Raw genomic sequence first — 71,291 nt, 5'->3', positions numbered from 1 at the left:
AGAAGGACCTAGCCCATTCTCACACGACAAGGCCTTTCAGAGCCAGCCTGCTCCTTCATGCGCGTGCCCTTACACACACACAGCCACAGTCCAGTTTCTCCTAGTAGTCCTTTTATCCCACTGGACCTGGTGAGGGGAAAAGCTCCTTAGACCCCACCCTACTGCTTCACTGCCAGGCCAACCTGAGCCAGGGACCCAGGCCAGCCAGGAACCAGAGCTGGGGAATCCTTATGTTCAGGGGTGACAGTGGGAAAGATAACAAGGGGCAGTCTGGGATGCATGACTCCAGACCACAGCAGAAACTAAGAAGACTAAGGGTAATTTGGGAAATTCTTGGAAAATGTGAGTGTGATGTCAGCCTCAGTGAAAGAAAGAGGAAAGCTGGGAGTGAGGGTAGTCCCAGGCGGGTAGAGGGAAGGCTGGCCAGGAAAGGCAAGGGCAGGTCAAGTTGAAATGGGAGAAACAGTTTATTAGTCTAGAAAACTTTAAGTTCCCAGCCTACCTCCACACCTCTGCCCAGCATAGGCAAATAGCACAGATGTGATTATAACCTGTGCTGGTTGAATCCAGAGGAAGAGGTGGGAACACATTGATTTCTTCACAGATTATTAAACAACTGAGCATAAAGCCAGCTCTTCACCAGCCCAGGGCGGGGGTGGGGTGGGGTGGGGGGCATCATGAATCATCAGCAGCCCTGAGAAATCCCTGCCTGGGTCAGCAGCAGGTGGGAGGAGCCTCCAGAGGTCAGGGTTGGGGCAGTCCACCCCTCAAGAGTCTCTGGGGAATTTGGCTGATGCCTCTAGGAGTACTTTGATTGACTTGCTAGGGCTCCACCCCAGAACTGGGTGTTCCTCCTGACATCCTTCCCAGGGGTTACCTCAGGCCTAAAGCTCACATTGACTCCTGGTGCACTGAGCCAGGAAGCATCCAGCACACACTAGGCCAGCATTGTTGCACCCTCATCCACAGCCAGACACAGCTAACCTCATCCGCTGCTATATGCTGTGCGACCTTGGGCAAGTCATTCAACCTTAGAAGATTCGGTGAAAGGGGAACAATAATATCTGCTCCAAAGAGCTGTGGAAGGCTTAAATAAGATTGCATAGGGGAGCTCCACGGTGACTCAGTACGTTAAGTGGCTAACTTCGGCTCAGGTCATGATCTCAGGGTCCTGGGATAGAAGGCCTGCTGCCAGGCTTCCTGCTGAGCGGGAAGTCTGCTTCACCCTCTCCCTCTGCCTTCTTCCCCTGCTCATGCTCTGGCTCTGGCTCTGGCTCTCAAATAAAGGAGTAAAATCTTAAACAAGCAAACAAAAAAAGATCGCATAGGTTTCTACCCCAGGGTTGACCTATGTGATTTGATACATGGGCACCCTCATCCTTATACCTTTTTGTCTTCCATTCTTTTCCACAAACCCAAAAAATGATTCATCCTAAACCTCCTCTTGTTCAGACAAGTAGAGCCAAAGAGAGGTTTTTATCAGCAAAGCTGATAAAGTGCTGGGGTGGTGGTGGGTGGACAGAGATTTGAATAGGCACTTTCTGCCTTTAGGAGTCCCTGGTAAAGGAGCCTTGCAGGACACTGGGACTTAGAGCTGAGGCTCCAGCCCCCAAGATGGGGAGGGTGCCTCTTGTCATCTTGTGTGGCTTGTGCTTGAGGTCCAGACAGTTCCTAAGCCTGTTCCTCACACCACCCACTCCATCAGACCCCAGCAAGGGGCCAGCAAGAACAAACAGAAGCGCAGGCACCAGGAGAGGGGCTGCTTCACCACTGTCTTAGGGACATCATTCTGGGCTTCACTGTATCTCTATTTTTTTCACCCAGAAAATAGAGTGGAACTGATGGCCTCCTGTTGGCTTCCTCCATTTCTTCCTCTCTCTCCTCATGGCCCCTCTCACTCCTTCCTCTTAAGCCTCAGCCAGACAAACCATGCTTAGTAAAAGGAAGGAACTAGGCTGTAGACTTTTTAAAATATATATTTTATTTATTCACAAGGGACACAGAGAAAGACGCAGAGACGTAGGCAAAGGAAGAAGCAGGTTCCCTGCAGGGAGCTGGATGAGGGACTCCTACAAGGACACTGGGATCACACCTTGAGCCGAAGGCAGACACTCAACCACTAACTAAGCCACCTGTTGTCCCTGTAGTCTGTTCTTTAAAGTCCTTCCAGTAGCTCCACCTTCTGGGTCTCCCGAATTTCACTTTTCTGAGCCAGCCCTGGGTTTGAGTAGAGGGACCCCAGCCCTTGACTTTCCTGGAGGACTCTGATGCCGTTCTCACCCCTGTCCCTCATGGGTTTCTGTCCCTCCGGGATTCTTGGAATGTCTTAGGCCATCTCTCAAAGTTCCTAGGTTAAAAATACTTTCTCTAGAACCTTAGAACTGAAAATAAAAAATAAACAGCTTCCAACCGTGTCTTGTGGCTTTATTTTTGAGACTATTAACAGCCCCAAACAATCCACCCCTCCCTCCTCTCCTGGCAGCTCTGGCACCTTCCAATTCAGTCCTGCCCAGGCTGGATTAGGGATGGGAGGAGGTTATGGTCCATGGAAGAGTCATACCTTGAACTTTATGGGGTTTGCAGCAGCCAGGTGCAGAGCTGGCTCCCTCCTTTTCTTAACAACAGCCAGGGAAATGAAATGCAGTCTCCAGTGAGCACCCAGTTCTGCCAAGAGGCACATAGAGGGAGATGGGAACACAAATAGGCTGATAAAGAAAAAAGGGAGTTTTTGTATGGGCAAACAGGGCAGCCTTTGGGTGAGGAGAAATAAGGGAGTTATGGGGAAGTTGGTCATATCATAATCAACAAGTGACAAGGGATAGGAAGTTTCCATGGGTTGATAAAAGGTTACCAACCATGAAAGTAGTTTTCAGGCAAGTATCAGGAACTGGGTTGAATTTGAGAAGAACCCATGGCCACCTTTCAGAACTGCTGCTCGTGATCCCCTGAGGACTCTGGCCATTCTCTTTCCTCAGGAACCAACTCTTGTCTCCCCTAACCTCAGACCTTCCAGGGAGGAGCCTCAGGGCAGCTGGAGCCTAACATTCCCTCGGCTCTTCCAGCCCCAACATTTATCTTAGGGTTATTTTCACTCCCAAGAACAAAGAAGCTTTCTATTCAGCAAGTGGCGAGAACCCACACCTCTGACAAGCCATAGATCACCCTCCGGGAAAGCAGGAGGGACTGGTAGCCAGCACGTGGGGCTGCTTCTCCTTCCCACCCAAACCCTCAGAGGGGGTGTCTGGCTCATGGCTTGCTGTAGGGTCCTAGATAGAAGGTAGAAATTGTGCAGGACAAACTGGTTCTGTGAGCCAGAGGCCAAGCTGGGTGGGAAGAGGGGGAGGGGAAGGGCATGACTGACTCTCAGCAAAGAGCTCTGAGCAATCCCTGCTTGGGCCCCAATGCTCTGGGCTCAGTCTCCTCATATGAGCGATATGATGATCATCCAAATCACCTGGGGTGCTCTAAAAAAGAAAAGTAATACTGTCCCATAGTATATAAAGGCCAATAGCACAGAAAAGGTGTATATTGGATTCAACACCCTCAGTGGCTGTCATTGTGGCTGAATTTTTTTTTCCAATGTTTGAAGGGGAGTTTTAATTTTTATTTCTGTAGCTGAATTTCTTGTTTCCTTCAATAAATGCATTTTAATACGCCAGCATGTATAGGTATCGGCACAGGCACACATACATACATACATACTATCTGTTTTCACACATTTGGTAAGAAATTAAACACAGTGTTCTACGATGCCCATTCTACTTTTATTTTTTTTTATTTTTTTATTTTTTATTTATTTATGATAGTCACACACAGAGAGAGAGAGAGAGAGGCAGAGACATAGGCAGAGGGAGAAGCAGGCTCCATGCACCAGGAGCCCAACGTGGAATTCGATCCCAGGTCTCCAGGATCGCGCCCTGGGCCAAAGGCAGGCGCTAAACCGCTGCGCCACCCAGGGATCCCCCATTCTACTTTTAACCATATAACATAAGTCACACCACGTTTATACATAGAGAACTATCTCCTTCTTACTGACTTGTTAGTATTCCGTTGCATGGCTGTTGATAGATATTTAAGTAATTTCCCATCTTTTCCTGTTATGAATAAAACTGCAGCAAATATCCACATAACATATTTCTTTGTGCACAATTCTGAAAATTGTGCATATTCCCAGAAGAACTGCCAGGCAGATCAAAAGGCATGCATATTATTTTATTTTGGTGGATATTGCTAAGTTGTTCTTTATAAAAGTCATACCTAAAAAAAATAAAAATAAAAGTCATACCTATTTACACAGACTGACAATGTATGAAAGTGCTTCACATCTTAGGCCAACACAGTATGTTATACAACTTTTTGATTTACATTAATGTGATAGATGGGAAAAAGAACATTTCATTGTGGTTACAACTTGCATTTCATTCATTACAAATAAAGTTGACAAACTTAATGTGTTTAAAAGCCATCTGCACTTAAGGGAACTTTAAAATATCCCTGTATCCCATGCTCAAAAATCTGATTCAGTGAACTGTATTTTTTTTTAAAGTGATTGGGATAAATCACAATTTCTGGAAGAGAACATTAAAAAACACATTATCTGTGAAAAAGGAGGCTGATATATTTTCTTTAAATATATATATATATAAATAAATATATCTTTAACAGACTGGGGGGAGGTATTTGCAATATATGTATTCTACAAAGAACGCAGACTAGAATATATAAAGAAGGCCTACAAATCAACAACAAAAATTAGAAATCAAGAACCTAATTTTTTAGGTGGTAAAAGACATAGACACTTCACAAATGAAGATAAATGAATGACCAGAATACACATGAAAAGAGGTTTACCCATAGCTCACCAGTAAATGAAAACCAAAATGAGATACCATTCCCAATAGTCACTGGTAAATATTTAACAACCAACTTTCTAGGGACTAAGGCATTTCTTTGGTGTAAATATTTCCACCAGGGCCGATTTTAAGCTGCCCAGGTGACATTGCTGATTGCATCATTAGGAAGAGATGTATATAGGGTTGACTCTCACAATCCGCACAGGCTGGCTGTAGCATATCACTGAGACCACAGCATACCTGCCACAAAGGCTAAAATGAAAAAGACTAACCATACAAAGTGCTGGTAGGGTTGTAGAGCAAGTAGAACTCTAACAGCTTGCTCATGGGTGTGTAAATTGGTACAATCACATTGGAAAACTGATAGTATCTCCTAAAGCTAAACATATTCTGATCCTGAGTATGTATGTATGCATTTTCTGCATACCCCACAGAAATTAGTGTGTCTATAGTGGCTAATTTTAGGGATCAGGTTGACCTGGCCATAGAGTGCCCAGACATTTGGTCAAATATTTTTCTGGGTGTGTCTGCGAGGGTGTTTCTGGATAAGGTTAACTTTTGAATCGGTAGGCTGAGTAATGTAGATTGCCCTCCCTAAAGTGGGTAAGTCTCATCCAATCAATCAATCAAAGACCTGAACAGAATAAAAGGCTAAGTAAGAATGAGCTCCTCCTGCCAGACTGCCTTGAACTGAGACATCAGTTCTTTTGGACCTATGGACTCAAACTGAAACACCAGTTCTTTCTGGGTCTTGAGCCTGCTAGTATTCAAACTAAAACTTACACCATCAGTTCTCCTGGTTCCCGGGCCTTCAGACTCTGAGCTCACCTTTGGTTCACTTCTCCTGGGTCTCCAGCTTGCAAAACACAGATCCTGGGACTTGTCAACTATAATCATGTGAGACAATTTCTTATAATAAACCTCTCCTCTCTCTCTCTCTCTCCACACACACACACACACACACACACACACACACACTACTAGTTCTGATTCTCCAGAGAACTCTGAATAATACAGCATATGTCCACCAAAGAAATGTAGATGAATGTTCATAGCAGTTTTATCTGTAAAAGTCAAAAACTGGAAACAATCCAAACGTCTATCAAAAGTAGCATGGATAAATACATGGTGCTAGATTTATGCCATGGAATAGTATATCACAATTTAAAAGATTAAACTACAGATATAACAGAATGCATAAATCTCACAGACAAAATGTTGAAATAAAGGAGTCAGACACACAAAATACTATATATAGTTATGTATATTTTAAGAACAGGCAAAATTAATTTATTATGAGATAAATCAAAATAGCAATTACCTTTGTGGAGGTTGATATTGACTTGGAGCAGGCATGAGGGAGTGTTCTGAATATTTGAGATGGATGGTAGTTACAAGGGTAAGAAAATTTATGCAAAAAAAAGAAAATTTATGTAGCTGTGCACTTAAGCTTTGTAATCTTTACTGTTTATGTGATATACCCCAATATAATTTTTTAAATAAAAAGGGTTCTTTTTTTAAAGCTACCAGGTATTTCTGATGATAGCCTAGCCTAGGAAACACTGGACTTACGATCTGAAATTTCTCTTAGAGCCAGCGCTCTGTGAATGTGAGAAGAAACAGGCAGAATGGCACCAGGGCAAAGGCAAGAAGAAGGAAGCTGAGGCACTTAGCTGGCTCAGTCGGTAGAGTGTGCGAATCTTGATCTCAGAGTCATGAGTTTAAGCCCCACATTGGTTGTAGAGCTTATCTGAAAAAAAGGAAAAAAGAAGAAGGAGACAGAGTGTAGAGGCAAGGATGGAAAATGGAAAGAAAGGGAAACTAGAGAAAACACATTTAACTCAGCCAACATCTATTTAGTAGCTGTTATGGGCAAGGCATGATGGTAGGTAGCCAGAAGATTAAAAATGAGCAAAGTGTAGCCCCTGCCTTCAAGGAGTTTGCCTGCTTATGGAAGACATAATTCTACGTTGCAAAGCAATGTGCCCCCCAGAAAAGGGCACCCACAGTAAGCTCTGCAAGTGCAAAATGGCATTCAGTTGGGTGTGAAGACTTCACAGTGGAGCAGGCGCTTAAAAAGGGTAGAATTCTGCTAAGGGAGAGACAGCTAGAGGAAGATATTTATTTAGGATCCTTTATAAATGCAATTCAAATTGGCCAATGTACAGGCCAAGGCGACCCCCTTTTCTTTTCCAAGGCGACCCTTTAAAACTGAAGCTCACCAGACTCAACATGAGAGGGATGAAGAAATAATCCACCCAAGAGGTGACTAGTGTATGTGCTACTGATGAAGCCAGAATGAGTTCTAAATCTCATCCAGGGACTAGAGCTTGTCCAGGAACCATAAAAGAGACAAACGTGCTCAGCCTTTCTTAGCACAGAGGATAAAATATAATTATCTGTTATGTTTTCCTTGAAGAACAGGGGAGAATGGGGGCTCCATGGGGAGCAGAGGCAGAGGCAATAAGACCATGCTAGAGACGATAGCCATAGTCCAAGCCTGGGCCAGCCAGGACTTAAACTAGGAAAATAGCAATGGCAAGGCAAAGACTGGAACCCCGGAGAGCTGGTATCAACAAACTATGACTACAGTACATGCTCCCTGAGGACAGGGACTCTGTCTGCCTTGAATGAGTGAATTTCCAGTGAGCTCCCAGTGGCTAGCCTGGTACATAGTAAATATACAACAATGTTTGTTGGATAAACTAAAAGGAGCAAGGGACAGGAAAGAGACAAAGATGACACTCCTCCCCTGGGTTGAAATCTGAGTGACTGAGAAGACGGGAATTCAAGAGAAGATGACTTGTAAAGGAGACAAGAAGAAGATAGTTGCACTGAAACAGAAACTCCAGCGGAAGCCCTGGGTGGCGCGATATACTAGAAACAAGACTGTGGCTGGGATCAGATAGCCCAACTGGCAATTTCACAGGAGACATCAACCCCCGAGATGTGACTGCTGCAGCTGCATAACCACATGAACAGGCAAGAGAGAGGGAGCAGAGAGAAGAGGAGTGAGGATGGAATTCAAGGGTAAGAAGCTAGGAAAGGCAGCGGGAAAGGAGAGAGAAGAATCAGGACAGTGGAGCATCAGCACAGTTAATGGAAGACAGAGTTCCAAGGGGAAGGCACTCTCAGTTCAGTTCTATCAGAGAAATAATCGTGCCCCTGCTCCAGAGTAATCCAGAAACAGGAAATCTTAGCAGACAGTGTGCACTTGAAATAGAAACAGACAAGCCTTGGCTAAGTACAGCTTTAGTGCCAATTAACAGTGATTTTTTAGACGATTTTATTTATTTATTTATTTATTTATTTATTTATTTGACAGAGAGAGAGAAAGAGAGAGAGAACACAAGCAGGGAGAACAACAGAGGAAGAGGGAGAAGCAGGCTCTCTGCTGAGCAGATAGCCCAATGCAGGACTCAATCCCAGGACCCTGGGATCATAACCTGAGCCAAGGGCAGACACTTAATGTGTCTTAACCACCTGAGCCACCCAGGTGCCCATAAGTGAAATCTTGAGCAAGTCTCTTAAATATCTGTTTCCCAATTGGTTGGCTCTTCCATGTTCAGTTGACTATAAAAGGGCAATTAATATAAGCAATAATCCCAGGTTGCTGTGAGGTATATGAAAATAAATGAAGTGTATGAAAATTCCCAGCACGAAGCCTGGAACATGCCTGGCATTTGATTCCTATTCGCTCCCCTTCTCTCCCCTACTGTGTGCTAGAATCTGATGTTTGAGGAAATGATAGTGAATAAAGACTACTTAAGATATGTGTAAGAAATCTGGGAGCACCCCAGAACCACTTGCTAGGACTTGGGGGGATCCCCTGCATGCTGGTCAAGCCATTGAACCTGATAAAGCTGTTCCAGAATGCTGCAAGTAGTAGGGAGCCATTGGTGACCCCGCAGACAGCTGTTTTTATAAGATGGTGGCAGCAGTGTGGGGATGCAAGAGCAGAGTCCTCAACTAGCTCTTTGGCAGCAAGAGGAAAGAGGCAGAAGTGCCACTTGAAGGAGTAACTGCAAAGACAGAAACATCCTTGGGTTGAGAGCAACCGGAACACGTATATGGGCCAGGGGAGAAGGCAAGTTGGGGAACACACACACACAGACAAAAACAAAGGCTGGAGGATGAACCAAGACACTCAAAGTGAAGGGCTCAAAGCCAGGGGTCAGACAGGTTTCATGACATGGGCCTAAGATTGGCGTAACTTGAAAATCAGGGACTCTAAGAAAGAGAAGGCAAATTTATGAATACAAAATTAGACACAAAAGTATATGTTTATTTAGAATAAGAAAATCATTCATAAGAAAATTTTTTTTAAATTTTATGCTGATAAGTACCACAATCACAAAGCCCAGAAAAATAACATGTGTTTATCAATTAACTGCTTGATATGTCCCTACAATACTTTAAGGGGAAAAAAAGTGGGGGTTTTTGTGTACTTTTTTTTATTGATTCCTCTTGTATCAAAGGTTTTACGGTATTATCTTCTCTAGAGAGTACAGAAAAGTAATTCAGTTTTCCTTCCAGCATGGCTAATCAAAATTTGTTTTTTATTATTGATGGTTTAGGAAAAATGTTTCAGCTTCACAACTTGATATTGGTAATGTCACATAAATTTTTAGGATTGTTGTCATATTTGGGAAAACCACTATCAAGATCCTTCCATATATGAGCTATAGTATTTCAGAGCATGTCAAGTTTTCTTGTATAGGGACTCATCTTAAATGTCCTTTGAATTGATAATAATATTAAGGAGCCAGTTTGTTGATGTTCTGACTATAGAGGTTTATTATGAGTGTTGTATTAACTCACCGATGTCAGTACTAAATAAGAAAATTAAATATTGTTTATACGATTCAGTGATAAGAATCACAAACATATGACTTTACAGATAAGCATTCTAGCAATTTGTAGCATTGCTGCAAATGTGTGCTCTATAAACACAGGAATTCTGATTAAATCATATTTCTCATAAAAAAAAGAAAAGAAAAATGTACGGCACATTTACAATTGGGTATGTTCCTGGCAGGAGAGAATTTTCACTGTGACCTAGCATTGGTGATGAGAACCAAATTCCCACAGCATTACCTTTCTAATGAATGAAAATTAAAAACTTCCCAGACTAACATATGGTTCGGTAGCAAGTTGCCTGGTAGTGACCAAAAAGATATGTCCCTGTGCTATCCCCATGGACCTGTGAGTTTGACCTTATTTGAAGAAAAGGTCTTTGCAGGTGTGACTAGATTAAAGAACTTGATCATCATTCTGGATTACCCTGGTGGGCCCTAAAAGCGATGACGGTGTCCTTATAAGTGACAGAAGAGGAGAAGACTCGAACACTGAGGAAAAGGCCATGTGAAGACAGTGACAGAGAATGAAGTGACGCAGACACGTGCCAAGAAACACCGGGCTGAAAAAGACAAAGAAGGCAAAGAAGGGTTCTTCCCTAGAGCCTTTGGAGGGAGTGCTAGACATCTGGCCCCCAGAGTTATGAGACAATGCATTTCTTTTGTTTTAAACCATCCAGTTTGTGGTCATTTATTACAGCATCCCTAGAAAATCAATACAGTTTCCATATATTCCAAACTTTGTTTCTCCTCTGGTACCTAAACATTTCTTGTGGGGTTGCCATAAGACCATGCACAATCTCCAGCTGAGCACCTCAAGGTGCCAGTAAGTTAGCACAGTGAACTGCAGAAAAGCCCCTGGAAGCCCTCTCCGTTGCAGATGGCTGGCAATAATTTAACTACACATGAGTGACTGGAAGCCTCACAAATACATCTCACTAAAGCCAGACTAAACACATCCTGAACTCAGCTTCCCCTTCACTAGCTCTCAACAAACCCTCTCACCCCCTCCAAGGCCACTCATCGCAAGCAGAAATGTGAAGGCAAGGAAATCAGAGTAGAAGGAGGTAGACATCTTAGCAATTGTGGTTGAAATACTTGGCACTTTCCCAAAATGTATCACCCCATGGAGGCACCAGTAGGGTTCTCACCACTAGGTCCTTAGAAGGAGGAGTTGTACAAACAGGGGGCTCTGAGCTCCCTGGTCATTGCCTGTGGGTCAGCAAGAAGGACCACATCTTTCCCTGGAATCTAAAAATGCACAGCCAACCAGAATGCTTTCCAATAGACTCAGTTTCTTGAAGGAAAGCAATTCTGACATAGTTGGAGAGTTCTAGGAAGGCAACAGCACAGAAAGTGTTGAGACAAGGAAGAAAAATAATTCCTAAGAGAGCACAAAGGCCCCTTTAATTATACCAAGCACAGAAAGGAAGGTATGGACCCACTCTTGACAATACTTAGGGCAGAGGAGTCATGTCAATGGCCATGGAAGAAAAGTGAATATGGCAAATCAGAATTTACCTTTATATTCTAGGAAAGATTTTCAAATAAGAAAGAAGAAATATTTGTAGGTTGGTTTAGAGGCTAAAGTTATGGGTGCCTGGGTGGCTCAATGGTTGAGTATCTCCCTCTGGCTTGGGGTCCTGGGATCAAGTCCTGCATCAGGCTCCCCACAGGGAGCCCGCTACTCCCTCTGCCTATGTCTCTGCCTCTCTCTGTGTCTCTCATGAATAAATAAATAAAATCTTTTAAAAAAGGACTTTTTAAAACAGAATGGGTCAATACTGGTAACTGTGGACTATCCATCTCAGGCAAGATTCTGGCGCAGATTTTGAGCATACTCACGTGTGTATGTGTGTGTCTGTGTGTGTGTAAATTTCCAGGGCAAGTTTCCACAACATTGTCAGGTTCCTAGAGAAGCTCGTGGCACCTAAAATAGTTAAAAAGTACTAACAAAAGATTTTCTTTGGGAAATAAATTGTTTAACCTTTGGACTCCTCTAGTCCCCTCCTTCCACAGGCAGTGAGACTGAGGACACAGGAACAGGCTCACTTGAGGTTTGTTTCTTCCTCAAGTTCTCACTGCCCCACCCCACCCTTTACATTGCTTTTTCTAAAATGCTTCCATCTCCATCAGAAGGTATCAAGAGATGCCCAGAGCTTGGCTGCAGGGGCAGGGTGTGATAAATGAGCCCTTTGTTGTCACCTTTAAGTCTCAGTTCAAATATTAGTTCCTTAGAGAAACCTCCTTGAGTCCCCATTGTTTCTCATAGCACTTTACTTTGATGGCACTGATGACAATTCATAATCTTTTAAAGTATATGTTTATTTGTATTATTGTATAATACCACCTCTTCCATTAGACTGTGAGCCTCTGCAGGTAGGACTGAATATGTTCTGCTCATGACTGTAATCCTTGTGATTGTATCAAAACAAAACAACAACAAAAAAAAACTTGTATCATGCTTGGAAGGAAGGAAGGAAGGAAGGAAGGAAGGAAGGAAGGATGGAAGGAAAAAGAACGGTGTTCTGATTATCTGTATAACAAACCATGCCAACATTTAGTAGTTTAAAACAGCAACCATTTTATTTTATCCTCTAATTTTGTGGGTTGGTAATTAGGGAAAGGATCAGCTACGTGATGCATGTCTCCTACATGGTATTCATGCAAATCATTCAATGACATCAGCCAGCAGATGGTCTGGTTTGGAGGGTCCAAGATGGTGTTGCCCACATTTCTGATGCCGCGATACCTGGAAGGCTGGACTTAGCTCAGACTATTGATCTAGTGGCTTTACCCACATGTTGTTCTAAGAATAACTGGACTTTCTACATGGTGGCTAAGAGGGAGTGTTTCAAGAAACCAAAATGAGAGCTTAAGGTAATTTATGACCTACTTTGAAAATTCCAGATATTGATTCCCAAGGCATGCTGTTGGCCAAACAAATCACTAGCATGAGCCCAGATCCAAGGGAGGGGATTAGACTCCATTTCTTAATAGGGAGGATATCAAAGAATTTGCAGCATCTCCAAGCCACCACAATGGGGAAAGGGTCAGGGAAGTGATACTTATCTTCACAAAGATAAAGTTGTGGTGTCAGGAAGGATGAAGAGGGATGGCATTCAGTTAGAGAAGAGTTGAGGGTGCTCTATAAAATGGCCTAAGTCTAAATAAAATCAGTATAACTCATCAGCCTGATGGCCTGGTCTTTCCTGCACTCGACTCTTTAAACAAACATTGATTTTGCATCCACTCTCTTCCAGTCCCTATGCAAGGTTCTGGGGAGATGGTATAAATAAGACACCGTTCCTGTATTTAATCCTGTACAATATTACAATGTAATGTCACAAGAGTTTCACCCTGGAAGATGAGGGGACTTGTTAGGTACATGGAGAGATGGACAGGGGAAAGGGCATTCGGGCAGATGAGCAGCATGAACAAAGCTATAGAGTCATGTTGGGGTTGGTGTTTAGGGTCATGTCAGCATGACTAGAATATAGGATATGGTGGCCTTGGCAAGAGAAAAAACAAAAGGGACAACATTCAGACTCATGATGATGCTTGCCAAAGGTTAGGTGGTGTGCGTGGGGGCATGTGAGTTCTTTATCTGTGTTTGCCTGGTACCCTTTCACAGAAAGGCACTGAAATGCTTCCTGCCTATCACTTTGTGGGGGCAGAGGAATGGAATCGATGTATTGCCATTCCCAAGTATTTCTTTAAAGTGATTAAAACGGGGAAAAAACTGATCAGCTGGGCACCAGGTATAAGACTAAATAGGATGTGTTTCTGGTTGCAGGCACCCACCGAACAAGCAACTGACTCTGTGCCTCAGGTCCTGAGCCTGAGTTTCATAGTCCTGTCCCAACTGCCCAGCAGTATAAGAAGATAGACAAACACCAGGGCCCACTGCCTCTTCCTGCTGTCTTGCCTCCACAGGAGGCAGAAGAGATAAACCCCAACAATGAGTCTTACTAAGCTTCCCAGGAGGCTATCATGGAGTTCATATGTGACATCTCAACGCCAAACACTCCTGGGAGATGGGGGAGGGGGAGGCCTTATCTTATTCAGCCCAAAATTTCATAGCAGGACCAAGGGTTTGGTCCCAGAAAGCATACAAAATCAGGTGTGGCACAACTCTCAGACTGAGGGCCCCACCAACGAGCTTCCCAGAGCTCAGCAAAGCAGCTGACCCACCGCTAATCCAAATACCAACAACAAACCACAAGCTAACCCAAACCCTACCCGACTCTTACCCTCTTTGTTAACACCACAACTGGATTCCAGCCCAAGACTCATCTAGCCCCATGCTGACACTAAATAACTCAAACATTAACTCTACCTCCAATCTATCCTGCACTGCACTCAGCCCTAACTTTGACTCCAATTCCAACATCACCCTAGGTCAAAGGAAAGACAGAAAGGAATGGTCTCCAGGGAGAAAACCACACTGCCCCACAATCCAGTGGCTTTGACCGACAGCTGTCTACAATTTGTAACTTGAAATGTGCCTTGAGAAATTGTCCTTTGGGTTTAAAATCTATAGGAGACTATTGCCATTATTAAAGGATTTAATACACAGAAATCTATTTGGAAAGAATCAGACCTTGGAAGTCCATAGCTGAGAAATAGAGGCATTTTAGTTATTTCCTCTGCAAACAGCAGACTGGGATGAGAGTTCTTTTACCCCAAAACCTGAGCTGCCAGGAGTCATCAGGAAATGGAATTATCTTCAATTTATAAATGCTGAATAATTGCCAGCTTCTAAGGAGAGAGAAGATATATAGAAGGAGAAGCTAGATTTTTAAAGATCATGTCTCATCCTGACTTAATGTCCAGCCTCATTCCCCACCCTGGGAGGCTAGTTAGGGGTACCCAGCCTTGGGCCCCTTGGCGACAGAGCTAAATGTGAGGCAGGGAAAGTGGGATTTCAGAGGATGAGGCCCCAGCTAAGTTCCAGAGCTGTGCTCTGTTGCAAAAGGCCGAGATCAGCCTGGAAATGTGACTCTAACGTGGGCTGTCAATCAGGAAAACCAGACAAACGACCAAGGCTGGGACACAGAGCCCAGGGGCAGGATGGCTGGAGCAGAGAAGGCCAGAACAAGAAGCTGCAGGTTGAAGCAGGCCAATTTAGTTGGGGGGGGGGGGGGGCAGTCTGAAGAAATTCCAGGATCCAGATGCCAGCACTCCCAAGGAGCTTGGACACCCTAACAGCACAAGTTTGCATGGAAAAGCCAGATTCCTCTTCTAATCACACTTCTTTGGATTTAAAAAAAAACTTGATAATATTTAACAAGTATGAAAAATTTCTAGAAGCAAACTAAAATTAACTACCACACTTTGCCTGGAGTTACGGTCATTGAAAGGGGCAGGATGTTACTCGCGCTTCATCATTTCAAGAATGTATCCTCTTACCCTCCAGATTTAGTTACTAACATCTAGAAGAACATAAGTCCTGCTCTCTGTCTTTGTCCAAGAGGACAAAACCTCCTGACAAGAAACCACAGCACAGCTGAGGCTGACAGAGGAGCTTCTGTTTCCCCCGCACTGGGAGAGGCGGCTGTGCATTCCAAAACTGCGTGCTGGTCGCCTCCTGGGTGGCAGCCCGGTGCAGGCCACTGGGTCCCAGCAGTGTGAGCAGATACCACTCTGTTGGCCCCCAGGCCAGCTTCCCCAGGCTATCACTGACACACACTCGTGTGGATACACTCCCACACTCCCACACTACAGCATCACACCCGTGCTTGCACACTCACACACATTCACTGACACACACGATCTCTCACACTGATGTCACTTTACACTCACATCACGCCAACGTACACACACCCAAAGACTACACGTTCACATGCACTCTCACACATCCCATCACGGATGAACACACATTCCACAGTTACTTGCTTCTTCTTTCATACACCCTCGTCCACTGGAGAAAGATCAGCGGGTGGCATTTACCACATAGAATATAATTGACTGTAAAATGTCCCTCCCCCACCTCTGCCTCAGCCTGGAAACTTCTTAAGATCACTCCTTCCTGTATAGTGCCTGGCACATTAGGTAGGTGCTCAACAGTGTTCCCTGCTTGAACTTTGAATGCCATGATTAAAGACTTTGGTCCAAGGAGCAAGTTGTCATGTCCCCTCTCTCTCAGGCTGAAGTTATAACTAGGCGGAAAAAATCTAAAGGAACTGCTCAGAAAAATACCAGTTTCTACCACAAGGTCCTCCTTCCAGCTCAGCTCTAGCCTCTGCTCCTCCTGGGGTAGACACAGTACCATGTGAGCCTTCCCAGCTCATCCCACTTGGGACCTAGTGAGAAGAGCAGAGGGGACTTTGTCAGTTCAAGTGCCCACAGGTGACATCACCACAGGTCCAGCTTCAAGGAGCAAGAAACTGTGTTTCTTGGCCCTCTGAAAGTTGATCAATGCCAAGAGACTGACACGTACTCACCAGTTTCACGCAGGACGTTGGATTCACCTTGAGCAGTTGATAAACTCAGAAGAGAGCCTAGACAGGACAGGAAAGGACAAGATGAGACATGGTGGGCCCTGGAGCACTCGCTCCAGCATTAGGCAGACAGCTAAGGCACCTGAGGAGAAGCAGACCCATCACTGGGGCTGCCAAAGCCCCACAACCACCTCATCCTCTCTCTTGCTCAGTCGGCTCCAGGCCACACCCGGGGCCCAGACCGCACACCAACCTAACAGCACTGTCTCCCTGCCCTTCCCCTGTCACCGTGGCCACACCATACACTGGAGATAGGACAGTCTGTTACACACACACACACACACACACACCACACACACACACACACACACACACACGCAGCCTGCAGAGCGAAGGCAGGTCCAGGACATGTAGTACCTTTGGCCTGGCAGTGGGGGATCAGGGCTTGGAACTGGGAAGCAGTGGCCGAAGATAGGCCTAGGGCCGTGGGCTCTCTGTGGTCAGAGCTGCAACTCTGACCTCCTCACAGGAGCCTCGGATTTGGAGAAGGAGAGAGGACTCGGGTGTGGGGGGCAGCAAGGAGGGCACCTCTGGTCAGATCCAGCCATCATCGTACATCCCTGATGCGGGGCTGTGTTGTGTGACTCACCCACCCCTCCCAGGGCCTCCAGTGTATAAGCACAGCCCTGGAGAGCAGGCTCTCAAAATCCATGCAGGGGCTCCTGGTCTGGGCACACGGGGACTTGCCCTCCTCCCCACCCACAAATACTGAATCCCCCTTTTTCCTTCTGCAGGGCCAGTGGCAGGCAGGACCTTTGCTCCTTGGTGCTGCTTCCTTCACCACCCAGTCCCTCAAACCTGCTCTCTACCTTGGGACCCATTAGCATTTTTAAGGTTCTCACTCTCATACACATCCTGTCCTGGGATTGTCTCTTCCTTGAGGCATTAGCACCTTCCACTTGCCTTTTATCACCCCAGCCCCGCCTGCCTGGGGTCAGCCTTCAATCCACAAGTGTCTGGGGCAGAGCCAGGAAGCACAATCACACTCCCTTCACAAGTCCATCCCTTTCTGTCGGAGGCATGTCCTGAAGTCCAACCCCCCTCCCCCCACAAGAGGTGTTCCCCTAATCAGTAGGCATCAGTCGGCTCTAATCAACCCCCTGTTTTGACTATTTTAGCAGCAATAAAAAGGCCATAAAGAGAAAGTCAGTGGGCCCTCTAGGAGCATGGATCTCCTTTGCTGTGATATAATGAAAAACACCAAGTGCTTCCTCAGAGCCTGAGTGACAGCCCTGGCAGCAGAGCTATTGGAGGAAGCCTAATTATGCTATAAATTAAAGGACTTTTTTTTTTTACCCAACATTATGACCTTTAATAAGATTGTTTTTACAACCGGCTGTCAATAAATCATGCAGGAGCACCAGTAAGAAGCATTCTCTGAGAACTTCTGCGAATTTCATTAGCTGCAGTTTATTTGGTTTTGGCGAGCTATGATGTTTTTTAAATCTCAAATTAAAGGCTCTGAACCATAAAAGCTAATTCAGAAAAGTTCCTGTTTCAGCCTCTGAAAACAAGCTTCCCTAATTGCAGAAATTAGCTGAGATGTGGCCAGGCCAGGAGGTCATTAGCTGAGAAGCAATGACAAGTGGTTGGGACTTCACCAGGCCCGGCAGCCACGAGCCCCGCCCGTAGAACCTGAAGGTGTCCGTCCCAGGGGACAGCTGGCCCTACAGTGGCCAGCCTTGGGAGGTCCTTGTCCTCAGGGCTGCTGAGCTCAAGAGGGACAGGCCAGCTCACCCACTGGAGCTGGAAGCGCCCCAGCCACCACAGCCGGCATCCTCAGGCCAACAGAGTAGGAATCCACAAAGTCATTGGATTTTGCCCACTGCTCAAAACTTCTCTCCACCCCAGCTTTCTTGACTTCAGTTCTTGTCCTCCTCAGAACATGAACATTGGCTATATCCATGTCATAATCTTCCTGAAAAATATACAAAGAACAGGATATAAAAGTGGCAAATTCAGGGGCACCTGGGTGGCTCAGTCTGTTGAGTTTGTGATTCTTGGTTTCAGCTCAGGTCCTGATCTCCTGGTTGGTGAGATCAAGCCCTGTGTCTGGCTCTGCACTCAGCAGGGAGTCTTCTTGAGATTTTCTCCCTCTGCCCTCCCCCCAGTCATGCACACATGCCCACACCCTCTCTCTCTCAAATAAATAAATAAATCTTTTCTAAAAAGTGGCAAATTCAGAGGCATCATTATGACAAAGGAGTACACAGAGTCAGCAGAGACAAGGCCAACAAAAGCAGAGAAGATGACATGAGATGTACTGCCCACATCCCAAGAAAGCAGATGGATCTGCTATATGCCTCACGCAGCGGGTGCCTGAGTATAGACTGATTATCACCAGGCCTGGGTTTTAAGTTCCAGCCCTGCTATGAATTGTGGAACAGTGGAAAGGGGACGGACCTTATTCAAATACTTGCTTCAGTACTTGCTAGCCAAGTGACCTCAGGCAGATTACTTCATCTTTCCGGGTCTCAGTTTCCCCATCAGTAAAATGGGGATATTCCAAGTCGTCTCCCCAAAGGGCTGCTGTGAGTGAGAGGAAGCAGAGGCAGAGCTGGTGTCTATCAGCTCGCAAAAACACCAGCTGGCGACAATGGTAGTGAGAGGAAAAATGGTATTTCCCTCTCTGGGTCTCAGCTTCACATTCCACAAAAAGAGGCTGAAATTAAAGGATTTCTAAGGCCACTTCCATCACGGAACGGAAGTGATCCAAAGAGACATAAACTCTCCTGCTTAAATCCTTCAAAGGCTTCCCATTATCCACAGAATGAAGTCTAAGCTCCTCGGAAAGAGCCTGCATGGTTGGGTCCCTGCTACTCTCCCAGGTCCCTCTCCTGCCACTTTCTGTCCCAGCCACTGAATAGAACTGATCAACTGTAACACCTGCTACTTCCGCTATCAGAAACCTCGTCACCCAACACTGATGGTTTTGCCCAACCCCCACCCTCACCGAAGTGGGCAGCAAAGACCGTGTTTGTTTGTGTTGCCAAATCCCAAAACCATCCTTGGCATATGATATACCTTAAAATATTTGTCAAAGGAACATTCAGAACTAGCATGGAGAGTCAGAATACCTAGAAAAAACGATACCCAGAATAAGTTGTTTTGTAAACAGATATTTGATTTGTGACTAGGAGTTGGGTTTCTCTATTTTAATGAAGTGATTGTACTGAAGATTGTCACAAAATAAAACTTTAATACTTCTTACTGCGGTCTCACTACCTACTGATCATCTCCCTTTTCTCAGAAAGCGAGGAGGGGAGAGGGAGTGAAGATGGGACCTAGCTGGTCAGAAAGGATTGTTTCTGAGAACCAGGAGAAACAGAGGCAAGGCTAACCCCAGGTGGGTTCCATTCTCCACATCCCAAACTCCTTTCCTCCACACTCCCCCACCTGCCCAACTTCCACAGTCCGGGATTCTTTTCTCCTCAGGCAGAAACATCAGTGGTTCTGAAATTTCCGAATGAAAACCATCCGTGGAGTCGTGCGTGGGAAATGAAATGCCAGCACAGGGGCGTCAGTGACTGCGAAGAAATCATGGCATCTACACTCACCTGGGCTTCCTTTGGTCTGCCTCATTAATCAGCTCCCCAGGTCATCGGGGTGTCTCGCCTCAGGCTCACAGGTCTGGTTTTTGTATAATACACATTTCCCCCAGTTTTTATTTCATCTGCTTTTTTCAGGCAGCCTTTCCATTATTCCTGAACATTTGAGTTAAAAAAATGTAAATTACAGACGCCTGTGGATTGACGTAATGTGAAAAGAAGGCGGCTGTTTCCCCTCCCTCCAAACAGGGACCGTAGTTTTTAAAACTAATAAACCCCCTTAAACCTCATGAAGCCCACTTCAACCTTTTTAAATAGCTATTTTCAGAAAGGAAAAGGAAAAAGAAGCAGCCAGGAAACATGTCTGGGGCCATGTCTTGGCAGGAGGGAGAATGACCCCAGCCAGGACAGATGGAATCTGTCACCTCTCTCAGGTCCAAGGCGGCTGCCCATGAAGAGCTCTGGGATGAAGCTTCGGAAGTCCTCAGAGGAGAGACAGATGCAAGCAACAGGAGTTTCATGGTACAGAGAGGCTCTGGAGAAGGTGGGAGCAAAGAGATCAAGAGAGACATAGGTGGACCCAGTTTTGACACCCAAGTTGGGATAATAAGTGGGAGAGCACTTGGTAGGAGCGGAAGGTGAGGAAGCTAGCAGGGAAGCAAAGTCAACAGTGTCCGCCTTCACTGGAAACAGGAACTGAATGTGGAAGAGACCACGGAGGTGGGGATTATGGTCAGAGTAGAGATCTGAAATAACTCTAGGGAGATGACCAAAGCCACGTGTAAAGAAAGATCCAACCTATAATGGCTCCTGTTTTCGACACCCCCAGAGGAGGGTCTCAGTCTATAACCACTAGAAATAGAGTCAAGGGTCACTTTCTTTATCCCAGAAGACTCTGGCTATCTATTCGGGCTTTGGGTCCTGTACTGCCTATAGCCCTGAACCAAATGCCTGGCAGAGAAACACACAGAAAGCATCCAGCGACATTTATAGAATGAATGAATGAATGAATGAATGAATGAATGAATGAGATAAATGAATCAATGAATGAATGAAATGAACATCTTCTAAGCAACTGTAATCATTCTGGGAAGGATTATAAAGGTGCCTCTTTTCCAAGAACACCAAAATTATGCCCCAGAACAAGCCTACCATGTACAATTGCACAGGTACCAGGGGTTCAAATAAAAAATGTTCCTTCTAGAGTGGCTTATCATTCAGAATGCAAAGTTTCTGGTAACAGTTGAGAAGTTTCTCTGTTTTTTCTCTCTCTTCTAGGTTCAACAGGTTGGAATTTTTAAATCTGAGAAGGCAGAAGAAACAGCAAAATTGATTTGGAAGTGTCCCAGAGAGAGACTGGTGTGAGACACTCTGCATTCTCCAGATAGCCCACCCCAGCCTCCTGAAGGATAGTGCCAACTCTTCCAATTTCTGAAGCTGAAACATATCTTTGGAGTTTCTGGATTTGTGTCTCAGACTCAAGGAGATTCCCAGCAAATCAGCCAATACTTCACTTCTGTTCTGGTTGGGTTTAAAAGTAGGTTCTCCACTGCTTCCACCTCCCAACCCATTGAGCAGACTTTAAAAGGTATCTTCTTAGCCTTTCCCTAGCACTCCCAAATCAAAGGGCACTGCTGAGGTCCTCCAGGGGAAATGCTTCTACACCCCAGGTCCCTGGGACTCATGCTTCCTTCTAGGCAGTTGCAATGGAATAGAGGAATCCACAAAGGTGGAGATCATGCGAGCAGCCTCATCTGAAGTCAAGTTGATGTGAATGGGTTGCCAGTTAAAAGGCAAATCAGGGGATCTCTGGGTGGTGCAGCGGTTTGGAGCCCGCCTTTGGCCCAGGGCGCGATCCTGGAGACCGGGGATTGAATCCCACATCAGGCTCCCGGTGCATGGAGCCTGCTTCTCCCTCTGCCTGTGTCTCTGCCTCTCTGTCTCTCTCTTTGACTATCATAAATAAATAAAAAATTTTTTAAAAAAAGGCAAATCAAAGTGTCCTCTAGGATTTGAACTGGACGGGAGAAGCATGTGGTTCACCACTGTCGTTCTACTCTGGTTTATAATCGAGGGAGTGGAGGATACATTCTCCTAGAGCTCAAAATCTTGAGCTAAATCTCTTCAAGCTAGAAGTAAAATCACTTTTAAAAAATATATAACTGCTTATCAACTTTATTCACCTCCTATTTAGATGTGAAAAATGCTCCAGAGGGAAGTTTCATGAGCAAAGGCCAGAATTTACTGTGTATTTCCCACAAATAGGGCTCACTGGTTTGTTCTGTGAGAAATAAAACCCAGAGGACCCACCCAGCAGCCTCTCGGGCAAAGAGGAGTCGAAGCCAGATTAAAAAATCCACTTCAGGACTTTTTTATTACTGGGGTGGGTTGGAGAACTGTCAATGGGCAGGAAAATAGCACATCTGGAATGTGGCTCTGTCCCCTTGTTGGCTGGTATAACTCAACATGTACGTCAGATCTTTTTTTTTTTTATTTTGGGTTTTTGTTGTGTTTTTTTTTTTTTAAATGGCCAAGATTTATCTGGTTTCTATTCATTTTTTAAGTCCAGGGTGGATATGACTGTTAAATTCTATACGTTTACACTTGCGTAAATTAAAAGCTTTATTTCACTACCGGGGCAGACCTCTTGCTTGTCTTAAAGGTAAAAATGGCAGAATGAAGCACTATGATCCAAGACACTCATGATCCTTCTCACCCAGAAGATACTAAAGGAGAAAGATTTTGTGATTTTCTTCACTAAAGCTATATCCCCTTTGTGCCTTTATAAAATCTGGTTCTGGAAAAGTTGGCGCCAAGATGCTCAAACTGAAAGTAGACTTTTGGATTAATTTAGTCAGTCATGTTCTGACCGTGGCAACAAGAGACTATTATAGGCCCTTTTTGCAGCAAGCAAATTGGTTTGTAAAGTTGATATAGCCATTCTAACTCCTAAAGGGATTTGAGAGGAAAGTGAATGGACCCTTCTGGAGACAGTGGTCTGTTGCTTTTTCGGTCAGGGAGGGGCTGATACCAGTTTTGACCATAAGGGAATGTCTTTTTCATGGAAGTCCACACTTGGCATTTGCTCTTAAGTTAAAAGCAAGAGCAATGTAATAAACGTTTGGTAACAACCCCCCACATACTTAGATTTATTGGCTAGTTAAATCTTTAATGGTTAAAGTTAAAAACCTTTTATTTCAATGGCCTGGGGATTTGCACAGCTGGAAGGTTGCATTTTAATATATTCAAATTGGACTAGAAAAGCCAAAGTGACCGGGACATTGACTGTGTTTCTTGGATACTCCCAAGCTGGTAGTAAGCAGACAATAAGTATGGCTTTGCTGTAGGTCCTCCTACTTCACCCCAAGCCAAGCCCCAAGGGGGAAGAAGAAAGAAGGAGGCCTGCTGTAGGAACCAGTTTGGGGGGTTCCCCTCCTACTTTCACCTGTTCTTGTCCTCCATCCATAGTTGAGAGATCACGGAGCACTTATTCTCTGGTTCTGCCATCCAAGTGACCCATTTTGGTTGGGTCACACCCTGCCAGTTTTGCTCTTCTGGAAACTCTCTAGTTTGGTGGCCTGGATGGGAAAGTGACATGCAACAGCAGTGGCAAAAGGGCTGGGGTAACTGAGTTGATGGAGGTTGATAATGTGAGGAAGGGAGAAGGGGGAAAATATACTATCAAGGCATAATGACAGTATAAAGTCTAAGAGGGGGATCCCTGGGTGGCGCAGCGGTTTGGCGCCTGCCTTTGGCCCAGGGCGCGATCCTGGAGACCCGGGATCGAATCCCACGTCGGGCTCCCGGCGCATGGAGCCTGCTTCTCCCTCTGCCTGTGTCTCTGCCTCTCTCTTTCTCTCTGTATGACTATCATAAATAAATAAAATTTAAAAAAAAAATTTAAATAAAGTCTAAGAGGTAAAAGTGATGGCAGTGACAAGAGGTGGCACTAGTGACATTTAACCAGTGGAGGTGATTTCAAATTGCTTTACATGAATTATGTCATAGATGCTTCAGTTTAGCACTATTTTACTCTCCTTTTAGATAGATAAGGAAACTGAGGTATACAGAGATTGTCCAAGATAGGAGCACCTGGCTGGCTCAGTCAGTAGAGTGTGCAACTCTTGATATCAGGGGTTGTAAGTCTGAACCCCACGTTGGATGTAAAGATTATTTAAAAATAAATAAAATCTTAAAAAAAAAAAAAAAAAAAAAGGAGGTTGTCCAAGTTCATGTTGATAGAAAGAGATGGAGCCAGGATTCAAACCCTGGCAATTTTACTCAAGAGCCTACAGCCCTAATGGAACCCTCAAAGGGTTAAGGATGGGGATACCCAAGGTCTTGAAAACTAAGGAGCATGAGTGTTAGAGTCACTGGTAAAGCAGAACCAGTAAGGATTATCTCCACTGCTTTCAGGAAACATGAAAATGAAGAAGTCCTCATTCTCACGCACAACTCACAAATGCATACTGCCACTCATCCAGCAGTTCTTACTGTATTGTTAATGCAGAAACACGTTCTGACAAAGATATGTGCTCATCTACTCACTTCTTGGGCACTTGCTGCAGAAACACACAGATATCACGGTACCAATGTTTTCACACAGAGGCACCAACATTAACACTGATATCTTTGGCCACCACATACCCACATTTATGCATGCCAAAGGGTATCCAGATGCAGTTATTCCTGGATGATCCCTTGGGACTCAGCAACATCATTGTCACTCAAATGCCAGACTGTCCTCTATCCTGCTGACAGTGATCCGCCTGGCCCATGGTAGATCCTGAAGGATGAAGGATAAAGCATGGGAATCAGACTGCCAAGAATATACGATGATCCAAAGGCCCCTAGGACAAAGTTAAAAACATATAGGATCATCCACCTAGCATTTCCAATCCCCGTCCTAAAAGCCTTGAGCCCTCATGTAGGGAAGGGTCAGGCCAGCCTTCGCTAGTGACCTTTGCCACGTAGAGTCACCAATAGCTGTCTCAGCATCCAAGATGAAGGCTGCAGGCAGGGGCTGAATCACTCTTCTCAAGTATACTTGACTGCTGGGTCCCAAGAAAGAAGACTCCTGATGGAAAATGCCAGGCTCCCAGTGAATTTTCTAGTTCTGAAACGCTAATATTTCTCATATGGAGGCTCGCAGACATTCACAGGGTTTTCAATTTCAAGGCCATTTTGGTTTTTTATGGGGTTTGATGTTCTCTGCACAAACATAGGTTTAATAATTGACAGAGTGCCAGGCTGCCCACTTTGGCACTCAGAGGCCTGTGGGGCAGGACAGTGAAGCCACTCAGCTCAGATGGCCCACAAAGCCACCACAGTCTACTGCCTGGCACTGAGAGCTTGCCAATTGCAGGAAGTTGGGAAATAAAAGAAACGTTTCAAATAAAAAGATGTCAATTTAACAGCCAGGGACCTGGAAACAGATGTTCCTCACATAGCCCGAGAGCCGCCCACCCGCCCGCCCATCCGTCCTCCGGGTTTTCAAAGTCACTTCTTGTCAGGTGCCCTGGTTAAGAGGGAGAATTAATGAGCTGTGCTCCATTTTACGGCTGCCGTCTGATGTGGGAGCCGTGTGCGGAGCGCTCTGTGGACAGGCCAGCCCGGCCCCCAGCCCTTCCTCCAGCAGCTCAGCCTGGATCAAAGGGGAGAGCAGCTCAGCTTTTATAGCAAAATGATTAAAACCACGTGGGGCTTGTTTCCTCACACGTGACCTCCCGTCAAAGTGCAGGGGTGGGGGAGCAGAGGAAAGGTGAACCCAGGGGTCTCCAGGCTCAGGGAAGGGTAGGACCCCAGAGGCAGACACCAGAGAAAATAAGCACAGCCGTGTATAAGCATGTGCACACACAAATAATGCCTTTTCCCTGCAAGTTGAAACCTGGCCCCAGAATGAGCAGCCAAGAGACCCAGTTAGCGAGATCACTTAGCATGAAAGATGATAGATTAGATAGATGATAGATAGATGATAGATAGATGATAGATAGATAGATAGATAGATAGATAGATAGATAGATAGATTCCAGGTTATTCAATTATTCCTAATCCTTGCAGAAAGAACAACTGGATTGTACCGACAAAGTAAGTCTCAAATGTCCCTGCTGCATCTCCACAAAGAATTTCTCATACATCCATAGGCTTTGGCAATTCCATGGCACCTGAACACCAGAGCTCCCCTGTGGTAGGTAACCGCACTTCTTATGGGCCAGTTGGTTCCCCTGCCCTGGTATTCTTGTGTTATCTCCTCCTCTTAAAGAGAGCAAGGACTGGATTTCGTCACTTGCTACTCACAAGCTGAATGAAGTAGAGGTAATGAGATGTCTTCCAAGATCATGTTATTAAAAGACTGTGGCTTCCTTCTCGGGCACACTCTCTCCCCCTGAAGGAAGCCAGCTGTCATGTTGTAAGCTGAGCTAGAAGGGACCCACATGGCAAAGCACTGAGAAAGCCCTCTTGCCAGCAGCCAGAGAGGAGCTGAACCTTACCAGCAGCCACCAGAGGGAGGTTAGGGGCAGATCCTCTCCACATCAAGTCTTGAGAAAACCGTAACCCCAGTCACCTTGATTGTAGCCCTCTGAGAGATGCCTGGCCCACACTAACTATGATGTAATATATGCCTCTTGTTTTAAGCTGTTAAATTTTGGGGTCATTTGTTAGGCAGCCATAGATAACTGTTACTGTTCTCCCATTTTTCTAAACACCCACAATTATACCCCAAACATGTATTGTCATTAACCCTCATAGCAACTCCACAAGGCTGACATTATTGTTTTTCATTTTACAGAATTTAAAACCTGAGACAAGAATAAACAAATAAATAAATAAACCCTGAGACAAGAGGATGCTGCGTTATTCAAGGTCCTATAGCTAATATGTGGAAGTGCTGGGACTTGAACCTCATACATTCGTTTCTCTACACTTTTTTCATTGCATTGGGTAACTATTTACAGTTAACCAAGTGCTTCCCAAAGCAATGATCTCATCTAACCCTTACAATAACCCTACAAAAAAAAGGGGGGGAATTAAAATTATTATCTCCATTTTGACAGAGATGAAATCAAAGCTCAGAGAGGTTAAGGCGTTTGCCCTGGTTGACACAGCTGACACAGCAGCAGAGCCAGAATTTCTCTGATTCATTAAAGAGACATTGACTGAGCAGCTCCCAAGGGCCAAACATCAAGGAATAATAGGACAGGGTTCACCTTCAAGCCCTCTTATTCTCCACTCTCCCCAGTCCTATGCGGCTCCGTGCTGGTCACTACAATAGAGAGAGCACTAACTCAGAGCAAATGTGGATATTTGTAAATGTTAACTTCTATTGGTCAGACATGGCCTGAAGGAGGCTGATCTGAAGGGAAACTGACAAGTGAGCACTGAGATCTTTGGGAAGGGAACTAGAAGAGATTGCCTAGAAGGGGACTTTTCAAGATGGAGCCAGAAGATGCATTAAGCCAGAGAAGGTCAAGGTATCCAAGATTTTTAAAATCCCCTCTTATCCCTATTCCTCATTCCCATCCCCCCACAGGCAGCCATATTCATGTGTTTGGTGAGTATGTGCCTTTTGGTCCATGCCTTTGCAAAGTGCTTAGTTTTCTTTTGTGTATAAGTTTTTGTTTTTTTTTTTTATTTAATGCAAATGGTATTATGTTGTACATCTCGCTCTGTTTTTTACATTTCTACTCAGCACTGTTTCAAAGATCTAATGTACATTAGAGTGTACATCTAATCCATTGCTCCCAACCATGAAGTAATACTCCATGGTATATAGCTACCACATCTTACCATCCACCCCACAAGGATGACCCCCACCACTTCAAGGCTGTCATTCACATCCCTGCCACAGCCTTCCTGGCTCCGTGTGAGTGGACTGCTGGCACATAGGGTATAAATGTCTTCATTCAGTAGTGCCTGCTTGCTGTCCTTATAGACTCCTACCAGCAGAGCATGCACACTCTTCTACCTCATACCGCTCCCAACACGTGATGTCATCCAACCTTCCAATTTCTGCCAGTCCAATAGCTATCAAGTTGATATCTCATTATTTCTTTAATTTGCATTTCTCTGATTATTAATGAGTTCAAGCAACTCTTCCTTTGCTTGTTAGCCTTTTAGGTTCTCTTGAGTGAGCTAATTGGATTTACATGGAAGAGGGAAGATTAGTCCACAAAACTGACCTGGATTCCTAGAAAAGGGGGAAGGGTTGCGAGGTCTCCAGGCATAGGAACCACAGGTGCTCAGGCAACACTTCCAAATGGAAAAGGCTTCCAGGTGAACAATATGGGCCTCAGCTATGGGATTTTCCTTGAAAACTATCTTTTATTTCCCCCAAAACACAGAACAGAATATGGAAAACAGGATGACTCAGAAGGGGAGAATGGAGTCAGCCAGGAAGATAGAAGCTGAATTCAATCAGTCAAAGTCCTGGAAACTTAAATTGGACTCTATTAAAAGAAACTTCTGTACTTCAAAAGCCACAATTAAGAGACTAGAGAGGCAATCCACAATGTGAGAGAAGGTTTTTTTCAGGATAAATATATGACAAAGGACTCAAATCCAGAATATATAAAGAACTTCTACAAACCAATAAGAAAATGACAAATTATTCAATAGAAATATGGGCAAATACTTGAACAAGCTCTTCACAAAAAAGGCTATACAAATGGCCAACAACCATATGAAAATGTGTTCCAACTTCTTTAGTAATCAGAAGTACAAACATGAAACATCAATTTGAGGTATCACTAGACACCCACGAGAGTGACTAAAATGAAAAAGTCAGGCAAACTAAGTGTTGGATGGAACATAAATTGGCACTTCCTCTTCGGGAAATCAGTCAACAGTATCTTCTAAAGTTGCTCTATGGGCATCCATATACCCTTTAACCCAACAATTCCATAGGCATATAACCAACAGAAATACATTACCAAAATCCACACACAATAGTGCTCACAGCATCACTATTCATAACATACAAAAACTAGAAACCACCCAATGACCCATCAACAATAGAATGGATAAATAACTGTGGTATATTCACACAATGAAATAATCCACAGCAACAAAAATGAAGAAGAAACTGGAGCATCTGGGTGGTGTAGTTGGTTAAGTGTCTGACTCTTGATTTTGGCTCTGGTCATGATCTCAGAGTCCTAAGATAGAGCCTCATACCCCCACAACTGGCTCGGCGCTCAGCATGGAGTTTGAGACTCTCTCTCCTTCTGCCTCTCCTCCCATTTGTATGCACATACACTCTTTCTCTCTCAAAATAAATAAATAAAATCTTTTTTTAAAAATGAAAAAACTACTACTTTACATAACAGTATAGATAAATTTTGCAAACATGATGTTCAGTTGGGAAGTAGCCAGATACAAAGGAATACGTTATATTTATTTGTATATGTTTATATAAAGTACAAAAACAGATGGAATTAATCTATGGCGAAGTCCAGATAGTGATTATCCTTGAGTAGGGATCAACTGGGAAGGGTATGGCCCATGAGTCTCCAGGGGTGGAGTGGAGTAAATGTTCTGTTTTTTTTATCAGAGTGCTGGTTACATGGATGGGTTCACTCTGAGAAATTTCATCAAGATATATTCTTATGATTTGTGTTCTTTTCTGTATATATGTTATGCTTTGATGAAAAGTTCAAAAAACCTTTCATGGGTACCTATTGCCTTGCCCCAACCCCATGTGGACCAATGAGGGTAAGAGACACTAGAAGGGGGAATGGGCAACAAGCTATGGAGTCATCACGCACATACAAGATCAGATGCACGCCATGCCTTGCTTTGTGAGCAGAGTGTGAATGAGTACTTAGCCAACCCATGCCTCATGAGATTTCAAAGGAGAACAAGATAGGAGTGTCCTAAATGTGGGTAGAGCCTTACCAAAACCAAGCGCTTTTGTGTATTTTATCCCACTTCCGCCCCTCTGCAGCTGAGTGAACTGAGATCCCTAAAGGCAACATGACTTGCCTGAGACCATACTGCTAGTAAATCCCAGAGCTGGATCTTGTCCTGCTGTCTCCTGGCTCAAGTATCCTTCTCTCAGGCCACACTGCCAGCTTTATCTGAGGTGGAACATCAGGGGAGGCTCCCTGAGGGAGGAACAAATTATACTGATGTTGGAGGATGGAGGTGATTCATGAGAGCAGACAACGGAGGAAGCCAGTGCATGTGCTATGGCAGGCAAATGCCAGGACCAGGAGCATGCCACTTTCTCAGGAACTCAGCTTCCTACAGAGGAGCTGCCGTAGGTACTCTTGGGAGACAGACAGAAAGATTGGCCAAGGAAGTGCAGCCAATTGCCCCAGCCCTCACTCTCTTGCCCCTTCTAGAAAGCCCTAGGAGTCTCTCCTCCCAACGGCTCTCTGTGCCCCCAGATTTATTTTGCTTTCTTTCGCTAAATCAAACTTTATCAGACAGTTTTACTATCAGCCGTTAAACCAAAATGTGTTTGTGCAACAGTAAACACCTTGTTACTGCAGGGAAGGATTACATAAACAACAGTGGAGACGAGGCCTGACTCACTGTACCCAGGAGCCCATGGCCCTCAGCAGGAATGGAGGCAGGCAAACAGGAGGGCACGTCAGGGGCACCTCAGAGCCTGAGGGCAAGGCGAAGGGCCCACACTCTGGCCCGGGGCATCTGCTTTCATCAGAATGGAATGGCTGGCAACCATCTCTCTAGTCAGAAGCCGACACACATCTAGAGATCCCAGAAGGGTATACAGACCCTCACCCGAGCCCTTGGGCAGTGAACAGACAGGGAGGGATGGCAGAGATGCTAGGCAGGGGGTGGTCCGGATTAGAATCTTGTGAGATAGGGCAGCCTGGGGGCTGGGTAGGGGTGGGAACAGACGAAGGCTGGAAGGAGTCAAGAGGAGTGAGGCAGAGGGCATGTTGAGAAGGCAAGAGGGTAAGGAAGAACAGGGCAGTGGGGCTGCCTGCTTGGGCCTGAGCCATTGGCCAAGGAGTAGAGAGATCGGGGCCTCTTTTGGGGTGATGGGGGCATAGAGGTTTATACCAGCCTAGGCTGAGTGGCAGACAGAGACACTGGGGTATGTGCCCAGAAGCAGGGACCAGTGGGCAGAGTAAGCCAGCAAGGCGATCCTCTCTGGGGCTGCCTGAAGCCTTCTTCCTCCCTCCTCTCATCCACACCCAAGACACTCTCTTCGTGGCTGCTTGCAGAGCCAGAGTCATGCAACAGAAGCCATCTAAGGGACCTTAAGCCCAGATCTCAAGAGGCTCCCAGTGCTGGATGGAACATGGGACTGTTGGAGAGTAGATGAACAAATGGTTTCCATTTTTTAACCCTTCGGGGCACCAAGCACAACACTTGGAGCCCAGGTCTCTCTAATGCCAAAGCCTGCGCTCTTCTTATGTGAATATGTGCTGAGAAGAGGGTCTGGGGGAAGGGGTAGCATCACGGGGGGTAGAGGGGGGTGAAAGAGGTGGCACACACACCAAAGGGTTTGCCTGGGATACAACGCATGCAGAGGCCCCTACTGAAGAAAAGAGAAGTCATCAGCCCCACTCATATCCCAGAGCAGTGGGGTGCTCCTGGGCTTCGCATGACACTAAACTCCTTCCTTGGAGACTAGGATGTGCCCTTGAGAGCTTGAGAGCTCTGGAAGCCCCTGGCCACTCCAGGCTGAGAGTCCTAAGGCACCAGCCCCAGCTTCCCGAAGTCCTGGCCTGAGGCATTTTAATGTTAGAGGCTGTTTTGCCCACTTCCCTCCAAGGTCCAGATCCCAAGCATCCCTTCACCCCTTTCATTTGGCCTCCTATCCTACCACCCCATCCCCCTGCCCCCTACCACACATTGATCCATCAGCCAGGCCACAATCCTGGAGGCTGAGGCCACACACAAAGGCCTAACGGCCTGAGGCTGGTGTGACTCCAGGGCATTGGATCACAGGGGCTACAAGTCTCCGAGTCATTGTGGTCTTTCTGCTCAGGTCCTGAGTACATACAGGCCACTGACTTCACTGACAGTCTTGTCCCATCTGAGGGGATCAGGGAATCCCAGGAAACCTGGATCCTGGAATCTGGATCCATGTCTAGGGGCCACATATCTCAGGACTCCATTTAGCAGAATCACAAGGTAAGATTCAACAAGATGGGCCCAACATCCCACACTTAGTTTAATGCCCTATTATCACTATCCTGAAGTTCTTAATGTTTTGCTTTTAATTCTTTTTTAACAAGGAGCTCTAAATTTTTATTTTGCAGTAGGCTCTGCAAATTTTATAGCTGGTCTCACCCAGCAGCACTGGCCTGGACCTGCTATTTGGGTTCCCTGGGCCGAATCCTGATGTAGGAAGCCTGGTGTGGGCAGGAGCCCCCCAAGCTGGACACCACTACCCTGGAAAATAAATCAGGGCTGGCCCAGGGAAGGGCACAGTTAGATTGTTCTGTGGAACCCTGGCATCTGGGACTCTGAGGACAGCGGGAGAAGAGGGAAGAGTTTGTCATTTAGCGAAGAAGGTGAAAGAGAAGAAAAAAGGGCTTCCAGAAGCTGCTGCCAGGGGATCCATGTAAGCGAAATAATCAGAGGTTTGGGAGCTCATGTCCAGGGGTCCTGGAACCACAGTAGCACGGCCAGCTGCAGGCACAGAGTTAAGGCAGCACATCAGCGAGGTGAGGCGCTTGGGCTGATAGTCAGGGTTCAAATCCTACTCTCCCAGTCAGTAGGTGGGATCTTGCTACTCGCAAGCTTGGTTTCCTCATTTGTAAAATAAAAATAATACTTATTGAGCAGAGTGAAAGTTAGAGACAATGTAAGAATGGAACAATTTCTCAAATGCCTGCCCCGTATCAGGCATTTGTAATAGACGCGTCGTATCCCCTGGGAAGCCTGTCAGTGTCAACCTGTGAGGTGAATGTTAAGGCTTAGACAGCAGACTGTGCCCAAGGTGACCGAGCAGGTGAGAAGGAGCTGAGGTCTGAAGCCAGTGCTGTGGCACTCTGAGCCTGGTGAGCGCCATCACGCCTCCCTGTCAGGCAATACGGTGCTGAGCCGGGGGAGTGGGAGTGGGAGTGGGAGCCGTCAGTGAGAAAATCGTCCAAGAGAAGATGACATAAAGGAGGTTCTTCCATGAACTATCATTTAAAGTCCCTCTTTTGGGGAAAAAAAAATCCTTTTTCTAAAAGGAAAAGTATAATTAGAGATCATCCATGCTGTCTCCATGGAGCCTGCCCCACCTCCCCACCATCCGCCACCCTGTCTGAGACAGAATTGAATGGAGGCCGCCATCATGTCTGCAGTGAAGGATGCGGGGAGGCCTGCCAGGGACCCAGTCTCTCCCATAATCCCATTACACTTACTGCCTTTTTTCCTAATGCTTTATGGAAGTATGATTTACATAGTGGAAGTGCAAAAATTATTAAGTATGGGGGCTCCTGGATGGCTTGGGGGTTGAGCATCTGCCTTTGGCTCACGTCGTGATCCCAGGGTCCTGGGATGGAGTCTCACATGGGGCTCCCCACCAGAGAGCCTGCTTCTCCCTCTGTCTATGTCTTTGCCTCTCTCTGTGTGTCTCTCATGAATAAATAAAATCTTTAAAAACTTTTGTTAAGTATGTAGTTTGATGAATTTGCACAAGTCAAACATACCCAGGTAAAAAATATCAAGAAACAACATTCCCAGCATCCCAGAAACTCCTCTGCTGCTCCTCTAGAATAACTAACTGCCCCCCTCCATGCTCCAAAGGCTAACATCCAACACCACTGGTTAGTTTTACCTATTTTAAAACTTTATATAAATGGAATCAAACAGCCTTCGTGCTGTCTGGCCTTTTTGCTCAATGTTATGTTTGTGAGTCATCTATTTTTTTCCATGCACATGATTGCAGTTCATTCATTCACATTGCTGTATAATATTCTGGTATTAATATGCCACACTGCCTCTTTTTTTTTTTTTTTTAGATTTTATTTATTTATTCATGAGAGACACACAGAGAGAAGCAGAGACATAGGCAGAGGGAAAAGCAGGCTCCATGCAGGGAGCCCGATGTGGGACTCAATTCCTGGACCCTGGATCATGCCCTGAGCCAAAGACAGAGGTTCAACTACTGAGCCACCCAGGTGTCCCGATTTTTTTTTTAAGATTTTATTTATTTGAGAGAGAGAGAAAGAGAGCATGAATAGGGGGTGGGGTGAGGAAAGAAGTCTGCTCCCTGAGCAGGGAGCCTGATGCAGGGCTGATCCCAGAACCCTGGGACCATGACCTGAGCTAAAGGCAGATGCTTAACAGACTGAGCCACCTAGGCTCCGCCCACCCTTACAGGTTTTTAATGTCTTGTGATTCTGAGTGACAAAAGGTCAGGCTTTCCAAAAACCCTCTGTAAAAAGTAAGGTTATCTTTCATTATTGATTAATTTTTTTTAAGATTTTATTCATCCACTCATGACAGAGAGAGAGAGTGAGGGAGAAACAGAGGGAGAAGAAGGCTCCATAGAAGGAGCCTGACGTGGGACTCCATCTGGGGACTCGGGATCACACCCTGAGCCCAAGGCAGACCTCAACCAACTGAGCCACCCAGGTGTCCCCTGATTATTTTTTTTAAACAAGGGTGGTGGAGATTTCTCCATAGTTAAAGCCTCACCAATCAGCTTATGTCATCTTTTCACCTCCGATCGGAGTCCTAGAGAAATAATCATCTAAAAAGTTATTTGGAACAAACACATGGGTGAATTCTAGGGACATCCCATTGAATCTTCTCTTAGAAACAATTACATTTTGAATAAAATGTTGAGATTCATGTTAGTAAATTATTTTTTTGAGAGAGGTGGATAAAAGAGCATGATAACCGAAAAGTTTTACATGAAATGTCTCTCACACAGAAGGGCTGGGCAGACCCTTGCAGTTGGCAAATGCTTTTCATTTTTTTCCCCAAAATTGGGAGACACAAATGTGACTTAAATAGCTAAAACAATTTTCCTCTCTTCTATTGCAGCTATGAGACAAGGGGGAGAAAATGACATACATAAATGCAGTAAATTAGTCATTTCCCTTGCCATGAATTTCTCCATAAAGCTCTCAGTTGCCATAAATGAAAGAACTTATATTACTGAAAATGCCTGAGAACTCTATTTGGCCCTAAAATATCACTGAAATTGTAATGGCTACCTCAGATATTTTATTTTATTTTATTTTATTTTATTTTATTTTATTTTATTTTATTTTATTTTACTTCATTCTATTCTATTCTATTTTTTACTAACTTTTCACTACAGAGCCTAACATTTTCAATTGCTAGAGGACTTCACTGAGAATGCTGAAAACAATGAGGAATAGTTGAAGATGAGGCTGGACCCAGAGGCTCAGATGACACAGGACTATAAGTTAGACAAGTTCAGATGTTCAGTTAGGACTGTGGACCAACTTCAACATTCAAAAAAAAGAAAGAAAAAAAATATTTTCAAAATACATTTTCAACTTCTTCAAGTGAGTTTATTAGGCAAAAATACCTTTTCCCCTCATTTTTTAAATCAGTGTGGTCTTTCGAGCGTAAATTCAGTCCTCTGAAAGCTTGCCACTGGAAGAGCCTAAGCCACTTTTTAATTTTCTTTATTTAATTAAAAATAATATCCAAGATGTGATCACTGAGGGAAACTGGGTAAAAAGTACATCAGGCCTTGTGCATTTTTCTGCAACTTCCTGTGAATCTATAATTATTTCAAAAATGAAGATCGAACAAATAATAATAGCATTAAAATAGTGAATAACCCTGTTGGCTGAGAGTTTGATTGGTGTAACCCTGCCTTCAGGCATCATCTGAGTGCTCACAGGACATTTTGAAGCCATCGTGCTGGAAAACCTTTCTTTCCACAAGTTTGTTATCATTCCAGTGGGCAATATAGAAATATAGTCTCCAAAAAAATGACTCCAAATTACAGACATTTGCAGCCATTCAAAACGTAGAGTTCATAAAATGTCTGCTTTCCTCCTATTTGAAAACTTCTCTGTGGGGAAAAGATCCTTTTGGAAGCTTTTCTCCCCAAAAGTGATTACACAGAAAGCCCTGGTCTTGTTCTACATTCTGTGTGCATTGTTGGTTCCATTTACAGCTGGGAATAGATATTTTTTTTCTTCCATAACTATGTTTATAACACAAGTATGGAGTTTTGTTAACAAATGTTCACTTAGGCGGTCTGAGTTTGCAACTGATAGGGAAAAAATTCTAAATATTGAAAATTTGCTAAAAATTGTGAAAAAACAGTGACATGTTTTTTTTTGGAGGGGGGAGCCATTTGCAGGGGACAGCCAGGAGATTCCCCTTAGAATCCCTCATTCATTTAGTCCCACAGTGTAAGATTAAGATTACACTGAGATTAAGATTCTCAAGTGCCATCCACATGATAGCTGCTAGACCTGCTGCCAGGAGTAGCATTTAGGTTAAGAGACCATGTTCCAGTTCTGGCCCATTTCCTTCAAGACAGAAATCAGATGGCCTTTTGTCAGTCTCTCAAGTACAGATCCAAATTAGCAAAATTCACAGAGACAGCTATAGCGACAAGGGTACCAGTTTATAAAACTAACTTGGGACTGATGCCTCACACCCTCACCAGGACCAGAAGACGCAAACCTCCATCCAAAAACCACAAGTACAAGGAAGTGGTTAAAAGTAAGGCACCTGATAGCCCAGCTCTCTGGGTGCAAAGCCCAGGTCTCACTGCCTATGTGACATTGGGTAAATGAATTACCCTCTGTGACCCTGTCCTATCATCTGCAATACCCAGATAATAATAGTAACCTGTATCATTGGTTGTTGGGAAAATTAAATGAGATAATGCGCACAAGGGCTCACAAGAATGTTCTCTATTATTGTTCTCCAAGTGTTGAGAAAGTGTTCTCTATTAAGTCAGATTAGTCTCCGAAAGGCTGCTTGGAGGGCCCAGAATCAGAACAGAGGGCCATTAGGCAATAGTTCCCATTCACTCAGGAGATGTCAGTGAGACATACCTCACCCCCAAAGTAATGGGCACTTTCTGGTCACCAGGCTGCTCATGCTCTTCGCATTCTGTGTTGATCTACCCTGGTCCAGGCCGGAGAAGTTTGACACATGCTGCTCTTCCAAATCCCTCTTTCTATGTGAACGACCTCTTGTCTGTTGGCCCATTTTCCCTGTTTCAAGTGCAGTAAGATTGTTCTTCTCACAGTCCTGGCAGACATTATATCTCCACCCCACCCCCATGCAGCGCAGTGTTGATTCAATTAGAACCACTCTCCAAACTCCGGCTGGGGCACCCAAGGTCAGAGCCCATGTGCAGAAATCACATTACCTTCCCTATGAATCACAGTCCATCATTTCATATTGGTGTCAGCAAGATTTAAATCTTTCAATAACAACTACCCATGCATGTTACAGTTATATAGTTCCTGCTTTTTATTTTTAAGCATAATTAGTTTAGGGCACATGTAACTTTATTTTAGGTTCCATTACTTTATTTGCCTCTCACAATGGAAACTCTATGTGTTTGTGTATTTTTTAACATGACAGAAACATGCTGAGGTAGCCCATGTTCACTCCTTTGATCTCAGTCTTCTTGCTTAGTTCCAAGTCAACAACTTCCCTTCTGAACACGATGTTTTCAGATGACTGGCTTTGGAAACCTCCTGGTCTGGGCATGCAACTACTGACTTGACATTTCCTCTCAGATTGCCAAAAGCACCTTACATTCAATATACCTAAGACTAAACTCATTAATCTTACCTCCCAAACTGGATCTTCTTCTGGCATCCCTCATTTGAACAATAGCATCTCCATCTATACATCTGGACAAGCCTAGAACCCAGAACCCATTCTTGATACCTCCCTTCCTTGCCTTCCAAATGCAATTCATCTCAAGTTTTCAGCTCCTGAATATCCTCCAAATCCATTTACTTCTCTCCATCTCAAATGCCTCAACCTGTGTCAAGCCACCACTGTTTCTGAGCTGGACTATAATCACAGCCTCATGACTGGTTTCTCTGTGTTCTTTCCTGATTCTCTTATTGATGAAGGAAGCACATTCTGTTTTTCAGATTGTCTAGCTGTAATCTCCAACTGTGGTGCACATCAAATCCCCAAGCCTCCTTGCTAAAATGAGCGTCCACCTCTGAAGATTTTAATTCATTAGGTTTTGAGTGTAATTCCAGGATCTGTATATGTGACAGGTACCTAACGTGATTCTGATGCAGCTAGCCTGTCTGTGAATTAACGTTTGGGGGTCATTGGCTACAGCTCACCAGCACCATACCTGGCCCATTTTAGACATGACCAAATATGTCTCTAGCATGAATCAAGGGATGAGTACCCATCTGAAAAAATATCTCTTGAGCCCCTACTATGTGCCAGGTTGTTCAAGCCCTAGGGATACAGTAGTGAATAACATGGACAAAAATCTCTATCTTCATGGAGCTTATGTAGGAGGAGACAAACAACAAAAAAAAAAACAAATAAAATATATGAAATGTTAGATAGCAATAAGTGCCATGGAGGAAAAATAAAGCAAACTGAAGGATGAGGGGAAGAGACCTGTGGAAAGGGGGTAGGTTGCCACTCAGAACAGGCTAGTCAGGGAAGGCTTCCTGGGGAAGGAGGCAATGGAGTAAAGGCTTGAAGGAGAACAGGCAGGGAAGCTACTGGAGGAAGGGCTTTCCTAGATGAACTCTGGAAAGAGCAAACAAAGTTTGCTCTTCTAGCATCCTTCATAGGAAAGATATTCTCCACAGATTCCATGTTCAGGCTCCTAGTCCTCAACTCCAAACTGGGAAGATATTCCTAATAAAATGTGGTGTATTTCTCAGCTCAATGCCATTGCTCAAATATCCCCTCTGCCTGAAAACCGGCTTCAGACCCCTCAGCTTTGAAGCTTTCCTAACTCAGCTCTCTTACATTCCACTATATCTGGACATCCTTCCATCACAGTACCTGAAGTACAGAATTGCTTTGACCAGTTTACATGCTTGTCTCCCCCATCCCCAAGATCAGACTTCAGCCTGTTGCTCTTTATCTATTATGGTATATTTAGTGCCTAGCACAGAATCAGGCCAGAATAGACTTTTTTTTTTTTTTGAGAGAGAGAGAGAGAAAACATACAACCATGCACACAAGTTGGGTAGAGGGAGCAGGGGGAAAGAGGGAGAGAGAATCTTAAGTAGTCTCTAAGCTCAGTGTGGAGATGGGGGTGAGGGAGAGCTCGATCCCACAACTGTGAGATTATGACCTGAGCCTAAATCAAGAGCCAGATGCTCAACCAACTGAGCCGCCCAGGTGCCCTACAGTAGGCTCTCCATAAGTATTAAGTGCAGAAAAGAAAGAGGGAGGGAGATGGTAGGAAATCCGAACACCTAACTTGATGTTAAATGCCAGAATAGGCATTACATAGTGGTAGACAGGCAAACCAGGACACCTGCCAACCAGTCCTGTGGAAAGTAATGCCCCCATTTTCTACCATCCCTCAGCAGTCTCTCTGGAATTGCCTTCAGGTGCAGATAAGCGATCATAAGATACGATAATAAGAAGAGCTGTCACCTGTCAGATGTGTGCTCTGTACCAGGCACTACACTAAGTCCTTTACATGCATTCCTGCATTACCTTGTTTAATCCTCACAACATTATGCCCTGTGCCATCAATAGAGTTATTATCCTTACTTCACACATAAGGTGTCCAGTGTCTTGCCCAAGCTTTCCCAGCTGGTGAGTGACGGAATGCGTATTCAGACTCAGGCAGTGCAACACCAGAACCCATATGTTTAACTTCTGTCTGAGTCCACTGAGCAGTCACTTGAAGGGAACCAGAGTTCTGGACCAGGAACCTGGGGAGAGCAAGAAGAAGAAAGGGCGAAGGATGGTTTGGGCCAGAAGAGAGGCCTATCTTTGGAGAAAGAGGGTAGTTCAATGGGGTTGACAGAGGGCAAGGGCTTCACAACCCCACAGGCCTCTCAGAAGCTGAGGAACTCTGTGATAAAGCTCTACCCACAACAGAGGAAATGAGGCTAAGAAGCCCCTGAGGGAATTTGGGGAGGGTAGCTGGACCTGATTGAGTAGGGTCTGGAAATCAGGAAGTTCTGAGGGAGATGATGTGTCTCTTGAGCTGGCCACAAATGAACCTGAGGTCACTGGGGAAGGTCATCAAGGCTGCCCACTGGCCAGGGCCACACCATTGCACAGGCCCAAGGGCATCTTTCTTACTGGGCTGTAAGAAGAGCTGTTTCTATTTTTATTGGGTCAGCAGGCCTGAAGGGAATTCCATGTGTTCAGTCCCTGTGTCCACAAGACTCCCTCACCCATTCCAAAGAGTTCCATTCTGCACAGCAGCCATCTGTCCCCACTCCATCCCACTCTCAACCTACATGCCCCCTACTCCCTAGAAAACCTTCCTTCCACTGGATTCTTCCACCACCTGAAGAACAAAATTTTACTATAGGGAGATTGGGACACAGAGCCCTGGGTTGAGGGAGAAAAAACCGCCAAAGAGGTGACATGGAGAGAGGTGAGGGGTCCAGCCTGAGCCCAGGCAGGGCCTCTGATTCTGGAAGCTCTGGCGAAACTTGACACCAAGGCCAGGTCCCGAGCCAGGGCGGGGGAGGGAGTAAACCATCTTCCCGGAGCAGGAAGTGAGGGAGAGAGTGAGAGTGAGCTGGGGCAAGCGCTCTGTTTTCTTTGGCCTCTGCCAGCCCCGGGAGGGAGAAAGGCAAGGGAGGGAGGATGGGGCTGGTGGAAAGATCCAGCCTTTGTGTCCTACCTCCCCACAGAGGTGGAGGCTAGAGGAAGGTGGGGGTTGGGATGGGAGACATGCAAGGGAGCTGAAGCCAAAGAACCCTGGCCAGTCAGGTGAGCATTTGGCGATTGGTGAGGGGTGGGATGACCAAAGCTTATTGTGTTGGAGGGATGGAACTAACCAGAAGGCCACAGTGAGTTCCCTACATTCTCTCCAGCCTTGATCTCCTCAGGTTCCCCCAAAAGGCCCCCCGACCTTGTGCACTGCTCTCTCCACCCAACGGAACCTGAGGGGGCAGAGGTCACCCTGAGAAAAGCTCTGGGCCTTCACAGGCCAAGGCACCCACCCCCTCAGGAAGCTGGACTTAGAGAGCCTTGCTGTGTCTCCTAAGCACATATAGGCATTCTAGTCTTGATAAAAAAAAGACTTCCTTAAGGACAACTCTGTCCGCAACCCAAATTTTCCAGGGACTTCCATCCCCAATGTTGTCCTAACGCCAAACTCAATCCTAACACCTATCCCGCATAGGGATCCCAAACCAGCCTCAACCCAAACACTGTTCAAAATCGCTACATTTAATCCCACATATGTGTCCTTATCCCAAAGCTTACTGTAACCCCAACTCCACATTCTCACTCTGATCTGTGTAAATCATAAGCCTGACCCACACAGAAGTGTCTGGGGGGAGGGGCAGTTAACAAACAGTAAGAGTTACATGCATTAAGCATTTACACGGGGCTAGGCACTGTAACAGGCTTTTTCTATGTATTGCTGTATTTAATTCATAAGAACCCTATGAGTTAGCATTACTATTACTACCATTTTACAGATAAGAAAACTGAGGCTTAGAAAGATCAGTCTAGGCATCCAGTAAAGTGCCACCAGTCCTGAACATGATGGTAGACTCACTGCTATCATCAGCAAGATTTCACGGGGTAACTGTGGAGGCTCAACAGGAATGTCCTCTCTCTGCATGGAGACTGCCATGGTTCTGTAGAAGCCCAAACACACTGTATTAGACAAGATCCAAATGAGAGTCTCTGCTCCAATACTGAGCGAGAGTTGGCTCTGAGGTCACAGAGCCTGGAAAGCCACCGCAGAGTGACATAAGAATCATAGCAAGATTGAGAGGCTTCTTATCCAGGAGAACCCTACACCTGGTGAACTCCTAGCAGAATCACTGAGGACTCCACCACCACAGCCCCTACCCCACCACTTTAGGGGTGCACTTCCTGATTAGCCAACTAGAACTTGGGCTCAGCTAATACTCTGATACATCCCAGGGAACATGCCAGGCAAAATGCCATTCTAAGTCACAAGGTCGAAGAACCTTGTAGAACAGTGAGGGGAGTCCTCAATCAGGACAGGGATAATAACCTTCTAAACAAAGTGGTTTATTCCTCACACACACACACACACACACACACACTTCCAGATGGGCTTGCTCATACTCTCATATACAGTCCCATTCAAGACCTCTCCAGTTCTTTTCTCTACCCCAAACCCTTTGTGAGGCCAGTGAGGTCAATAGGAGGTCTACCTCCCCTCATCAGGGGACACTGACCTGCAGAGTTTCCAGGTCACCACAGTCTGGGCCAGTCCAGAGGAAAGGTACTAGCTCTCTGGAGTCCTCTATCCCTTCCTGAGTCAGGCCTTGTGTCAGGGTTTTTCTGGCCACAGTGTCTATCCAACCGTGAAGGACCACATCAAGAAATGCTTATTATGCCACACACACCCTCCTACAGTCTTGAAAAAACAACCCATCCAGGGAACTCAGGACACAAGGAAGCCTGATCGGAGGCTGGCTGGGGGACCCAGCCAATAGCCCAAGGTGCTCTGGTTTAGAAGCCAGAAGTCCTCTCATGGATCTTCCTGGCCTATAAATACAGACCATGTTGGCCACACAAGCTTTGCCCCTGGTGTTGCATGTTGACATTACCTGGAGCCTTTCTGAACCAGTCCAGGGACCCCTGTGATAGCCAGAAACCACCTTACCCAGTTCTTCTTGGTCTCCCTCCTCTCATGCCCCACATTTATCTCCCTCTCATAAGCAACATGAGTGTTGTTCCTCTTCTGCCACCATCCCATTTGTCATTTGGGAACCATAGCCTGGAATCAGTAGCAATAGTAAGTATACTAGGTCATGGAAGAGGAGGGGCAAGAGGCAGAGATGGAGTAGGACAGGGGAGGGAGAGTGCCAGCAGAAGGAGGTGTGAGGCTCAGAATGGATTGCTCCCAGCTTTCTCTGCCTGGAACCCAAGAGCCAGGAATCCGTGACTGCAGAGAAGTGGGAGCCAATGCCCTCAGTTGAAACCCATCAGAGCAGCTCCTCTGGGCCTAGTGACATGGGGTCCTCCCCAGCCCTCCCCTAGAAACTGACAGCATCTGGGGCTGGGAACCCACCATCCACAGATCCCCTCCAGATTCCACAGATGCAGATAAAAGTCAGAATAGAAATAACCGGCTCTGAGAGGGGCGGATGCAGATGTGGCCATGAGAGCCCCAGATGTGGCTCAGCCATGGCTGCTGCCAGGGCTGCTGTGGCTGTGAATAGGAATGTGGACACAGATGGGGCTGGGGATGGGGGCAGGGGTGGGGTGGGAGGAGGAGACAGTGCACAATTCTGTGCATTCTAGGCTCCAGGACGGGGAGGAGGGGAGAGGTCTAGCGTCTGACTTCATGAAAAGGCTCAGCCTGGTCCTGGGGAAACTAGATTCCTACAAATGAAACCTTCATCTACCCAAGATTTGTTACACACTCTGCCAACTCCTGCTGTCCTTCTTCCCCTGGGGCCTCCAGCCACAGAATCAGCTTCACTGGCACCCTTCTCCACTGGTGGCCCTGCAGTCCTCCTCAGGTACCTCCTGCCGTGGAGGGGAGGGCAGTAATATGCCTCTGCCTCCAGGAAATGGAGGGAAATGCCAGTGTCAGCTCCACAGGTCAGCCTTCGTCCTAAGCCCCGCTAATACCCAGCATTCCGGGCGCCATAAAGATGAAGGGGCCTGTGACCCTCCTCAAGGTCCCCTGCTCATAAACACCCCCAATGATAAAGCTCTCTACACCGTCGCTCATGAGGCCCATTTACTTTCCACTTTGTTCTGAATTTTCATCTCAGGAGGTTTGCAAATCGCTAACAGCAGGAACTTTCCAGAAGTTGCAGAATATAATCAGTGTATTCTCAGCCTTGCCACTCTCAGAGTACACCAGGCAGCTCCTACCAGTGAGCAGAGGAGGTGGGAGGCTGAAGGCAGCCAGCAGAGTCTAGGTGAGAAGAGGCCATGGAGGACCACTCTGATGGTCCTCTGCCTCTGGGTGAGTTTGGCCTGCCCCCAGCCAGCCCCAATCCCTGTCCTATTTGTGAAAATAAGCCCAGCCCACACTCAGCTATTCTGGGAAGGTTAGCTGTCACAACACAGAACTTCTCTTCTGGGCAGGAAGTTTGTCTTTAAATATACCCTGAACCCCTCTCATTGCAGAATCAACACTGCCTCTGGTCAGGCCTCAGGGGAGGGGAGCCGGAGGAAGACAGCTGTCACTGTCCTCTCCCAAGGAGCCTGAGCCACAGCACCAGGATTGCTAACTGTTGCACTTCTCTGGGTGGAAGTCGTATTACCGGATTTCTCAGGGTCATCCTGTCCCTTTGCTCATCTCTTGGGATGGCCTACTGCATTTCCCACAGGAAACTAAACCTCTTTTAGTAAAACTCACCTCTTTCTTCCAGTCTCCTCCAAAGGGCCAAACTAATACCTCCTGAAGTCCTACTACGTGCTTCACATGCTTTAGCACATCAAATTTCATCCTTACCTCACTACAAGTGGGGAAATATCACCATCCTTTTACAACATGACATAACAGCCTCAGAGAAGATAAATTCACCTAACATCACACAGTGAATAGACTCCAGGACTAGACCAGGACACACTCGGAGCTGAGTCTTCGACCTGTGCTTTCCCCTCCACGTGTTGTATTCCACCAGAGAGGATAGGAGGCCGGACTCTGAGTGGGCAGAGCAAAGTGGCAGAGGAAGCGCTCCAGCTGTGACTCACCTGGCTGCCTTCCTGACAGGCAAAGCAGCCGCCTTCACACCTGCACTCACAGTTTCCCACAGCCCGGATGCACGATTCCCAGCAGCCAAACAAGGCCACACAAGGCCACAGAGTAGCTGTTGCTTTTCCCTCTTCTGTCAGAGAGTGAGTAGCTTCTAGAGTTCAACCTGGAATTATAGATGGATAATGATTATCAATGTGAGGTAGGTATAAGTCAAGGCAGGCTCCTGGGAAGAGAGGAGATCATGACCAGTTTTACAAAGAAATGATATTCTTTGTGCAGAGAGAAGGAAGAAAGCCCCAGAGCAGAGAAGAAATGCATCAAAGATTGGAGAAGTGGACTGACCACCGTGGGGAGGGGGGCACCCCAGGAATCACACATTGTGTGGGGTTCAGCAGCCATCTGCAGTTCTCCCATCCAGAGCTCAGAATCCCAGATCCCGGAGGGGGCTGCAGCAGCCCCTCCTCACGCGGTCTACTCCACATTCCTCACATTCTTTACGCTCAATTAAGGAGAAATAATCAGGGGAGCAAAGCAAGGCCGCAGCAGGGCAGCCATGCCCCACGCTGGCGGCATCACGTGTGCGGAAACAGCCCCTCCAAGTCCAGCCAGACAAGACCTAAGATGAACGGGCTTTCAGAGGATGAGGGGAGCCAGCGGCCAAGACAAGGGCATCTTCTCTGTGCTCCACAGAGACAAAAGAGCATGAAGGAAGTAGGCAAGGGGTTGGGATCAGGAAAGGAAAGATGAGAAGGCCAGGTCAGAACAGAGGGAAGATGTGCAGCCAGAAGACCTCAGTCATCCGTTTCTAAATCAAGTTATCACTCTACCCAAATCGTAGCATTCTGTCACCATTACCATCTGCCATCATCATCAAAATCAAATGCCCTTTGAGACCTTCCTGGATGCTTAGGCTGTTCTCACCTTCATGAGTTTAGTGGCATGATTGAGTCATGGGAATATTACCTTTCTGTGGCAGTCAAAATATACCAGCATGGTCTGCAGGGGGATGCCGTTCTTCACCCCAGGGACACATGCTTGTTTTTTCTTCCCCTTGACCCCAACAGGTCAGTCAAGCAAACTCCTACTCCCCGTAGCCTCTATCCAAGAGCTGCCTCTACCCTACTCCTAAACCCCAGCCCCCCAAAAGCCTTCCCAGACATCCTCATCAGACCCAGAGTCTCCTCTGGGCCCCTCCTTCACCTGGTACATGTAACCAGGACAGATCTTACACTGTTTTAAAATTTTAGGTATATATGTTTATGTTCCCACCAGAATAAGTAACAACTAAACTAACCATCATTATTTATTAAGCATGTTCTATGTGCCAGGCACTGTGTTAGTGCTTGATACATGACCCCCTTTAATCCTTTTAACATCCCTAGAGGTCTTTATCATCATGATGCCCAATTTACCTATGAGGAAGTCAAGTTTTAGAAAGGTTAAGTAACTTGTCCAAAGTGACCCAGCTACTAAATCAAGGAGGGGGATCTTGAACACAGGATCATAAAATCTCAAAACCCATGCTGCTGATCTATCACAGAGATGTTTGAGGACAGGGCCCATATTTGGCCTTGCTTACCACTATACTGCTACAAGATAAACAGATGAACAAGGTGGGCTTTGCAGTTTCAGCAAGTGGAACTGAGCCAGAACTCTCTCTTCCCACCTTTCTCATCAATGAATCAAATTTGTGAGACAATTTGTTAGACCAAGGACCCATTCCACACTCTTTCTTGGGTCTACTATCAGGATACATTCTGTGGCCACTTTGGGGTCTCAGTCCATGGTCAGAGGTATGGGCCACTTTATTATCAGGGTGGGACTCAGTCTGGGGCTAGCATAGAGGATCAGTCTTTGGCCAGTATATGTTGGAGGGAGGTGTGTGTCAGAGGAAGGGAACCTGTCTCTGCCAAGCTGACTTGCAGCTGAAGAGATAGTGGATGGCTCTGGAGCTAGAGCGCCTTGTTGCTCTGCATTCAGAAGTGGAGAGAGAATATGTGTGAGAGGAACTGGGTGTGTGGGATAGTGCAGGCTGGAGTGCCCTGGGAAAAGAGGTGAGCAGATGTGTCCCTTTAGCGAGCGCCATGTACACTTTGTGAGTCCTCTACATGTGTGAGTGTGTGGTGTGGCACATGTGTGTGCTGTGTGTGGGGGAGTGACAGGGGCTGGGTAGGGTGTGGGAGAGACAAGCACACACACCTGTAATAACATTGGCTTCAGACGCTAGGAAAGAAGAAATCCCCCCCAACTGTTTTATCAGAGCTGAAGTTACTAAATTACGTTGTTGTTTTAAATTTGAGCTTCTCTGCCTGCAAACGGGGGGATCTCAGGTTCACGAGCTTAATGCTTGGCTGGGCCTGGAGCTCCGCTTCCCCACCCAACCCAGACTCCCAGAGCTCCCAGGCCTGAGGAACAAAAGTCTTCTCTCCCAGGGCTTTGAAGTGGAAACACTAACTGCTCCCTTTAATTAGAAAGAAACCCCCTATTGTTCCTGCTTTATTACTGATGGATGAAGACATTGTTGGGGGGGGGGGGTCTGAAGAGCAGGGGTGGGGTGGGGGAGGAGTGGGGGGGGACACAAAATCTCTATTTAGAATAGACAATCTCCACACTCCGTCTCCATGCACCAAAGCAGATCTCTTTGTCCACACAATCAACCAAGATTTTACAGGGCCTCCAGCCTTTGATTAGCTGTTAGGGAAACATGCAAGACAGGGTCTCAGCCCTTCAAGAGTTTATAATCTAGGTAAGGGAAGCAGGCAGGGGGGATAAGAAATAAAAGATAATAAGTACTGCCAAGTATAAGCAAGAAGAATTTAGGACACATGGAAAGAGGAGATAGTCCCAGGAGACAACCTCCTAAGAAACTTCTCTCAGGGGTGGTGGCTAGGGACTTGAGCTGGATGCTATAGAACAGAGAGAACTGATAGCGAGAAGAAGCTCCAAGGGAAGGGATTCCTGCTCCAAGCAGGGCAAACGGGCCCATGCAAAAGCACAGAAGCGGGAACCAGGACAACTTCTTTGGAGGACAATATGGAAATCAGTCTGTTTGGAAAAGGGGGTGCGTGTGGGGCAGTATGGGAAATCAGGTGCCTAGTGCAGATGTAACAGAGTGGGAGACTTTGAAAGCACATAGAGGAGCATGGCCTTGAAGAGATAATTAGGGAGCCATTGAGCTTTCTTGAGCAGGGGAGTGGCCCGATAAAAAGTGGCCCTTGGGGAGATGAATCTGGCAGCCCTGTGCAAGAAGACTTGGAGGGAAGGAGTGCAAAGGAGGGAAGCCAGCTGGGGAGCTCCCGAGGAAACCCAATAATGATGGCTTAGACGAAGGTGATGGCAGTGGGATCAGGAAAGAAAAGGTGAGTCTGGGATAGGTTTCAAAGGAAGAAAAAGATGTGTTGACAGAATAGATATAAGAGGATAAAGGAGTGGGATGAGTCAAAGACACCTCTAAGATCTCCAGTCTGGGAGACTAGGAGGGTGGTGGAGGGGGAAGAGGGTAGAAGTCCTCTAGGGGAAGTGTGGGACCAGAGGAGTTAATAAACAAAACCCCCAAAAGCTTCATCCCCCCCTTCCAGAGCCCAGAGATGTCCTGAACCTGAAAGTAACTCCAGGGCCAGACAGCCCTGTTCCCTGACAATGGGAATACCATTAATGAAAACAACAACTTTTGTACAATCCTTTTTCGTGCACTTCAAAGTGATTCACATTTGCACCTCATTTGATCCTTAAAACAACCACAGCAGGGATCATTCTCCCCATTTTGCAGATGAAAAAACTGAGGCACAGAAAGACTAAACAACTTGCTCTAAGTCACACAACTAGTTAAGGGCAGAGCTGGAAGCCGAAGCCTGCTGGCTTTGGGCTCAGAACCCCTCCCAATGCCTGTTGGCAGCCCAGGAGAGGGGTGGGGCCTGGAGCTGCATGTGCCCTGAGTCACTGGGGGCAAGGAATCTGGGCCTCAGAGACGGGGTCCACCCTGGACTTCAACAGCACCTCCAGCCTGCTCCTCACACTCACATAGGGCGTAAGTCGGGAGCCCAGGGTTGGAAACGCCAAGTCTAATCAGACCTCACAAGCCCACAGATGGTTTGAATCAATGTGCTACCTTGATAGGAATAATGAGGAGTCCTGAAGACAGTCTTATGCCAACTCTATCCGTCTGGACAGAGAACCATATCTTTCACAAGAATTTCCCCATCCAGGGTCCCATCACCCTCCACGCTGGGCAAATCCTTCATGAGGATGTCCCCTGGTCCCACATCACACCTGCTCCACAGCCCCCACCAGCAGAACCACCCACGGATTTTCAAAAACTTTGACCTCAGGTTTTGATTTGACAAACTCTGACTTCTTAGGCTTTTCTTGAGGCTGAAGATGGTTCCTAGGGAGAAACAGGTGAACATAGGTTACAAAGCCTGGCAGGGGTTATGAGGCTGTATGGTAGGGTGGATGGACCTGGATGCAGAGAAATACAGAACCAGACAAATGTCCCACCTACTTCCTGGCAGAATGAATATTCTCAATGTGCATTGTTTCATTCATTCTACATGACAAATGTCATCATGATATTTCCTTTGATGGGATACCTGACCTAAGGCACCCAAATCTCATGGAGTTAATCCATGTATAAGGTCACAGACTCCCAGCAACAGAACCAGACCTACAATCTAGAAAAGCCTCTCCTCTTACTGTGGGAGCCCATCGAAGCCAGGACCCCAGAATGGCAGCAGTGGCCATTCCCCAGGGAAAGCTCAGGCTTAGGCTCTCAACTCCCCAAGGGTGGTCCTGTGGGTAGGGACCTGCTTTAATATAATTTGGTCCTGCCCCACCCCTTGCCTAGCAAAGCTTAATTTGAAGCTTAAAAAACAATGAAGTTAATTTTTAAAAACCTTTCATTGAGTTCCATGAGACCCCTATTAATTTTATTGTTTCAATAAAGCATTTATTTAATTGTCTCCAGAAGGGCCCTGTTAAATGCACAGATGTTACCTGAGTCAGAAGGGAGGGAGCTGGGAGCCTTTTTCCCACCCTTTCCCGTTAGCACATTAGCAGGATTCTGTTATTGGATTAACTGATTGTCACCTTAAAAGTCACAAAGTAGAGCCTTGAGGGAATAAGACACAAGACAGGTAAATTCTGGGGAGCAGTCTTGGTCACAGTTGCAGAAAGCTGGAAGCCAGGCTCATAATAAAGAGGCTGGGTTTGGTTAAGACAAAAGGAGCACATTTTTTTTTCCGGCTGATGAGGAGACATTAGTTATTTAGCCTCTGGCACAAGGCCGATAACCCTGAATAAAATCAGAGGACAGGCACATCAGTAGATGTATGCTGTCCAAATCACTGGGGGGCGGGGATGGGCTCAGCTTGGGTTGACAGAGGATCAGTGGCATATCACAGTCAGTCCTTCCTTCCATAATTATTTACTGAGTGCCTACTATATGCTGCCACTACTTGGAGCTTTGAGGATACAGCAGTGAACAAAACAAAGCCCTTGCTCTCATGGCGCTTACATTCTAATGAGGGGATACACTTACAACAGAAAATATAACAGACATAGCAAGATAATTTCAGATAATAAGTGCTCTAAGGACAAAACAGAGTAATTTGATAGAGAGTGCTCAGAGGAGGCCTGTGATAAGACATTTGAGTCAAGACTCGCATAGATGGAGAAGAAGCCAACCACAGGAAGGTCTGAGAGAAGAGATTTCCAGGCAGAGTGAACAGTAAGTGCAAAGATCCTGGGGCCCCATTTTGAAAAGAGCATTATCAAACAAGATAAGGCAATCAAAGGAGCCTGATCTGGGGAGAGACCCAGAAGACCCCATACTGTAAAAATATGTCAAGAACTACCTCAGGACATACAGTCTATCATTCATCTTTGTGTCCCTGGTTGTTTGGTGTCTAGCACAGAACAGGTGATCAATAAATGTAGAATTAAAGGGAGAAAGGGATGAGAGGAGGGCTAAGATTGAACATTAAGAAGGAACTTCATGTGGGGCACGTGAGTAGCTCAGTGGTTAAGCATATGCCTTTGGTTCAGGTCATGATCTCAGGGTCCTGGGATCGAATCCTGCATTGGGTTCCCCGTGGGGACCCTGCTTCTCCCTCTGCCTATGTCTCTGTCTCTGTGTCTCTCAAGAATAAAAAATAAAGTCTTAAAAAAATAAAAAGAAAGAACTTCATTTAGTCAGATTATTTTTTTAGTCAACAACCAATTAAGGGCAGCCCCGGTGGTGCAGAGGTTTAGCGCTGCCTTCAGCCCGGGGCATGATCCTGGAGACCCAGGATCGAGTCCCATGTCAGGCTCCCTGCATGGAGCCTGCTTCTCCCTCTGCCTGTGTCTCTGCCTCTCTCTCTCTCTCTCTATCTCTCTCTCTCTCTGTCATGAATAAATAAAATCTTAAAAAAAAACAACCAATTAAAACAGAGGGGGGTTAAAACAGCTGAGTCTATATACTAGGTCATTTGTTACCAAGCCAGGGAGTGGCCAGGGGAAGGCAGCATGATGGGTATACATCTGTGCCCATCTAGGAAATAAAAATGTAACTGAAGGGGATCCTTGGGTGGCTCAGCGGTTTAGCGCCGCCTTCAGCCCAGGGCTTGATCCTGGAGACCCGGGATTGAGTCCCACATCAGGCTCCCTGCATGGAGTCTGCTTCTCCCTCTGCCTGTGTCTCTGCCTCTCGCTCTCTCTCTGTGTCTCTTATGAATAAATAAATAAAACCTTTAAAAAAACAAAACAAAAAATGTAACTGAAGAAACAGTAATAGTAATCACTCCCAAAATTATACACCCTGGTTTATAGTTTATGTGGTGCTTTTGCACACGTTTTCTGTTTCTAACACACTCATGAAATAGAAAATAACACTCTTAGTCAATATTTAATGAACTGCCATAGGCCCTGGCACTGTGCTTGGTGATGCGGACATCCTGGGAGCAGAAATCAAACAAAGCCCCACTTTCATGGACTGTATAGTCCAGAAGAGACAGACTTCAACCAAATGACACAAATGAGAGAAATCACAACCAGACAAGAGTGTTTCAAGCAGAGGGAACAGTAAGTGAAAGGAGACAGCAAGGTACACATGAAAAGCAGAAGAGGATAAGTGAGTCCTGAGCAGAGATAGGGAGGCAGGGCACAGTGAAGGAATGGACAAGGCTCTAGCATTTGGGGTCTCAGAGAACATAGAAGAAAGTTTGTCTTTGGCCTACAGGAAACCAGAAAGAAGCCAGTGGAGGTTCTAAGCTATCTTCACATACTCAAAGGGCTGTCCTGAGGAAGACGGTTTAGATTTACTGCAATCAAATAATGTCTTGGCCACCTGTAAGAAAGTGAGCTTGTCTTTCACGAGAAGTGGGGAGTGGTTGGCTATTTGAACGACAGGGAAAGGTCCTCCTTTGGTCAGGAGCCTGGGCAACATCAATGACTTCAACTTTTTCACCATCAACATTCCTTTTTTTTCATCCTGCTGTACCACAAACTCCAGATTTTTAGAGTCTACCTACCAATACATTTACATAATATCCCCCCATTTTTCTTTAAGATTTTAGTTATTGATGAGAGACACTGAGAGAGAGGCAGAAACACAGGCAGAGGGAGAAGCAGGCTCCCCATGGGAAGCCTGATGTGGCATGGCACTTGATCCCAGGACCGTGGGATCATGCTCTGAGCCAAAGGCAGACACTCAACCACTGAGCCGCCCAGGCGTCCCTCCCCCATTGTTCTTAATAAACAACCAATGTCATTCAGCAGGACAAGAACCCCAATGCATGATATAGTTCTGGCCACAAGCAAGGAAAGTCAATGTTTCCTATGACTGGGCAAACTTATCAGGAAATAGTTTCAAAAGGCTTTCTGAAATATTGACAATAGCTTCCCCCTCCCCAATACATTTATAGACTCTGGGAGATCTTCTGGCTCCAGAAGAAGCCAGGCTGGGAAGTCCTATTCTATGGTCATACCCAAGGTCTCTCTCAACCAGGGTTCTCTGAACCACAAGGTATAGCTTCCTTGTGTTCAGGCATTTGGGGAAGGAGCAATAAATGTGAACTAAAACAACCAGGGAAGGCTTGCTGTAAAAAAAAAAAAAAAGAAAGCCTTGAGATAGGCCTTGAAGGATGGGCAAGCTTGGGAAAGGGTGTTGTCAGGCAGGAGCTGCAGGATGTCCTCTAAGATTGTGAAGCAACCAGCCAGGCTGCAGCACGGAGTCAGGAAGTATTTGTGGATACCAGAATAGAAAAAGTCGGTTGCAACTGACTTGAAATGCCAAGTTCAATTACCCTCCAAATGACGGAGAGTCATCAAAGATTTTAGAACAGGAAAATGATGTGTTGGAAGCAGTGTTCTTAGCAGAATGAATCTGGTGCCCATACATGCTTCAAGGTGGGAGGGGAACTTCGAGGGGACCCAATCAACAGAACAGATGTGAGAGGAAGAGCCTGGATGGCAATGAGGAAATAAAGGAGCAAATCCAAAAGACATTTTTTTTTCAAAGCACAGGACTTGAATTTGAGTTTAGAAGCAGCAGAGAGACTGCGAGGCGTCTTGGAGCCTGCTGGTACAGAACTGAGACAGTCACCAGGGGAAGCCGATGGGAGTGGGGGAGATGATGAATGCATGGAGCATCTTAGGGAGCTTTTACTCACTACATCCTTCATAGCAGTTACCTCTCCAAGTGGGGTTGGAGGTGCAGGCAAGGTGGCTTTCACATCTTATGATATATAATCTCCTTTAATGGAGGGATTTTGTATAATTCTTACTTCCTTTTTTGTGCTTTTTGAGATTTTTCAAATAATTATTTTAATTCCATACAGACTCCCAGAGTCTCGTTAACCCTTTGTAAAAACATCACTCGTGATTTGTTCCTTCTCCCCTGCGGGGAAGGGGAAGGACGGAATGATTCACAGGGCCTGATGGGGTCTCTGAAAAACACATCGTAGAGGTTTAGCCTCTACTCCTGAGTCTGTGGGTTTCCCTATGGATGAGCGGGAAGGGCTCTTCTATTACCTCTTTCTGCATCTCCTTCCTTCTTTCCTCACTGTGCCCTCCCACCCCTTGCCCCAGCAGAAACTACCTCTGTCTTTTAAAGGCTCAAATATCCTCAGACAGCCATCTTCTGCATCAGATGGCAATGCCAGGCTTGGAAAGACTGACCTCAGGATTTTCACAGCTGAGATCAGCCCAGCCCAGCCCAGCCCAGCCCAGCCCATGAACTAAACTACAGGCAGCAGGACAGAACCTGGAAGAACACAAGCTCTGCCGGCACAGGCATCTGAGTCCAAATCCCATCTCTGCCACCAGGTACCTAACCTCTCAGGATGTCAATCTTTTCATCTTGAAAATTGGAGATAATGATAGTATTTATTTCCTAGAGGCATTAAGTGGATCAAACCATGATGAAAGGCATTTAATAAGCATGCTCTATCATTAGTATTAATTTGAACTATAAAATAATAAAACTTTATGACCAAACTCTGTTGCCTGGAGACAGAGATAACCTTAATATACTTCCATCTTGGTTCCCACTGGTGGCATTTATTTGCCTCTCTCCCATCTCCACACAGACTGAAATTTTCTTTTCCCAAACCAACAAAGAGTGGAGAGGAAAACCCAAATCAGGGCCCCAGCCACTGCTTGCTCATTTCATGGTGGTCTGTTCTGCCACTTAAGGATGTGTGTGACATTTGACAGATTCCTTAATCTCATGAGCCCCAATTCCCTCCTGTATAAAACAGGTGCGATAATACTGACCTCACAGTGTGCGTCAAGAGGCTAGACAGTAACTGGCGCACAGCAGGCTTTCAGTACAAGATAGTTCTCCATCCAGTTCCTTCCTGCAGGGCCACCCCAGACCTTCCTTTGTATGAGTCCCTGATGGTTTGGAGTGAGTCTTCCCAATTAACACCCTAAGCTCCTAAGGGCACAAGCAGGGCCAAGGTCTCCTTAATGGTAAGGAACAGTCTTCCTCCTGGGCCTTGATGTAGGCCAGCCCCCTGGGAGGGAGAGGGAGAGAACTGTCAGCCCTCTCGAGGTCCAGAACCAGATGTACAACTCAACAGCCTCTCTTTCTTCCTCTTTTCTCTCCACTTTCCAAACCACAGCCCTGAAGTTGCTTGAAAAAAACAAGCAACAACCTATTTGACAACAACCTAAAAAGAAAGTTCTAGGTTCTTTCTATTTGACAACAACCTAGAAGGAAAGTTGTCCCATATACCCTCAGGGTGCATTTGGCTTGGTCAAAGAAGGGGTAATATGTTAGATCCAATCACCCAGCCCCTACGCTCCATTCCCATTCCTCTCCTGTGCAATGACAAAGGCCTTCACCACTCCCTGCTACCAGACTCCATCCATCATCCAGTGATCCAATGGCCAATTCTCCATTCATCTGCTAGCCTCTCCATCTGCCCCAGGAACAGAGGCTCTGAGGTTCAGCTCTCATAGAGTCTTAGTTCTGGGCTGGGTCCAATACCAAGGCCTTCCCCTTGCTCCTCCCCCCCCCCCCCCCCCCCAGGTAATGGCTCTAAATAGCCTTCTCAGTCTTCCCCCTCTCCTACCCCTGTTCCTCCAATCAAAGGAAGCAGCATAGGAGGAGGACACAGCCAGCCAGGAAAGGGGAAAAGAAGCCATCATAGAGCATCTCTCTAGGCTGGTGGGTGAGACTGAGCTGGCAGGTGGATGGAGAAAGAACCCTGCCCAGGGAGGGAGACTAGAGGGACACTCAGGACCACAGATCCAGAGGCCCAAACACAGAGAGATCAGCCTGGGCAGTGAGAACTCGGAGAGCCTACAAAGCCTTTTGGTTGGTAGGGTCCTGGAGGGCCTCACCCACTGACAGGGCCATGGAATCATAATGGTTCATGTGTGCATCTTGGGACCCACACAGAGGAATTAAGTTCTTTTCCAGAAATTAGTAGAAAGCTCTCTCCTGAGTCACAGCTTTTTCTTTGTCTATCTTTCTCAGGACTCAGGGCTTTTGTTTCTGCCTCCCTGACTCTGCATCGTTTTCTATCTTGTCGCTTCTCTTTCTCCCTCTGCCCCCATCTCTGTCTCACATCATTTCTTGGGGACTCTGCCTTGGGGCTCCCGCTCTCCAGTGTGTAGGAAATCTGACCTTCATCATCTGTTTTTTATATTTTGGAAACGTCAGCTTCACTTCCTACCTGAGGGAAGTGGGGGTGGGAGAGCTGGCCGCCTGACTCCACCCCTTTCCTTCCCCCCTCCTCTTCTGGATCCATCCTTCCCCCCAGCTTCTTGCCCCAGGGAGGACAGATCTGAGGCCTCTCCTGCTCTCAACTCACTTTGACATCAGTCAGGCCCTGATTCATGGTCCTCCCTCCACAGCTCACTGTGAGGTGGGGGAGGCAGGGAGGCTTCTTCTGATCAACCGACCGCTGGTTTGCTGATTTGGAAAAAAGTGAACATTCCAGGCCCAATGAAAGTCTGGGAGACTGAGAGATTTTACCAGTGGGAACCAGGATGGAAGTCAAGTCATTTCTGCCTCTGGGCAGAGTTACAGCCAACCAAGCTGTCTTACAAATGTTTATTTGTTTGATATTACTGTGAATACTAGCAATAGATCACATAATTTTAAGGGCTTATGCTGTGTGCTGAGCACTTTACATGTCTTTGCATATTATCACTCAACAACTTCATGTGGTAGGTACTATTAATTTCTCCCATTTTCTTAATGAGGAAACTCGACACACAGAGGTTAACTACCTTGCGCAAAGTAACTCAGCCAATGGGATTTGAACCCCGGTTTCTCTGACTCTTAAGCCCCATACTCTTGACTCTACCTCAAGGTTTCCAAAACCAGACAAATGTATTTCGTACATTTCCTTTTAAAGGAAATCAATCCACAGAACTCTGAAAACATACCTTCAAGCTCCCAGGGACCCACGTACCTCCCATTGGAGGAGCGTTGTGTGTAACCTGCTACTTTCTGAGAGACCTAGAAGAACCAGATAGCAAAGACCACACGGTGAGGCTAGATGAGAGTATTTCTGGAAGGAGGAGCTGGGGGGGGCGGCAGGGGGCAACCTGGGAAAACACAGGTGATGACTGCAAGTCCGGACACACAGCAGGGCACTGAGCTGGGGAGGTCTGACTCCATGCAGGGGCAGTACATGGAGGCCCAAGGGTCCGGTTCAGTTTATCCCCCAAGTTTTCTAGCAGGAGCATACCACTCCAAAAGAGGTGTTTAAGACCTGGGCTGGAGGGAAAAGGGAGCTGAGGCTGAGAGGCCGGTATCACAATCCTGGCAGCCTGGGACCACCTGACAAAACATGCAGAAAGGAGGTACCTAAAAGACATTTCCAGAGAAATCTAGCATCTTGGGGTCTAAACCATCTGCTTCCTTCCCAAGGATTGCTAACCAAGTTAGCCTTCGGGTTGCGTAGGGATGTGGCAGGCACAGGGAGGAGCAGGAAGATGTGGTGTGTCTGCAGCACTGAGCCTTCACACTAGCTGATATTCTGATCTGAGGGCTGCTGTGGCCTTGAGTGACAGTTGGAGGAAGACTCTCTTGTGAAGGTGGCACTCAGTGCTCAGAGCTGGACACTGGCCTGAGAAGGGGCTGGCCCTGCCGGGCCTCCAGGGACCCTGCCACAGCAGCTTCGGGTGGGCAGGCTATAGATCCTCAAGCTTGAAGCAGTATTTTGTGTCTTTTTCAATTCTTTGAAATGATGATTCTTCTCCCTGGGTGGCAGGGAAAAAAAAGAGAAAAAAGCAAACAAGCAGAATTTGGTTAAGAACTCAAGAACTGCCAATTCAGAAACCCTAATCTGTCCAAAAGTGCAATCCCTTTTTCTCAGAGGCCAAAAACCTATTTCCATCAAAGATTGTATATGTCTGTGTGTCTGAAAGCTGGCGAGGGAGACAGAGTGGGTGTGAGGAGAGAGCTGAAACGCCTTTGTTCCCGTGTGTGTGAAGCTCCTGCTCCGTGGGCTTATACATGTGCGTTGTATGTACATTTGTGCCTGTTTCTCAGGCCCCTGTGTGCACTGAACTTTCAAACCATAATAGAAACACTGAAGCTTGGCAAAGATATCATAGGAATAATTATCTAATTTCAGAACATGTTATTATAATACCTACTTGATGTGTAACACACTTAACAATGTTCGCGTTATATTCACCAACTCTAAGTTACAGACTCACAATGCCAAATCCTAGCTCAGAAGCTTCTCTGAGACCGTAGAGCAGAGTAGGCCCCAAGGAAAGCTCTTGAAGGAATATGCACCCCCCCACCTCCCACCCCCCACCCCACCCCCCTACTCCATGGCTTCCTCCTGGATGCAGAGGTTTGGCTGGGGAGATATGAGAAGATTGCTGGAAGAAAGGCAGAGCCTACCTTGGGTGGCAACTCTGTTCCTCCCAGAATCCCCAGTCCTCACCAGGAGAGAGGAGCCGAGCCCCTGGAACTGGGAAGGGAACAGCCAGCCATACTGGGGTCACAGAGGCAGACAGGCTTTCCCTGACTCAGCAGTGGGCTAGGGGGCCTCATGATCTGCAAGCCCCCCTTCTTCCCCAGGGGCTGGGTTGGATGGAGGCTGTGTGAGGAGAATGTTTGCTGTTTGCTGCTGCTCCCTGTTGACTTTAGCCAGTAGCTCTGTTTACAAACCCAGGTTGGTTTTCCCAGCACAGTTAATTAGAACAAAGACATCTGGTGTGAGGGCTGGGGAGGGCATATGCTCAGACCATTCCCCCCACACCCAGCAGAGGTGGGCCAGCACAGGGCAGAGCGACAGGCAGGACCAGACCGAACCCACCAAACCCAAGGATCTCAGGAGAACTGTGGCTTTTCTTATTCTGTCTTTCCTATGCTTGCTAAGCTCGACTGGGCCCCAACTCTCCCGTCTTAGGAAACCCCAAGAGTCAGCGATGGATGCCCCTACCTCAGTGGGACAGGAGGCTGGATACCAAAGATTCAGCCCTCTCCTCTGTCCTTCCACGTCCAAAAGAACCAGGCAGAGATTCCTGTCCCCTCTCTCATCACAGTGACTCTGTATTCTGTAGGAATGCCAGAGCTCTCCAGGCCCCCACTCCACCAAGGATAACCTCCCCTCCCTGACACCCCTCAGAGAGGGGTCCTTCTGACACCTCCCTGACTCCTCTCCAGCCAATCTCTGACACTGCAGGAAGGAGAGAGATTACTTAGTCCAGAACCGGAGGGAGGCAGGAAGGTGCCCAGGAAGGGGAGAGGTTCTGGGTGGACAGTTCCAGGGCTGTGGGGAAGTGGAGGGCCGGGATGGGGAGGGGCAGAGCTTATCTCTCCCAGGAGGGGGCAGCTCACTCCAAACAGCTAATGCACTGGCGTGTGAAAGCCCCTCAATTAGCACTAATGATGCAATCAGGGAGGGAGGAGGAGGGACTAGAAGTTCTGGCGGAGTCAGCACCAACTTACACACAGGGTACACACTCCCCTCCTCCCGCAGAGGCCCCTCCAGACACACCGGTGCACACACACTCACAGACAGCCTGGAGCACGCGCGTCCGTGGGTACGAATGCGCAGGGGTGTCAGGGAGGCGCGGCTGCCTGCAGCGACCCCGGGGAGAGGGGTTCCCTCTGGGGCTTCAGGGGCGAGGGACACGGGGAGCCGGAAAGACGTGGCGGTTGAGGCTGAGCAGGGCAGCCTTTAAAAGCTCACGATTGTTCCCCGATCCCAGAGCTCCCGACCCACGCAGGCTCACAGGTGTCAGCCTCCCTGCACCCACTTCCCCACCCCCCACCCCCCAGCCCTGCCCCAGGAGCCTCCATCCCCGCCCCGCCCGAGGGAGGCCGTGGCCCCGGGAGGGATCCCGGTCTGAGGGCGCGCGGCCCCCGGCCTCACCCCTCCACCTTCCCCCCACCCCGCCGCCCGCCCCGTTATCCGCCTCCGGGTCCCGTTATCCGGCGGCCGCGGCCCCGTTAGCCGCCCCCGCGCCGGGCCCGCAGCCCCCCCCCCCCCCCCCCCCGCGGCCCGAGCCCGGGGCCCGCGGGCTGGGCAGGGCCGGAGCCGCCTCCGCGCCGCTTCCCAGGCCCGGACGGCCGCGGGAGGAGGTCCCGCTGTCAGTCAGCGGGGAAGGCCGGGCCGGGCGGCCGGAGGGGGCGGCGCCGGGGACGGGCTCGGGCCGGGAGCGGGGAGGCGGGGGCGGGGGCGGGGGCGGGGGCGGGGGCGGAGGCGGCGGGGCGGGGGCGGCTCCGGCCTTATAAGCGGCGGGGGCAGGGCGGGAGGGAGGCAAGTGTCAGGCCGATGCGCGGCCCGCGAGGGGCCGGGGCCGGGGCCGGGGTCGGGGCGGCCGGGGCCATGCGCGCGGACTGGGCCGGGGGCCGGCGCGGCGCAGAGCGGAGCCGCCTCGGAGCCTGAGCCTCCCGGGCCGGGCCGGGGCGGGGGCCGGGGCCGGGGCCGGGGCCGCGCGGGGCCGGCGGGGAGGGGGGAGGGGAGCGGAGCGAGCGATGCGGCGCCGGCGGGCGGCGGTGGCCGCGGGCTTCTGCGCCTCCTTCCTGCTGGGCTCCGTCCTCAACGTGCTCTTCGCCCCGGGGTCGGAGCCTCCGCGGCCGGGCCAGTCCCCCGGGCCGTCGCCAGCCCCGGGCCCGGGCCGTCGCGGGGGCCGCGGGGAACTGGCCCGGCAGATCCGGGCGCGCTACGAGGAGGTGCAGCGCTATTCCCGCGGGGGCCCGGGCCCCGGGGCCGGCCGGCCGGAGCGGCGGCGCCTGATGGACCTGGCTCCGGGCGGGCCCGGCCTGCAGCGCCCCCGGCCCCCGCGGGCCCGGCCCCCGCCCGACGGCGCCCCGAGCTGGCCCCCGGCTCCCGGCCCGGGCCCCCCCGGCCCCCCCGGCCCCCCCGGCTCCCCGGGCTCGGGCCCGCGCCTGGGCTGCGCCGCGCTCCGCAACGTGTCCGGCGCCCAGTACGTGGGCTCAGGCTACACCAAGGCCGTGTACCGGGTCCGCCTGCCCGGCGGCGCCGCCGTGGCGCTCAAGGCGGTGGACTTCAGCGGCCACGATCTGGGCAGCTGCGTGCGCGAGTTCGGGGCCCGGCGGGGCTGCTACCGGCTGGCGGCCCACAAGCTGCTCAAGGAGATGGTGCTGCTGGAGCGGCTGCGGCATCCCAACGTGCTGCAGGTACGACGGTCGGGCGAGGGGGTGAGGGTGCAGCCGGCGCGCCCGGGCCGGTCACCGGGGCTCGGGCTGGAAGGGAAGGCTCGGCCGGGAGATGAAGAAGCGGAGCCCCGGTGACCGTGTCCGGGTTAAGCTAGGGCCGAAGCCCGACCGTGGCCGCTTCCCACCACACCGCCCTGCCTGCCCCTCGCTCCTGAGTGGGCGTCTCTTAGGGAGGCACTCCTGGGTCTCTAACCGCCCCCCCCCCCCCCCCCCCCCCCGCCATAGCCTTTGAAGACAGAGGCCAAGGCAGAGAGCGTCCCAAAACTCGCGGTAGGGGCTGCGAGGCTGTTAGGACTTAGGACCCTGCTTCCGGCTGGAGCTAGGGTGCGAAGCACCAGGGAATGTCCCCAAGCCAAGACACAGAGGCCATCCCTGAGTCAGGATTCCAGCCGCGGTGATAGGGCCCCCTTTCTTGGTGGAATGTGAACCCCACTTCTCTCAACGTCCAGTGGCTTGTCTGGCTTTGAAGATGGGACAGGACAGCAACCGGGTAGGGAAGGGCTAGAAAGAGACCCTGTATCAGGCTTGATTCCCAGAGAATATCTCCACCTCCTACCCCACCCAGAAGCCACTGGAAGGGCTGGAGGGAATTGGGCCAGAAAATGCACAGCCCTTCCCAGAAGTAACCCCGCCATTCCCCAGGCCTCAAAGTCGGCCCTTGAATCACTGAGGAAGCCTGAAGGTCTTAGCTCAGTGCTCAGGGGACAGGTTACGGGCCTGAGTGGCTCAGTGTCACATTATCAGAGCAGATGTGCTCAGTGGCTGGAAGACTGAAAAGGCCAGATGCCTAGGTTCCTACTAAATGGGACTCTGTCTCTCCTGTTCACTGGGGAGCAGAGGGGAGAGATGAGACCCGACTTTGTCGCCTCCGGGCTAGACTAAGAGAGTGGGCCTCTCATAGCCCCAGCACTGCCCTAACACACCCACTTCCTCCTCTCCCCCAGCTCCCTGTCCTTGAGTCGGCCTTAGGATTAGACAGACTGTTCCTTTGCACATGTCTGAGCAAACTGAGGGGAATCCCTGACTGGTCTTGGCCCACTGAACAGAGGGTGTGTGCACACTTCCCAGGAGAGGACCCTTGCCTACACCTTCTACCTCCCAGCCCACTCAGATTAACCTTTCTGCACCCAGCAGAACTCAGAAATCTAGGAGTCCCTCCCTCCTTTTGTAAGGACTAAGGTAGACTCCAAGCCTGGGTGGCTATTGCAGAATAAGAGAGATAGGCCAGAGAGCTATTTATATTCCTCCTGGCTCCAGGTCTCCCAGGCCACCCCACTCTGACCAGACACTAGTGACCAGGTCCCAGGCCCTGAACTGGTTGCAGGAGGCTGGGCATAGCCAACAGTTGTGGGTGGTTATGCCTGGTTGCTTAGCTGACACTGTGTGCTTGGTGCTTCAGGGAGTGAGCGACTGGTTACGTGGCCATTCTAACTGGGAGGATCTTGTTCTCTTTGCTTCCCAGGGGCTCTTGGGAACTTTTTGGCAACCCTGGGGTGTCAGCCAGATTCTGAGGCAGTGAAGAAGCAGGTCATTAAGTGTTGGCTTAGGATTCCCCCCGCCCCTCTTAGGACAGGTTGAGGTTTTGATGGGCTTTTCTGTCTCTTAAGGAATTTCTCCCTCCCTGACTTACCACACCCAAGCTTCCTGACCACCATCTACTTAACTGCCCCCACAAGTATCACAGAATGGTCCTCCACTTTCATGTCAGGCCCCCTGCCCAAGTCTGAAGGCACAAAATATATATATATATATATATATATATATATATATATATATATATATATATGTGTGTGTGTGTGTGTGTGCGCGCGCGCGCATGTGTAAAAACAACTGAATAGATTTCACCCATTCCCTCACTAGACCAAGACTGGGTCTAATATTGCTGTGTGACTCCTACAGAGTTGGGGACTAGGATAGTTGCCCTAGGACACAAGTGTTATAAGGTGGGGAGAGTCCCGGTCCTTTCCACCTGGGGAAAGGTAACAAGTTACCATCACAGAGAAGAAAGGGTCCCTTAGTATGAGTTTAGGAACTGCTTTGGGGGTGATTTCCCCAACTTATCCCCCACTGCCAGTCAGTGCTTTCTGGCTTCTTCAGCATTGCCACCTCTGCAGCCAGGGAAGCCTGCTCTGGGTGGGGTCTTCTTGTTCAGGAGGCTTCAGTGAGGGTACTCAGGGAACTAGAAATAATGTTTTAACCTCTTCATCATTTAAAATTTCAAAACCATTTGACTGCTGAACTGTGGAAGAGCCAAAGAATATTTTCTTTGAGTTCTGGCTCCCCCAGGCCACCTGAGGTCCAGTCCCCCTCTCTGGCAGCCCCACAGTTGGTTTTGTGGGTTCTAATAGAAAATGCCCAGGTAGTATGTCCCACCGTGCACCTCCCAGCACTTTCTCCGGTGTCTGGGGGCTGCCTGGGCGAAATCTCTCTCTCTTTCTTCCATCACCCCTCACACACACACAAACACACACACTCCTCACGTGATAGATGCCTCTATAGCCCAGGGTCAAAGGGCAAAAGGGTCTTCCCTCCCCCCTACCTCCATAGTTCCAGGATCTCAGGCCTCAGATGGGGCCCCAGGCCTGCTTGGGCGCAGATTCTGGCCCTGCTAGAGTATATTTCTTCTCCCAAACGAACAAAAGATGCGACTGAAATGCTCAGCCTCACTCTTCCTGGGGGGGGTTAATGGTGTCTTTTTATTTTTTCCTGAGGGGTGTTGATTAATACCTCGTTAACAGCGCATTTAACGACCTCCGGGTGTTTAATAACCTTCAGAAGTTTCCCACAAAGGCTCAGACTCTGGGCAAGAAAATGAGAACCAGGCCCCAGGGCTGCTCCCCTTACCTTCCCCCCCACCCCCGCCCCACTGGGGTCTGGGGCCTCCCTGGGCTGATGCAAGGTGGGGGAGCAGAGAAAGGAGAAAGAAGAGGGTGCCCAGGACTGTCCCGTGGTCTCCCAGTTCGCAGCTCTAGTGATTTAATGGTGGCCAGTGGCCCCGAGCCGCGCCTTCTCTCATGCCAGCAGGGCTGGTGCAGCTGGCTCCGGGAAGGGGGAGCTAGAAGGGCACTCTTGGGACAAAACAGGACATGTGACAGCCTGGAGTGGACCTGGGAGGGGTGTAAATGATGGTAAGAGAGGTGACAGTATGCAGGGACATCTAGCCTATGGGCTTGGCTCCCCCTTGTGCCGCAACACCTCCCCCCCAGCCCCTACGTTGTGCAGCTCTCCCCTCTCTATACTGTGGCCTGGACAACTCAGCCTTTGTGTTCCTACCCCACAGGGTGCTGGTTGTTTTGAGCAGCATCTGACCCCTACCGATGTGCAGTGTGGTGGGAGAGGCTGGAGGAAGTGGGGCTCTCTGTCGACTCTGGTTTAGGTGTTAATGACAAGGTCAGGCTGTGCTTCCGAGAAGTCCCTGACTAGCTGAGCTGTATCAAGCCCACCCTCAGGTGCTATGGAGTGGACAGACCCCCAAAGAACCAATCTTCCCCAGAAACCATTCCTTACTACTACTCCCATCGCTGGCTGTGACCTCCCCCTACCCCCCACAAGGATGTGCCCCTTAGATATTTTGTTCTTGTTACCAGTCCTGAGGGAGCTTGTTTTTCCTCCCACAAGACCAGAGCTGAGAAACCATGAAGTTGCCAGAAAGTAAAAATGATAAGAAATAGAAGACTGGAGCAGGGGAGGAGGTGTAATACCCATTTGCTGGCTTGTTGATTAACAAATGGTATTCTTAGAAAGAACCAAACTGTGGAATCCAAGTGACGTAAATTTGAATCCAAGCTCCTGCATTTATTAGCTGTGCAACATTAGGCAAGTAACTTAACTTCTCTGAATTAAGTTCCTCACCTGTAAACTGGAGATTAATAATAGTACCTACTATGTCTGTGTAAGGTTATTGTAAGAATCAAGTTACGCATGTTAAACATTTAGCACAGTGCCTGGCACATGGCTGACACGTGGTGTCCAGACCTGCCCATTTACCTGAGCAGCAGGAGGTAAGAGGCTGATTGCACCAGCAGGAGCTCGGGCTGTAGGCTTCCCAGGCAATGCTGCTGTTCTCTTCTGGCCTGAGCTGAAGCAACAGCCCCGAGATGGGGGAGCAGGGGGCGGTAGTACAGAGGGAGGGGGCATCTGACAGCCCGGCCCTTCCCTGTCCCCACCCCTACCTTGTGACCTAATGACCCGCCCCGTGCCTCCCCCAGCTCTATGGCTACTGCTACCAGGACAGCGAGGACATCCCGGACACCCTGACCACCATCACAGAGCTGGGTGCCCCTGTGGAGATGATCCAGCTGCTGCAGACTTCCTGGGAGGACCGATTCCGAGTGAGCAGGGAGGAGGGCCCAGGGAGCAGGGGAGAGGGCCGGGCCCTGGGCTCCTTGCTGGCATGGTTTTCCCTTAGAAGGCCAGCCCTCCAGAGCAGCTTGGACTCCTCCTCAGTCCAAAAAAAAAAGAGGGAACGATGGAGCAAAACTGACTCGGCCATCAGCCAAAGGGTTAAAAAAAGAAGGAAGATGTAGAGGATTCTGACGTTTTTTTGTGCTCCTGCTCCCCTTAGACACACACACACACACACACACACACACGCCCATAGCCTGGCTGAAAGAGGGCCAGTGTCCCAGGACTAGAAAAGACCTTGAGGTCATCTTGACCCTCACTCTATATCAACACACTGAACTAAAACCATACTCAAGATGCAACTTCAGGGAGGAGCTTCGTGATCCCCACACTTCCGTGCTGCCTATTTCCTCTGACTCCGTGTGCTTTTCAGGGTCAGGCTAGCCCAGGGTTAATAGAAAATCACTGGCTTGCTCTGGAAGGCATTTAGTAAGCCCCTGGGCCTTTAAGAGGAAAGCCAACCCCCACCCCACCCCCAGGGCAAGTCCAGAACCCAAAGGGACAAGCCCTGGAGTTCCCCCCCCCCAACCCCCTCTCAGGAGAGAAGCATATGAGCAACCCTGTGTGTGCTCCTCAGATCTGCCTGAGCCTGGGCCGGCTCCTTCACCACCTGGCCCACTCCCCACTGGGCTCAGTCACTCTGCTGGACTTCCGCCCCCGACAGTTTGTGCTGGTGGATGGGGAGCTGAAGGTGACAGATCTGGATGACGCGCGTGTGGAGGAGACACCGTGTACAAGCAGCACAGACTGCATACTGGAGTTTCCGGCCAGGAACTTCACCCTGCCCTGCTCAGCCCAGGGCTGGTGTGAGGGCATGAATGAGAAGCGCAACCTCTACAATGCCTACAGGTGACCTCCACCCCCCACCCGGGAAGGCCGGGGAGGGAGAGTGGGCCCAGGAGGGCATGGCAAGAAGAGAGCCAACAGGGGGTCCAGGAGGCCAGCCAGGGTGGGGAGACTCAGCCTTGACCAATGAAGCAGCAGGGGTGGGGAAACCCTTCCACCCACTCAAGAAGGGAACATTCAGGCTCCTAATGATGAGGCTAAAAATAGTAGGCTCCAGGGAGAATCTGGGTTGGGGGGTGGCAGCTGGAGGCTTCTTAAAATAGTGTCAGATTCAGAGCCGAGGGCTGGTGGGACTGGCACTACCTCTTCCTCCCTTGGTCCTTCACCTCTGGAAGCTCCTCACTGGGCCCAGGCTCTGGGGCTGCTCTGACAGCGATCAGCTCAGGGAATGACGTGGGACTGGATGGTGGGGAGGTTCTGGGGATGGATGGCAAAACAGACCTCACACTGCAGTTAAGGTGTGGCCTTAGCATGTGCCCAGATCCCTACCCTGGTTCTGATCCCTATCTGGGTGGTAGGCCTGAGGGGTCAGGCTCCCTGGCCAGATTAGGGTTCTGTCCCAGATCAGGGCAGATGAAGGGTATGTCCCCAAGGCTGTACCACTGAGCCCCTGGTTTCTCTCTGGCCCAGGTTTTTCTTCACATACCTCCTGCCCCACAGTGCCCCACCCTCACTACGGCCTCTGCTGGACAGCATTGTTAACGCCACAGGTGAGCTCTCCAGGACCCATCTGCTTCTCATCACCCTGCCCCTCCCCCAGCAGGCATGGGGATGAGAATGACCCAGGACAACACATCCGGAAACAATCATTTCCCAAAGTGGCATTCTGTGGCAAACCCCCTTCCCTGTCCACTGGTCATCTGGGCACAGGCTCCAGAGGAAGAGAGGGAGAGGCAGCTGGTGGCCTACCTCGGGGAGGAGTAGGAGCCCACGTGCCCTCTCATAGCCACGCTGCACTCTACAGGAGAGCTCGCCTGGGGAGTAGATGAGACTCTGGCCCAGCTGGAGAAAGTGCTGCACCTGTACCGGAGTGGGCAGTATCTGCGGAACACCTCAGCAGGCAGCAGAGCTGGTGAGTGGCTCTGACGGGGCTCAGGGGCTGGGGAGGTGGGGAACAGGCGGGTGGGTGATCCCCTTCATGGGCTAAGTGGCCCATCCTCCTAAGGCACACCTGAAGGACCACTGACTCTTTAGCCTTTACTTGGAGGTCCTCTTTCTGGCTGAGACAGAATAACTAATTCTCCCTTGACTTAGGAGAAGGGGAGGCACTGACGCCCCTTCTCTGGGGGCTCCAGACCCCACTATGTATTGACTGCATGATTTTGAGCATATTACCTACACCTTAAGCCTCACTTTTCTCATCTGTGAATTGGGTTTAGTATTATCTGCCCCCCAAAATGCTTATGGAGATTAAATGCCAGGTGAAGTGTGTGCAAGCAATTAACCTGGTTCCCATCACACAGCTGGAGTACGATGTATGTTTGCTTCTCTTGCCTTCCTCTACCCTTCTGGGGCTAGAAGGGAGGTTGGCCATACCTGGGCCTCCACATCGAAACCAGTCAAGAAGCCTGAGAGCAGGGGGAGAATTCTAGCCACTGCTGTAGTCCCTCTGCTGAGGCCCTGGGGTTTATCATGGTTGCCAGGGAGGCCAGGGGTGGGCAGCCTCTGTATTCAAGGAGCTCTGGCCAGTCTTAGGGGTGGGGGAGCCCTCGTTAGCCCTGTAAATAAAGTTTAACGAGGTGAACAATGGCTGGCTCTGTCCCTGAGGACGCCGTTTATGGGGCTATAAATCACAGCCAGCCCTGGACTTTGGTCTAGTCCCTGGTAGAAGAAGGAGGCAGGAGGGCGGGGTGGCCAGAGGCCCAGGGCTTCTGCATTATCTGTCCCGGGCTGGGGCTCCCCAGGCAGCAGGAAGGACTCAGGTGAACAGGCGGCCTGCAGCTAAGCAGCTTCCTGATTGAGGAGCTTTCAGAGCATCCGGGGGCTCTTTCTGTGTAATGGGAAGATTTTTCCTCCAGCCTCCTCTCCAAACACTCGAGTTGTGGATTCCCAAATGGTAATTTTTGTGTTTCACATTCATTTGCATTCCTCTTCAGAAATCTTAACTGCCCACTCCCTTAAGAGCTTGCCTAATCTCTCTCCCTAAGGCCAGGAGGAAGTGGGACCAAGGGGTGCTCCAAACTCTTGCCGATCAAAATGTGGTCAGCAGACCAGCAACACCCAAGGCTCCTTAGAAATGCCCACTCCCATGCCCCACCCTAGACCTTCTAAATCGGGATCTGAATTTTAACAAGATTCCCTGGAGATTCACAGGCACACTGAAGTCTGTGTGTGTGTTTATCCCACTACGTGCCCACGTCACGTACTGTCTGAACACACTGTGCGTCCTTAGATTTGGGAGCTGTATGTCTCCCAGAAACTAAGTGTGAACTTTGCCTTTACTGAATGGTCAGCCCAGTCCGCAGTGGTAGCTGCCTTCATCTCCACGCTAGGGCAACTGGGCTGGATTTCAGCTTTCAGCTAGGAAATGAGTCTTAGCCCCTTTCAGAAAGTGGCCCCAGCCCTCATGCCTGGAAACAGAGCTCTCATTTGAACTCCATCACCAAACGCAGAGTACCAGCGCCTCCCAGACAGGACCATCCCCCAGGAAGACTACCGCTGCTGGCCATCCTACCACCACGGAGGCTGCCTCCTCTCGGTGTTCAACCTGGCTGAGGCCGTGGACGTCTGTGAGAGCCATGCCCAGTGCCAGGCCTTTGTGGTCACCAACCAGACCACCTGGACAGGTGAGCCGGTGGGAAAGGACATGCTGAGGGAGGTGACTGGAGTTCCCTGGAAGAGATTAACAGATAGTGGTCCCCCATCAGGAGCCAGCTTTGATGAGAAGATAAGAAGGCTGAGAGGATGAGAGCCAAGTATCTGTGTCCTCTGGGCAGTCACATTAGGGAGAGTGGCCCCACCTCCAGGGAGAGATCTAGTCCTGTTCCCTCTCACCTCCACCTCCAGGTCGGCAGCTGGTATTTTTCAAGACAGGATGGAGCCACGTGGTCCCTGATCCCAACAAGACTACATACGTGAGGGCCTCCGGCTGACCTGTCTGAGGGCTCTGCTGACAGCGGACCAGCCCCACCAGCTGGGCTTGTCTGTGGAGGGAGGGAGTGACTTGCACCAGCAGCACCGCATGTCACCCAGAAACCCCTGCAGACAAGGCTGACATCCCAGACAGTGAGGTGACCAGGACAACGTGCAATAATGCCAAATGTTAAAATGTGAGTTACCGGTCTAGGTATGGGACTGCTGGCCCCAGGGCCAGGAATCACAGTGGGGTGGGGGGCAGGGGCTGACTGCCCCTCCAACCCTCTGGGCTGCCAGCAAGGCTCAGGCTGGTGTCCCCACTGGGGGTCTGCCCCTTGCTGGGACAATTCTGTGGGCAGCCCCATCACTGTGTTCACAGTGTGAGAATGTAGCCAGAGCCCCTGCTGCTGCTGCTGCATGTCACGATCGGGTAGGGGCTGCGTGGGGACAATCGATCATGGAGGGTTCTCTCAGCTGAGTTCCAGATAGAAGACTTGACGGGGATACCCTGGGATGTGGGGGATTCTGTACCCGGGGAGGCTACCTCTGGCCACCCAACTGGGCCCCCCACCCCGGGCCAGTGCAGGGGCAGGGACAGAGGAGCCCACAAGGTATGAGCCAAGACATGGGGTCAAGGAGCAGGTTGCAGTTTGAGCCAGGACCTGGGGTGGGGGTGGGGCCGGGGCCTTTTCTGCCTCATTTGCTTTCAGTGAAAGCCGCAAAGCAGCCAAAACCAGCCTCTCCCCCCTCCTGGAGTTTGTATATCCAGAAGCTTTTGTACTTCTTGTTCATTAAATGTTTATTTTTGTAAAAAAAAAAAAAAAAAATCAATCAATTAATAAATGACGTTTCATGGCAAGGACTCTTCCCAAGCCACAGTTTCTTGGGCTGACTTACGTCCTCAATTAATGTCTTTGGTGTTTGTTTGGGGAAGTGAGGGCAGGAGGTCATGGGTGGTGACCTTGAGAGGAGTGAAATCTGGGCCACCTGGGTGGCTCAGTGGTTGAGCGTCTGTCTTTGGCTCAGGGTGTGATCCTGGAGTCCCAGGATCGAGTCCGCATTGGGCTCCCTGTAGGGAGCCTGCTTCTCCCTCTGCGTATGTCTCTGCCTCTCTCTCTGTATGTCATGAATAAAAAGAGGAGTGAAATCTGAAGTTGGCAAAATGTGTTTCCAGGCCCTGCTCCCATGGTGCCCACTTCCCTCCATGGCCCTCCATATCCATGTCTGGACAAAAGACACGAGGGACTTCCTCCCCTGGGGACATTCATGCTTTAACACACGCCAGCTTTTTATTTATAGAGCTTTTACCCAAAGGACCAACATCCTAATAGTGGGATGTCAACCACATCGGGGGGAGGCTCCAAGCAACCTGCTTTTGCCCCATATGGGGGTGGGCCTGGTCATGGTCACCACTGCCCACCATAGACCAATGGGTAATTTATTTTCCAGAGCCTTTCTCTGAGTTTGAAATATATGGAAGGTGGAGAGAAAGGAAGGTCTGTTAGACCAGCCCCCTCTTCCTGGGCTTTAAGAGGGAGGGTCTAGCAAGGGAAGACCCAAGTGCGTGGAACCCCAGAGGGAAAATGAGGACCTAATGGTTCAAGATCAACACTGAGGCCAGAGGGAACCCAGCATGGATACACATCTTCTAACTTGAAATCCTATATTTCTCTCCTGTATACCATTCTGCTTCTAGATGTATACCATTCTGCTTCTAGAATATTTTGTAGCATGCAAACCTTTGAGGGCTTTAAAAAGAAGAACCAAACTTTCACTGAGAATCCGATTTCTCCTCAACAGACGTGGTTGTTGTAAGTTTTCACATATAAGATGTCCCTGGAGTTCTAAGGGACTGAGGAGTCAATCTTCATCCTGGAATCCTAATCATGGATGCTGCTCAGATCCTCAGGTTTGCACCTCACTACCACCATGCCTACCCCACATGTGCCACACCTTGTCTGTGGCTACCTGGAGTTGCTGATTGTGGGGAGGGTCAGAGCCACCACAGCAGTTCATACCATGACTCAACCAAGTCCTCACCAACCAAGTCCTCACCAACAGGGTCAGAGCCACCACAGTAGCTCATACCATGACTCAACCAAGCCTCACCCTTGCACAGAGGACCTCAGCCTCCAGACCCTTTTCCTGAGCTGAATTCACGTGCTACAACACGTATAGCCACATGCCATCCAGTAGTGTTAGATTTACACTGCCTTCTGCTATTCTCCAGCTGCCAATCAGCCCATGCGGTTTGAGGATAGGAGGTGTCATAGGGCTGGGGCAGGAAAGTCTGCAG

General features: G+C 48.3%; 1 protein-coding gene and 1 long non-coding RNA gene across 3 annotated transcripts; one reads left to right on the top strand and one right to left on the bottom strand.

The window, feature by feature from the left end:
* Window positions 1-38,759: 38,759 nt before the first annotated feature.
* LOC112916606 (uncharacterized) lies at window positions 38,760-59,229 on the bottom strand. Of its 2 annotated transcripts, XR_012003155.1 has the most exons (4): window positions 57,881-59,229; window positions 56,407-57,225; window positions 44,523-44,689; window positions 38,760-39,571 (listed from the first exon to the last, which is right to left on the bottom strand). It is a non-coding gene; the product is annotated as an uncharacterized lncRNA (long non-coding RNA). The 2 variants fall into 2 exon arrangements; XR_003234335.2 differs by lacking the exons at window positions 38,760-39,571; window positions 44,523-44,689 and having other exon boundaries at window positions 56,081-57,225; window positions 57,881-58,079; window positions 58,425-59,229.
* Window positions 59,230-59,781: 552 nt separating this feature from the next.
* PKDCC (protein kinase domain containing, cytoplasmic) lies at window positions 59,782-69,900 on the top strand. The gene is made up of 7 exons (XM_025994695.2): window positions 59,782-60,631; window positions 64,879-65,001; window positions 65,652-65,923; window positions 66,551-66,630; window positions 66,885-66,992; window positions 68,533-68,706; window positions 68,927-69,900. The coding sequence occupies exons 1-7, from the start codon at window positions 59,966-59,968 to the stop codon at window positions 69,010-69,012; spliced, it is 1,509 nt and encodes a 502-aa protein (XP_025850480.2). The 5' UTR covers window positions 59,782-59,965; the 3' UTR covers window positions 69,013-69,900.
* The last annotated feature ends 1,391 nt before the right edge of the window (window positions 69,901-71,291 follow it).

The sequence above is a fragment of the Vulpes vulpes genome, chromosome 8 (genome assembly GCF_048418805.1).
Source record: "Vulpes vulpes isolate BD-2025 chromosome 8, VulVul3, whole genome shotgun sequence".
Classification (NCBI taxonomy): Eukaryota; Metazoa; Chordata; class Mammalia; order Carnivora; family Canidae; genus Vulpes; species Vulpes vulpes.
This window is presented reverse-complemented; position numbering and strand designations above follow the sequence as displayed.

Coding starts and splice junctions, on each gene's coding strand:
- PKDCC (XM_025994695.2), top strand. CDS start 59,966: ATGCGGCGCCGGCGGGCGGCGGTGGCCGCGGGCTTCTGCGCCTCCTTC. Junction 66,631..66,884: donor CAGCATTGTTAACGCCACAG/GTGAGCTCTCCA, acceptor TGCACTCTACAG/GAGAGCTCGCCTGGGGAGTA. Junction 68,707..68,926: donor CAACCAGACCACCTGGACAG/GTGAGCCGGTGG, acceptor CTCCACCTCCAG/GTCGGCAGCTGGTATTTTTC.